This window comes from Magnolia sinica, chromosome 18 (assembly GCF_029962835.1).
Source record: "Magnolia sinica isolate HGM2019 chromosome 18, MsV1, whole genome shotgun sequence".
NCBI lineage: Eukaryota > Viridiplantae > Streptophyta > Magnoliopsida > Magnoliales > Magnoliaceae > Magnolia > Magnolia sinica.
Window position 1 is genome coordinate 34674760 of NC_080590.1, and position 72089 is coordinate 34746848.

Genomic DNA, 72089 nt, shown 5'->3' on the forward strand with positions numbered 1-72089 from the left:
CATCGAAGTGCCATCGAAAGGGCGCAGAGTTATGCAGAATTGAGTAAGTGCAGGATTTATTCCTATTTCGATTGTGATTTTCCTAAAGGCTATATATATGGGTGTAATCAGGAATACGGAGTATCTCAGAGCTTTCTAATTCGTTCCTAGGGTTTTCAAAGGTCATAGCTTGGTGATTCGAGCTTGTTTGAATCGCGTAATCTCTATCTCTTATAATTTTCTGCTTTCCTAGTGCATTACTGTCGCTTTGTGTGGTGGTTTTTTTCTAAAAGGGTTTTTCCACATTAAATTTAGAGTCTTTGTGATTGGGCTTGATTGTGCGATTGGAATACTTTACTTGATTTATCTCTATGTGCTTTCACCATTCCCTAACAAGTGTATCGGAGCAAAACGTTGGGATGCAATTTTGATTTTGAAAGTAAAGTATCAATGGCTTCTAATCCTAGTTCGATGTTGAGAAATATTTCAGAAAAAGTAGCTTTGAAGTGTAGAAGGTCAAGATGACCAATCTCATAGTTCAGTAAGGATTGGATGATACCATCCTTGAGAAGAAGTCATATTCTATTACAGATAAAGAATGGAATGAGATGGATAAGAAAGTGAGAACCTCTATCCAATTGTGCCTAACGGATGTGGTCCTCTACAATGTCATGAGAGATAAAACTGTAACAAGTACATTGGTGAAATTAGAGGACATTTATGCGAAGAAATCTCTTGAGAATCGCTTATACTTGAAACTTTAGTTGTTCAATGAAGATGGTAAAGAGAGGTGATGTTGAGGCCCACATTAGTAACTTTAACATGATCATTTGTAACTTGCTAGATATGGAAGAAATGATGAAAGATGAGGATTAGGCATGCATCTTGTTGAATTCTCTCCCGACTTCGTATGAGTTATATATTTAAGGACTCATTGTGCATTGGTAGATTGACCATTAGCATTGATATTGTTATCTCAGCCTTTCATGGAAAGGTAATGAGAAAGAAAAGTGGTAACCTGGGCGCATGCTTTCTTTCTCCACAAGTCAAGCAAACCCCAAAAGTCAACAAGTCTCTCACCTCACCCATCACTCACCTCACATCCATCACCCATCACTCTCTCTCCCTTACAACCCCTTCTCTCTCTTTCTCAACACAAAATTCCAAGCAACCAAAAGGAGTACACGTCCATGCATTTCTAAGGAGAGAAAGAGTTGTGTGTGGCCCACTTCCTCTCCCAAAAACCTTCACCCTAGCTATTCATTTCTTATCTTTCACCATCAAAGTGAGACACAAGGAGACGGCTTTCCATCGAAGTAAGAAGATTGAACGGTGGGTGCTTCTATAGATTTTCATATTTTTATGATGGGCCAAGTGAGGCCTACCGATTGATGGTATGGATCTCACTTTGGACCCTTGATGTGGCTGATGGCCTACCATGATTTTCATTATCATTCCATAATGGGGTCATTCTCCATGGACCCCATCATGATGTTTACTTTCCTAAGATCTAAAGAGGTCATTTAGACCTTCCATTTTGGTGGAGAAGTAATCTCCACTGTTGATTTTTAATTTGGTAGGCCCACATGTATTGGGACCCACTTGATGTATGATTGAATGCTTAAAAAGGAGGGCCCATAGTGTCGGGGTCCCTCCATCACAGGTGTGTCCCACTTTTTCTCTCTCTCTCTCTCCCTCTCTCTTTCATTTCTTCCTATTTGTATGTGATGATGTGGCCATGTGGCCCACTCAGATGGACCCCACCATGAAGCATGTATTTTATCCAAGCCATCTATAGGTGAGGCCCACTTTACATATGTGTCATATCCACACCATCCATCATTTGGTGGCCCACCTGAGCAGGGCCCACCTTAAGTATGTGTTATGCCAAACCGTCCAGCGTCCAAGGACGCTGGACGTGTAATGAAAACAAAAATATTAGCTTGATTGACAAGGTTAATAGGTGGGCCACTCATACAAGCCCCACCTTGATGTATGAACTTAATCCACACCGTCCATCCCTTTCCCCAGACCATTTTAGGCGTTGAGCCGAAAAATGGGGCGAATCCGACTTTCTGGTGGCCCATAGCATAGAAAAACAGTGTTTCTCACTATTAAAATCCACATGATATTTCCACACACCAAAATATATTGAATATTGGGCTTGTTTGGCTTGTTTTGAGCCAGAGGAGCCATTAGGCGGAGTGGATCCTCCTGATGTGGGCCCCATGTACAAAAAACCCCAGAAATTTCATTTTTCAAAGAAAAGAAAAAAAAATATATGCAGGCAGCACCTGCTGCTACGTGTTGCGTTTTGGTGGATGGACAGCAGGGACCACGGTCCCATATGTGGGCCCCACCGTGATGTGTGTTGAATATCCACACCATGCATCTGTTAGGCCCCTTAGTACAGTGGGCCCCATCCAAAAATCAGCTCTATCCGGAACTCAGGTGGCCCACACGGCAAGAAGCAATGTGATTGAACGGCTGCCATTGAAACCCTTTTTTGGGTCACAGAAGTTTTGAATCAGTATGAAATTTATTTTTCCTTTCATCCTGACCTTATCAACGGGTTGGATGGCATAACATTAAGGTGAGCTCCACATTGGACCCACAATGATGTATGTGTTTTATTGCCGTGGACGGTGGAACCCACCATGTATGTGTTTTATCAATGTCGTCCAGGCATTTGCTGGATGGCCAGTAGGCCCCACCCTTGATGTCTATGTTATATCCAAGCCGTCCATTTAATTGGTGGGCCATGTGTGTGGACCCCACCATGATGCATGTGTTGCATTCTAACCATCCAACCATTTTGTCAGGTAATTTTAAGGCTTGAGTTCAAAATTAAGACAGATCTATGATTAGGTGGACCACACGATAGAAAACAGTGGGTTTGAACGTCCACCATTAAAACCCCTTTCAGGTCAGTGTGACCTCATGATCAGATTGGATGGGAAATAAATGTTATCGTAGGCCTTGAGAATTTTAATGGTGAAAAATCATTATCACCACTTATAATTGGGTGTGGCCCATTTGATATACATGGGGCCCATAGGTGTAGCCTATTTGATATGTATATGGCCCATGTGATATGGTCCACTTGCCATACGAGGGCCCATTGTGATGTATTCAAGGCCCATGGGTTATAGCCCATTGCAATGTACATAAGGCTCATTGGTGCCGCCCATTGATGCGGCCCACTTGATGAATATAAGGCCCATGTGATGCAGCCCATTTGATGTATCTAAGGCCCATGGGTCGAGGCCCAATGGGATGTACTTAAGGTCCATTGCAATGTACGATTCCACCATGATTTGTGTAATGATATTTACGGCGGGCCATGCCTTGGGAGCAATGTTGGTTTGACGTCCACATTGTAAGAATAATGTTGGTTAAATGTCCGCATTATAACTCTCCCTAGGGCCCATTGATAGGCCCATACTTGTTGTGTGTAGGCCATCTAGGCCCATCTTCATTATAAGGACAGTTCATCACTTTATAACATGCTTAGTATAGCTCCATAATTCATTGCCATATGCATCATATGTATGCTTGATATGAGGAATGTTTGATTATAGTATAAGCCGTTAGGCTGAGACATTTACGGGACTCCTTATGAGACGGAGTGCCCCACATGATCGCGTGGTACGTGCCGGATTGCTGCATGATTTGACGGTGTAACTCATGCATCTCGCATATGTGTGACTTGATCATTGTACACCCTAGCGACATCAAGGTCGTGGCTCAAGAGGTACATCGTGGATGGCCGTATCGGATACCGAAAACACTTGGTTCTAGCACTGTGGGCACTTAGGATGTCCTTAGGTGAAAATCTTAGAACCTTTTTGGTACCAGGAGCTACTCTAACGTCTAGACCGAGTAGATACATAAGTGCCCGAGTGCCGAATACTAGTAGGCCGCGTCTCCCACTGTGTCATGGTCGGTTGGAAGGAGGTGTGGCCGTCCAAGTAAAGGGGCTATAAGCTAGGCTGAGTTTGACCAGCTCGTAAATGAGTCCTCTATCGATGAGTCGGGTTGGTATTAGCAGACTACTGGTCAGGCGAATAGTGAGGTCTATTCTGCTCGCTGGGCTGTGCGGCTAGGGAGGCGGCAGTCAGTGTGGAGTGTACTAGACCCTAATGATATCTCAAAAAGAAACTGTACTGATATGTGTACTTAATGAGTACTGGTATGCTTGCTTTGCATCTCGCATATGACATTTGGCTACATAGGCCTCGCATCACATGGCCTTGGTATGGCTGATAGCATTCATGCCTTACATCACATAGCTTTAGTACAACTGATAGCATTCATGGACTTACTGCATATTTTCACATTACTCTGATATTGTACACTTGGCGCTTGCCTTGCACACACACTTACACCACCCTCTAAGCTTTTGTAAGCTTATGCACTACCGTTGTCACGTCCTAAACCCGGAAATCGGATTCACAGGAATCCCGATCGCCGAATCCGGTGCCGACAGCCTCCGTAGTACCCCATTCTCGGTTCCTAGCGTCCATATGCTAGATTCCGATTCTGGGATCCTAAAAGGAGGATTTTTTTTGTACATTTAATTCATAATAAGCATAACCACATGATTACCCAAATTATAAAGACAACATCATCATTACATATCCACTAATATAAACATTTGAATACAATACAGAAAGGAAAATACGTAAATCGAAAGTCAAGCTCCAGAAGACCGCTGCACGTTCCAAGCTCAACACTGCTGCAACCTATCATCATCTGCACGCATCTATTGTGCATAAGCTTATAGAAAGCTTAGAGGGTGGTGTAAGTGTGTGCACAAGGTAAGTGTCAAGTATTCAATACAATGCCATAGTCATATAATACCGAAAATACTGGTAATCCATAAATCGTACAATGTCGAAATAAGCATGAATACTGACAAGATCATGAGTTATCAGAGTAAATAGAAATACTAACAAGATCACAAATCATAAGATAACAGAATAAGCAGAAATACTGACAAGTCCATAAGGAGTCAAATATCAGATGTCGTCTCTAAACTATATAAATGCACAAACGCAGGTAACACAAAATGCCATATGTCGCGGATGTAATGCAATATGCGGTGCGAATGGAATGATCATGCTGGAGTGTGAAGTCGGGATGATAGTACGTAGTATCGCAGGCTATGGGGTCTATCACAAGGGACTTCTATCCAAACCAGTCCCATACCTAAATTTGGATAGTCAGACTCAATGTGGTAAACTCCTGATCTCAGGTTAGTCGCGCGCCCCAACCGAAATCCTAGCCATTGCGAAGGCACACGTAACAAATAGTTGCGCACCACCAACCCGAGTGGATAGTGAATGAATGAATGCATGAATGAGTATGCAACTCCTGCTCACTAAATCCACATATCAGTACAGTTCATCTCTAGGATCATCACCGGGGTTTAATACACTCCAAATGGCACTGCTGCTCTCCCAGCCGCACAGTCTAAGTAAGCGTAAGAAACCTCACTATCCGTCTGGCCAATGGTCTGCCAATACCTATTCGGCACGTTCCTCGAGTTGGTCAGACTCAGCCTAGCATTGCCCCCTCCTCTCGGACAGGTAAGGCCCTACCCCTTTCCAACCGACCACGACACTGTGGAAGACGTGGCCTAACGGTATACGACCCTCATGCGCTCATGCATCCACTCGGTCTAGACGTTGGAGCAACCTCTGGAACCAAGAGGGTTTAGGGACTTTCACCCAGGGATATCTATAGCACCCCATGTAGAATAAATTTTCGGTGTTCCATCTGGCCATCCACGAAATACCTGTGGAGGCTACGACCCTGATGTCGCTAGGGCGTACAATGATCACAATGCAAGATGCATGAGTCATACAATCCAATCATGCATTACTCCTACGCATACTATGCGGTCAGGTGAGACAATCTCTGCCTATCAAGGAGTCTCATAACAACCTATCCAATGACATATGCAATGGTCAACCACATCTCATAGCAAACATGCAGATGATGCGTATGGGTAAGTATCATGATGCTAAGCTGTCAAATACTCATAATCGATATCAATAACCAGCATCGACAATCGACCCAATGTGGACATTTAACCAACATTGCCCCCAAGGAATGGCCTACATAGAGCCTAACATACAGTGGACCCATGACCTCACACAGGGGTCAAATATACAACACCATGGGCCGCATCACATGGGCCTAATACACGTCACCATGGGCCACATCCATGGGCCTCAATTATATCACAATAGGCCTCCACCCATGGGCCCCAAATACATCTCAATGGGCCTCCTATATGACAAGTGGGCCGCACTACTTGGGCCTCTCATACATTACAATGGACCGCACATACGGGTCAATATACATCGAGTGGGCCACAATACATGGGCCTGAAATACACAGGTGGGTCCTACACATGGGTTTTCAAAATAGAAAAACAGGTGGGCCCCGTTCATGGGTCAAAAATATATCATGATGGGCCCCATGGATGGGCCGCACCAATGGGCCTCAAATGGACTTAGACTACACCAAAAAAATCTTTTCACTAGTTGCAGGTATAACACGTGTATCACTGTACACTTTCATTTTATGGGGCACGTGGCCACAAATGATGATCAGCACGGTCCAAACATTGCCAAGGTAAATCGGCACCAACCAAACATTTTCTATGTAAATCAGCACTACTCAAATATTGTCCATGTACCCCAGCACCATCCAAACACGTCCAACACCGTCCAGCACTGTCTGGATGGTTTGGATGAGTTAAATACATCGAGGTGGGTCCCACCTGCCATGGACAGAGCCGTTATGCAACACATCATCAGGGTGGGTGCGCCCAGTGTCTGGCCAGATAGATGGACGGATGAAATACATACATCATGGTGGTTTGCACACACAGCACACACATATATATTTAAAAGAAAACACAAACACCTAGTGGGTCCCACGTGGGGCCACCTCACATGCATGATACTTATAGATATCTATTATATTATATTATATATATCCACCTCACATGCATGATACTTATATAGATATATATTATATTATATTATATATATATCCATGTACATATATCTTATACCAGATATTAGTCTAGCGGTGGGATCCCACCGTCCCTGATTGACGGTGTGGATACACACATACATTATATAAGGTGGGGCCCACAGAACAACGGCCACCAGCCAATCCACTTCATCTGGTGGGTCCCACGTACATGGCCCACCAGATACATACAAAATATATATATTATATTGATATTATCATTATTATTTATTTGTTATAAAAATAGTGGTCCCCACATGCCCAGTGTCTGGACATGGAAATATAAAACATACATCGTTTGTGGGACCCTGATCTAGACAGTCTGTGCATCAGAGGGATGCCACGTCTAGACCCTAGACGGTGTGGATATAACACAAACATCACTGTGCCACCCCACGTGATGGACGGCTAGAGAATCCATAGCATCACGATGGGCCGCAGGTGTGGCAAAAACATACATCATGGCGGTCCACAAAGCTTGATGTATCAGAGCAGCAGATGTAGCTACTTGTTGCAGGCCCTTCAAAAAATAATAATAAAATGAAATAAAATAAGAAGGGATGGACGGCTTTGATAAAACACATGCATCACAGTTGGGACCCATGCCGATATGGCCCACAGCTCTGGAATAAGCTGATATTTGTGTCTTACCCTCCAGCAGAGCATGTTGCTGGACGGTCTGGATAACTCAACATCAGGGTGGGCCCGTGATCTGGTAAAACGGATGGACGTTTGGATGTATCACATACATCAACAGGACTCACAGGAGGCTGACGTCAATACAGCATTTATATAACCGATGTGCGGCAGGCCAGTCAATCCACTTCCCACCGTCCAGTCCTTGAACGGTGCGGATACGTACATCGATATGAGGTGGGCCCCACGCTGTCATGGTAGGGGTCCATGTCCAAATAGATGGACGGCTTTGATACAATTCAAACATCATGGGTGGGCCGTTGCTCATAAGGAAAGAGAGAGAGGGAGAGAATAGGAAAAGGAAAGAGAGGTATCGGTGGTGATGGAGGGGCCTTGCCTCTATAGGCCCCTCATTGATACAAAATATACATCAAGTGGGTCCCATTACAAGTGGGCCCTAAATCAAAACCAAGATGATGAACACCCACCTTAGATCTCTTCTTCATTCTTCCGCCAATGCGTGCTAGAGCTCCAAATGAACAACTTCAACGGTCGGGATCAAACTTGGATGGTGGAGATGGGAGATAGAAGTGGGCCACACAAAGCTTCTCCCATGGAGAGCCATGGACGTGGGTTGCTTTGGAGGAAAATGAGAGAGAGAGAGAGGTGTAAGAGAGAGAGAGAGAGAGATGGGTGTGATGGGTGAAAAGGTGAGTGATGGGTGTACTTTGTGTAAGAGGATGTTGACTTTAGGGGTTGCTTGGGGATGGGGTGATGTGTACTTGACATGAGGTGTGATTGATGGGACATGATTGATTAATGTGACACCTTGTAGAGATTCCCTCGGAATTGCACGTGCGGCATTTTCCTCCCACCGAACGCTGGCCCACATCTCCCGACCAAGGTATCGCCTCGGCGCGCAAGACGCGGCATCGAAACCGCGGCGACGGCGCGGTCGCTAGGGTACAAGTCTCAGGTTGAGCCGACTCTGGTTTGCAGGACTCAAGATTGCGCGCAAACGTCAGATAAGGGTCGAAGGTTGCCGAAATTCGATCAAGAGGATCGCGGGAACCTACAGAACCATACGGAGTAGGATACGGGCCTTACAACCGTCGCGTGCAGGTGGCCTTGGATCGCAGCAGCACTGAGGCAGGAGCGCACATCAGATCATTTTAGAGTTTTTAATCACCTTGTATTTCCCTTTCCGCATTGTACTTAAAATTTTTGATATAGTGGATATGTGGTGATGTTATTTTGTGACTTGGTTATGCTCCATTACCAAAAAGAAATTCATACTGAAAATCCTCCTTGTAGGATTCCAGGATCAGAATTTGGCATGTGAGTGCCGGGATCCTATAATGGGGTACTACAGAGGCTGTCGGCGCCGGATCGGGCGATCAGGAATTTTGTGAGCCTGTTTTCCGAGTTTGGGGCGTGACACTTTCGGTTGAGCCGAGATTTTCCTAGATCAATCAAATTAGTCCACTAGTTGAATGATCATATATGTTCATAATGTATAACACAACTAAATCGAATCTACAATACCCTGTTCCCAATGGATGAGTCTATTCATAATCGTTAGTGCAATACGATCCCACTAAGACTCATGAGCCGGGCATAGTGGTATGAAACACCATGTCCGATCTGTCAACCTATGTTGGAGTGACGAGCCTCCCCATAGTGACCAGTGATCACTGTTGGAGGTGATAAATCATTATTCGAACGTCCCTCATAAGATTACCTAGCCAATTGTTTTGTGCCAAAGTATTGTTCAAACAACCTGAGCATTAATGAAATTGGGCGACGAGCCCTTTATGTATTTTAGTTTTATGTAACAAGCCCACACCTCAGAACTAAGTGATCATAATCAGTATTTGGGTGACAAATCATACCAAGTTGATCCTCATATATTTGGGTACCATACCGTACCTTGGGAATTATTAATTCGTGATATAAATGGGTGATACCTAAATTCGGATCAATGGACACTGGCGAGGACCTACTACGTGCCATAATGAGCCACGTGATCTGGATTAGGACTCGTGATATAACGTCAGTATCCTAGCTTCGCTAATATGCTGGATGAATAAAACTTAATAATTACTCGACTAACATACGCATTCACTACATTACATTAGATAGGATTTTACGATTTAGCGTTGGAGTTGCTTATGAGGGAGTGTTGGCATTTGGGAAATATGCGTTGAAGTCGCTTATGAGGAAGTGTTGGATTGAAAGGTACGTGCATCATTACATAATTTCATTCGTGCATTTAATAAGAATATTTAGTTAATGTTTGATTTCTTATTTTATCATCACCTACGCTGATTGGATTGATAACATGTGTAACTTAGAACTAATGGAACCACTGAGTTAGCTACTCACTCTCACCTAGGACGGTGTTTTAAAACACCAACCAAGCATATCATTGATGCAGGTACTAGTGAGACCTCAGACAAGTAGGTTTAAATTGGTTTGTGCCACCACCGTTATGTTTTGGAGAATTGGGCGTAAACTGAAAGGTTTACGCTTTAACCATCTTATGTATGTATATTGTGGCTTATATAATCTCCATTTTAGAGGATAACCACTATTGGAATTGTATTTTCGACTCTTAGCCCTATATTTATGGATTTTTGTTATCTTTACCCTATTTTGATTCCGTTAAGTTGAATTGTGCTACTCTGATTATTCGTGTGTTAAATAAATGTGAATCTGAATGAGGACACATGCATTTTATTAAGTTAATACCTGGGAACTCAGGATTGAAGTCTATGTACTTAAGTGCCAATTTTCGCGGCGTTACACCATAGCAGTCTCCGACCACATGTACAATCAGGCCACGACCTAATGCTCATATCATCTATGAGGACAAACCTCACTATATCCCGTCCAGCACGGGCAAAGGAGTGATCCTGCAAGCAAGGGCTCCATCTGCGGAAGAGAGAGTGGTCATTCCCACAGCATCGACACAACTCCCAGCTCGGCCAGTGACATTCGAGGAGAAGTAGCCTCCACACTACAAGGCAGTTCTTTAGCACTATCCGAAGTGCAATAAAGTGATGAACTTGAGCCTTAGCGAATGCAATGACAATAGCGACTCCAAAGGCGCTCTGTCGGGAAAAGAGATCACACCTAAGGTAACAACGGAGCTCCAGACAATCCCATCACATGTATTTGTATAGAAACTTTTATGCACATCACGGATGCACCGGGAGCTGTTCGCCAAGAGATGATCACGTTGATGATCGGGTAACTTCTCGCACCCAGAGCTATCACTTTTACAAACAATGAGCTCCCTCCCGATGGACACGATCACAGAAGGTCTCTTAATACCGCTATGTAGTACAAGAACCGGAGAATCCCGTTGGTCCTCATCGACAATGGTTCGAGTCTAAATATGTGCCCACTTCATATGGCACTCCACCTCGAGATCGAGCCATCATCTTCCAGCCAAGCTACATGAGCGTTAGAGACTTCGACAATTCTCATTGAACTGTGGAAGGAGAAAGGGCCATCGAAGTGCATATCGAGCTAGATACCTCAGTTATCACTTTCCAAGTCTTGGATATATTCGCACCATTCAACATGCTACTGGGAAGGCCATGGCTTCATAGAGTCAGAGTTGTCCCTTCCACTCTCCATCAATGAGTGAAATACATCCTCAACAACAAAGATAATATTTATCCTAGCTTAACCAAAAACTTGTCATTCCAAATGACTATGGTACCCCAGAGCCAGACGTTTCTGTCATCGACATCCATCACTCAGAGAAAGACATCCCCTATCATAGTATTGAAATTAAAACTGTGAACACAATGATCAATCCGTCACCAATGAGCGCTAAGTATGTCTTTTCACTGGTCGAGCGACAAAGCTTTAGGTACCATGCGAAGAATCACTAAAGAGCAAAGGCAATAGAGACCACCTACCACAAGAGAAAATGGAGACTAGGGTACAAGCCTAATTGTAAGGCCTGTATCCTAGTCCGTACTGTTCCGTCGAATCCCGCGATCCTTCCTGACGATTTTCGTCAACCTGCGACATATAATCGACGTTTGCGCGTGATCCTAAGTCATATCCTATAGATTTGAGTTGGCTTAATCTGAGACTTGTACCATTATGACCGCACCGTTGCCGCGGTCTTGACGCCGCATCTTGCATACCGACCCGATACCCTGGCTAGGAGATGTAGGCCCACATTCAGTTCGAGGAAAACACCACGCATTTGCAATCCCAATAGAATCTCTACAACGTGTCCCATCAATCAATCAATCAATCACCACATGTCAAGTACACACACCCATGCTTTCTTTCTCCACAAGTCAAGCAACCACCAAGTCAACTCTCAAGTCAAGTACACCATCACCTCACATCCATCACCCATCACTCTCTCTCCTTACAACCCTCTCTCTCTGTCTCTTTCTCTTCACAAAAATTCCAAGCAAGTGGTGGACGTCCAAGCCTTTCTAAGAAAGAAAAGTGAGTGTTGTGTGGCCCACTTCCCACCCCAAAATCCTTCATCCTAGCCATTCATCTATCATCATCTTCCATCAAAGTGAAGCATAAGGAGATTGACGTTCCATTGGACCAAGAAAATAGAACGGTGGGTGTTTCATAGGCCTAGATTTTCATGTTTTTATGATGGGCTAAGTGAGGCCTACCGATTGATGGTATGGATCTCACTTTGGACCCTAGGTGTGGTCAATGGCCCACCTTGATTCTCATGATCATTCCATGATGGGGCCATTCTCCATGGAACCCATCATGATATTTATTTTTCTTGTATAGATAGGGTCATCTAGACCTTCCATTTTGGTAAAGAAAGGATCTCCACCGTTGATTTTGATCAGTGGGCCTATATGAAATGGGACCCACTTGATTTATGTTGTAAATTATGCAAGGGAGGGCCCATAATGCCGGGGTCTCTTCACCATCACGTCTCTCTCTCTCTCTCTCTCTCTCTCTCTCTCTCTCTCTCTCTCTCTCTCTCTCTCCTCTTCCTTTATTTATTTTGTGGCCCACATGATGAGTGCATGTGATATCCAAACCATCCATCAAGTGGACCCCATGGCCGTCCAAGCCATGCGGCCCTACCCTTGGCGATGGGAAGACACAAACATTAGATGATCAAGTCGGCCACGTCCACGTGGGACCCACCTTGATATTTACGTCCACGTCTAGCATCCCTGGACGCTGGACGTTGTGAAGGAAGTGGGTGTACTAATAAAAAAAAATTAGCTATTTGGGTGGGCCACTCATATAGGCCCCACCTTGATGTATGAACCTTATCCACACCGTCCATCCCATTTCCCAAATCATTTTAGGCGTTGAGCCAAAAAAAATGAAGCTGATCTGATTTTCTGGTGGGCCATAGCATAGCAAACGGTGTTTTTATTGTTGAAATACACCCTGATGTTTCTATACACTGAAACATGCTGAATATTGGGCTTGTTTGGTCGATCTTGAGCCATGAAATGCAATGGCTGGAGTGGATTCTGCTAATGCGGGCCCCACGTACGAAAAACCACACAAAATCTGGTTTTAAAAAAATAATAATAATAAAATAAACAAACAACAACAGCTGACATTGTTGCTGCTGCAAGGATGGCATAGTGTCCTCTGCACTGGGATGGTTAGTCAAGGACCGTGGGTCCCCAAACGTGGGCCCCACCGTGATGTGTGTGGACATCAACACCATGCATTTGGTGGCCCCTTTAGGGCAGCGGGTCCCCTCCAAAAAACCAGTCGTGTACGTAACTCAGGTGGCCCACATCATAGGGAATAGTGTGATTGAACGTTTGCCATTGAAACCCTTCTGTGTGTCACAGAAATTTTGGATCCATTATGAAATTTGTTTTTTCCTATTCATCCAAGTTTGTGTGACCTTATCAACAAATTGGATGGCATACAAACATTATGGTGGGCCCCACGTGGGACCCCCCCCCCCCCCCCCAATGATGTATGTGTTTTATTCACACCGTCCATGGCAGTAGACAGTGGAAACCCACCATGGTGCCTGTGTTTTGTCCACACCGTCCACAGCATTAGATGGTGGGACCCCCCAATGATGTATGTGTTCTCTCCACACCGTCCATCCTTATGGGACCCACCATGATGCATGGGTTGCATCCAAACCGTCCAACCTTTTGGCAATCTCTTGTTAAGGCTTGAGACTAAAAATAAGATAGATCTGTAGTTCAAGTGGACCCCACCGTTGAAATGGTGGGCCGTTTAAAATTTCTAAGGGCCATAGTAGTTTCCTATTAAACTGATGTTTGTTTCCACTTCATCTATCAATATGTTAATTTATGAATAGGTTGGTGGGCCACCCCATTCAGCCGTTGATCAAGTAGACCACATTACAGGGAATAGTGGGTTTGAATGTCCACCATTAAAACCCTTGGGCTACAGGGTTTGGACCTACATAATATTTGTCTTCCCCTCTTAATCGAGGTCTTTATGACCTTATGATTAGATTTGTTGGAAAATAAACTTTATAGTAGGCCTTGTGATTTATTTAACCATGAAAATTATTATCTCCATTGCTATTTGGTATGGTCCAAATGATCCTCCAATATGATTTTTGGGGATGTATGAGGCCCATCTTGATTTATTTGTGGCCGTCCATTGAGGCCCACCTTGGTACATATATGAGGCCCATATGATTAGGCTCATCTTGATGTAGTTATGGCGCATCCGTTGAGGCCACCTTGATATATATGAGACACATGTTATGAGGCCCAGTAGATATATTTGAGGCTCATGGGTCGAGGCCCAATGGGATGTACACGAGTCCATTGTAATGTGATTCCACCATGGTCTATGTAATGATGTTTATGGCAGGCTATGCCTTGGGAGCAATGATGGTTTGACGCTCACATTGTAAGTACAATGTTGGTTAAATGTCCACATTGTAACTCTCCTTAGGGCCCATTGATAGGCCCATATAGTTCATTACTTTATAACATGCTTAGTATAATTCCATGATTCATACCCATTCACATCAAATGTATGCTTGGCATGAGGAGTGACTGATCATAGCATATGTCATTGGGCAGACTATTTATGGGACTCACAAATAGGAGTCACCCACATGAGCGCGTGGTATGCACAGGATTGTGCATGACTGGATGGTGTGATTCATGCATCTCGCATTTGTGTGTCATGATCATTGTACGCCTTAGCGACATCAGGACCGTGGCTCCACAAGCACATCATGGATGGCCATATCGGATACCGAAAATACTTAGTTCTTGCACTGTGGGCACTTAGGATGTCCTTGGGTGATAGTTCCAGAACCTTTTTGGTACCAGGAGATACTCCAACGTCTAGACCAAGTGGATACACGAGTGCCCGAGTGCCGAATACCAGTAGGCCGCATCTCCCACTGTGTCGTGGTCAATTGAAAGGGGGTGTGATCTTATCCGCCCGAGCGAGGGGGCTATAAGCTAGGCTGAGTTTGACTAGCTTACAAATGAGTCCACTATCGACGAGCCGAGTAGGTATTGGCAAACTACTAGTTAGGCAGATAGTGAGGTCTATTCTGTTCGCTGGGCTGTGCGGCTAGGGAGGTGACAGTCGGCGTGGAGTGTACTAAACCCCGGTGATACCCAGAAAGGAACTATACTAATATGTGTACTTGATGAGGACTGGCATGCTTGTTTTGCATCTCGCATATGAAATTTGGCTATATAAGCCTCGCATCGCATGGCCTTGGTATGGCCAATAGCATTCACGCCTTACATCACATAGCCCTGGTACGGCTGATTGTATTCATGGACTTACTTGCATATTTCCGCATTACTTTGATATTGTATACTTGGCACTTGTCTTATGCACACACTTACACCACCCTCTAAGCTTTTGCAAGCTTATGCACGACCGTTGCGTGAAGGTGTCGTTGGATCGCAGCAGCGCTGAGGCAGGAGCGCGTGTCGGATTATTTTAGAGCTTTTTGATCACCCTGTATTTTTCCTCTCCACATTGTACTTAGTTTTTGATATAGTGGATATGTGGTGATGTTGTTTTGTGACTTGGTTATGCTTGTGGTTATGCTCCATTACAAAAAAAAATCATACTGAAAATCCTCCTTATAGAGTCCCAGGATCGGAATCTAGCATATGACTGTCAGGATCCGAGAATGGGGCACTATGGAGGCTGTCGGCACTGGACTCGGCAATCAGAAATTTTGTGAACCCGTTTTTCGAGTTTGGAACGTGACACTAATCCCAAGAAAAAATGGAGGAATTCCGATGCATGCCAATTAACTTTGTCAGACATGGGACTCCTTACAAGGAGAAGAAATTAGTCACGCTACCCAAAGGTACCCCTCTAAGCCACAATGATACTCCATGGCCCCCTATTTGATGGGAAACAATCCTTGGGCCATTAGGGAGGGAACCGTCGGCATCAGAAGAAGAAGAAACCTTGGAAGAGGAGCCAGACCAAGGGCAGAACCTATTGCAAGCCTTCGAAGGATGCCTGGATGCCTTGATCCCTGTTATCAGAGTCGTAGCTTCAACCAACCAGGGGTACACCCTTCCTCTCTCAGCTTCAACTGACCAGCCTGTCTCAGCTTCAATCAGGGGCACACCCTGCAGTTTCAGCTTCAATCAACCAGGGGCACACCCTGCTAGTCTCAGCTTCAATTAACCAAGGGCACACACTACCTGTCTCAACTTCAACCAATCAGGGGCACACCCTGCTAGTCTTGGCTTCAATTGACCAGGGACGCACCCTGCCTGTCTCAGCTTCAACCAACCAGGGGCATACCCTGTCAGTCCCAGCTTCAACCAACTAGGGGCACAACCTGTCAGTCTCAGCTTCAATCAACTATGGGCACACCCTGCCTGTCTCAGCTTCAATCAACCAGGAGCACACCCTGTCAGTCCCAGCTTCAACCAACTAAAGGCACACCCTGTCAGTCTCAACTTCAATCAACTAAGGGCACACCCTGCTTGTCTCAACTTCAATCAACCAGGGGCACACCCTGTTAGTCTCAACTTCAACCCACCAGGGGCATACCCTTCCTGTCTCAATTTCAATCAACTAGGAGCACACCCTGCTAGTCTCGACTTCAATCAAATAAGGGCACACCCTGTGTAAGTGTTAATGTCCATTAGTACTGTATTTTATTTCTCAGCCATCCATTTACTAGCCATCTGATTTAAGGGTTAGTATTGGACATTTGAGAGATTTTTGCAGCATTGATCATCCACAATAGGCCTTCTTATTTGATGCTTGGTCGAGATTCTGTAAATAACCTTGGGCTATTAGTTCGTATAAGTTGGAAACAAGTTTAGTGATCCAAATCCTAAATATCAAGAGAAAGATTACAAGTTCTACGGCTGTTGATAAATTGATTCAAGCCTCGAGCATCTAGATTGCCAGATCGGGACCAAATAGTAAGATCAATAAAATTTCACCGTCTGTTGGATCGTCCATCATAGTAGGGTATATATTTGCTTATGTTTTCTTAGAGTGCGGAAGATCAACGATGGTGAAGGGAACATATGGGTCCATCAAAATCTGAAATAAAAATCGTGATGATGGATGATCTTGACGAGTGCGCGAGATCAACCACATGAAGGGAACGTATGAGTCAATCAAAATCCAAAATAAAAAGCATAATGACAAATGATCCCGACCATAGGGTGGAGGTGCCAAATGGAGGAGCATGCATCCCTATGCATACTAGCCATTAATTAAAATAACCCTCAATTATAGGGTTGTCAATGGGCTAGACCTGGGTTGGTCTAGACATGGATTTTGAATTATTTCGAGTTGGGCCTTTGGGCAGGCCCTATTCAAAATTCTAGTTTTTAAAGCTTGGCTCATTGATACGCCTACTCGATTATGACAAAATAAAGTCATTGACATCATATTTTAAATCTATATCTTTTTTACCCCTGAGACATTTTTTGGCTTTTTTCGTATGAGAGGGCCTTTTGAGAATAGATTTGGGCCCCACTAAATCAATGATGGAGGCCACTCCTTAACCGATCTAATTCGTTCACTGTAATGAAACGACCATGAACCCATAAAGGGATCATTTCAAAAAAAATAAAAATAGAACTGTCTATGGCTCATAACTTCATTAACACTATGAGTTAATTGTGAACTGTTTCCTCTAGTGTGGTCTATCTGTGATGAGTTTTGCTCTTAAACTAAGCCAAATAGCTTGAAATTAAAACTTCTTTCATGTGGACGGCTTCGATCTTCTACAAGATGATCCAGTGGGCCCTATATAAGATGTATGCTGGGTTCAATAGGTGGGTCCCTTGCGTGGGAAGGTTATTTAGCATTTTCTTTCTTTCTTTTTCATTTTTTTCACGGGAGGTGACTATTTGGCTGTTAGGACTATTGCCACCTCCATGGGACCTACTCCAGCAAACTTTCAGTGTCATTTCCTCTATTCTGGCGAAGTTAGTGTTTTGTTTTTTATGAAGATTTCCGACCACACTCTTTGAAGTAAAAGTTATGACGGCCAAAGTGTAAACACCCCACTCCAAGCCGATAAGATGATTGAGTGAACTGATGGATGGACAACCAAATCCTAATCCTAAACCCTAACCCTAGAAGACTAAACCCTAGGAATCTCAGTCCTAAACCCTAAACTCAGCCCATTCAACCCAGTCAGCCCAGTCATCCTGACCCTAAGAACTTAAAACCCTAGAGTCTTGAGTTAGCTTGGCTAGTTAAGTCACTCAGACAACTAACTGAGGCAACTCACCTGGTTAGCCCATCCAACCCCACAACCCAGTCAACTCATCTAGTTAAACCAAGCCCGAACCCGAACCCAAGCCCAAACACAAGGCTAATCGAAGAAATGGTCGAAACCTAAAAGCAGCAACCCTCACATCAGAGCCTTCGCATGCTTCGAGGATGCTGCCTATTGAAGCAGTGAGTCCAAGTGGGGATCGACAGCAATCAAGTTGCCACCAGCCACATGGCACTCCCTCTCTTTAGGGCAGCGTCCCTCAAGCACATGGAACTCTTCTTCTTTTTTATAAACCTTAAGAGTGCAGTTGAGATGCGTTTACTCCGATGCCCATCTCCTTACCCAAAATTACCCTTTTACCACCTCATCTAACCCATGAGGTGATGTCATGTGTAAATCTTCAATCTCATCCATTCAACCACTTTTTTCCCCTAAGATCACTAGAAATTACCAGAAAACTGGGTTGGGAGGCTATAAATAGCCCCCACTCCTTCTCATTTCAAGCACCCATCAAATCCAGAAAGCACCAATCCACTCCCATTTTTAGAAACCCCTTAGCCTTAACCTTAACCTTAGCCATTCCTCCACCAAGGAGAGTGAGAGAGAGAGAGAGAGAAAGAGAGAGCCCAGCCTATTCTAATCTAATCTAGCCAGAGTCCAAGGCTCCTGAGCCACTCAACCTAGCATTATGACACTACCGTTCATCCAATCGTTCAAGTTTCTATTGGTTCCATCAAATCAACGCATTAGTATCATGCAACATTCATTCCCTTCTCAACCCCCATGCTCCTCATATACATCAGCATCATAGTACATTTTCATCATTTTCACGCACCTGACTGGTGGGTGTATTGTCACGCCCCAAACTCGGAAACCGAGCTCACAAAATTTCTGATCGCCGAATTCGGCGCCGATAGCCTTCGTAGTACCCCATTCTCGGCTCCCGGTACCCATATACCAGGTTCCGAAACCGATCTCACAAAATTTCTGATTGCCGAATTCGGCGCCGATAGCCTTCGTAGTACCCCATTCTCGGCTCCCGGTACCCATATACCCATATACAAGGAGAATTTTCAACATGAATTTCTTTATAGATAAGCATAACCACAAGTTTACCCAAATCACAAAGGCAACATCATCATCACATATCCACTAATATCAAAACTTTTAAATATAATGCATAAAAGGAAATACAATAACAATATCAGAAGCTCCAGAAGTCTGCTGCATGCTCCGACCTCAACGCTGTTGCAACTTAACACTACCTACAGGCATCTATCGTGCATAAGCTTATAGAAAACTTAGAGGGTGGTGTAAGTGTGTACGCAAGATAACCAAGCACACAAATATTAAAGTAAGCATTGTAGATCAGTTATGCAATGTGGAGTCATGATGAGCCAAATATCAGATACCGAGAATGCAATACAATATGCAATTTTAAAGAGCCACGAATACTATCAGCTACATCTAAGCCATATAAATGCAGAAAACATAGTGACCCAAATACCATATGCCATGGATATAATGCAATATACATATTCTAGCGAGTCTATAATACCATCAACCTTATTCAGGCTATACAAAACAGAAGCATAATAAACTAGATGCTATGTGCTAAGGATGCAATGCAATATGTGGTGCGAATGAAATGACCAGGCTAGAGTGTGAAGTTGGGATGATAGTACATAGTATCGCAGGCTGTGGTGTCCATCACAAGGGACTTCTATCCAAACCAGTCTCATACCTAAATTTGGATAGTTAGAATCAATGTGATAAACTCCTGATCTTAGGTTAGTTGCGCACCCCAACCGAAATCTTGGTCATTACAAAGGTACACATAACAATTAGTTGCGCACTACCAGCCCGAGTGAATAGTGAATGAATGAATGAATGAAATGCTGAGTATGCAACTCCTACTCAATAAGTCCACATATCAGTACCGTACGTCTTTGGGATCATCACCGGGGTCTAGTACACTCAACGCCACATGCTGCCCATCAAGCGCACAACTGGTAAGTGGAAGAGACCTTACTATCCACCTGGCCAGTAATCAACCAATATCTACCCGACATGTCGATAGTGGACCCATTTACGAGTTGGTCAAACTCAGCCTAGCTATGCCTACTCCCTTGGGCAGCTAAGGCCACACCCCCTTCAAAACGACCACGACATAGTGGGAGACACGGCCTACTAGTATTCGGTACTCAGGTGCTCATGTATCTACTCGGTCTAGACGTTGGAGCATCCTCTGGTACTAAGAGGGTTTAAGGACTTTCACCTAGGGACATCTATGGCACCCCATCTAGAAAAGATTACTGGTGTCCCATCTAGTCATCCATGATATGCCTGTGGAGGCTACAGCCCTATGTCGCTAGGGCGTACGGTGGTCATATCACAAAATGTGAGATACATGAGTCATACCATCTAGTCATGCATCAAATACGCGCGCACCGCGCGCTTATGTGGAGCAACTCTGCCTCTCAGGGAGTCCCATAAACAATCAGCCTAATGAGACATACTGTACTTAATCACTCCTCATAACAAGCATGTGGATGATGCATATGGGCATGTATTATAATATAATATTATACATGTTCTCAGTATGTCCTACCAGACTAAGTACACTTAGCATGATTATCAGATAAGGCAGATAATAATAAACCACAATCGGCTTTCACCGGTATGTCACATACCAAGATTATGCACTAAACGACATGCTTCTTCTATTACTATAGGAGTCCATGAGGCATGGCCCATGTTAGCCTTCTAAGGTACTGATATATCATATATTCCAAGACGGGGTCCACTGAAAGGATGGCAAATCTTGCCCATACATCGAGATAGGCTTTACACAGAAGATATACTAAATCTGGTATCACATATTCTCCCATATACGACAAGAGGTAATGGTGTACTAGCGTCAAGGATAGGCCTCACACTTGTCCTAAAGAAGTAAATGGACAATGTGACGATATATATGTGACACTGAGGTCCTAGCAACTAGATACAAGGATAAGATATGTCTCATGGGGCGAGTCAAGTGGGTATACAACAAGTAGGCTTTCCTATGAGGACCTAATACGAATATAAGATGGCCCGTGGTGGGATCACACATCCAGGGCTACATAACCCTACAAATGGTCTTACTCATCATCTAAGTGGGCCTCGGGTTTGGGTCACTATGCTTAGACAAACACATGCATCTAGGTGGGCCACATTCCCTATGAAGGCTCGGTACAAATACAAGATGGGCTCCAAGGCTTGGGTGGTCTCACAGGGTATGGTGGAAAGCATCATTATCAAATGGGGGTCCAACGAATTAGGATAGACTAATCAAGGGAAAGATGAGTAATATAATCATTAATGGGGGGCCCATGGTTTGGGTTAGCTCATTAAGGGGAGATGAGAATGGGCCTAACAACGGGCCCTAGGGAGAGTTACAATGTGGACATTTAACCATCATTACTCTTACAATATGGACATTAAACCATCATTGCTCCCAAGGCATCGCCCATTTAATATCAACTAGGAACATGGATGGGCATCATAAATATCATTACATACATCTTGGTGGAATCACACATCACAATGGGCCTCATGTACATCACTTTGGGCCTCACACAAGAGTTTTATATGCATCGCATTGAGCCTCACTCATGGGCCTCATATGGATCACATTAGGCCTCATACTTGGGCCTCAAATACATTATAATGGGCTGCATCACATGGGCCATATATACATCATAATGGGCCACATCCCATGGGCCTCATGTACATCACAATGGGCCCTAACACCTAGATCGGGTATACATCACATTGGGCCTCAAACATGGGCCTCATGTACATCACAATGGGTCTTAAAGACGGTCCGCATGTTCATTATAATGGGCCTCATACATAGGCCACGAATACATCACAATGGGCCACATCCATGGGCCTCAAATACATCGCATTAGGCCTCAAATATGGGCCTCAAATGCATCTCATTGGGCCTCAAACATGACTGCATATACATCAAGTGGGTCGCATCTCATGGGCCTAATACACATCACAATGGGCCGCATCACATGGTCCTCATATACAACACATCGGGTCTCGCCAAATGGGCCACAAATACATCACAGTGGGTCGTATCACATATGCCTCACTCATCACTATGGGCCGCATCACATGGGCCTTACTCATGGACCACATATACATCATAATAGGCCACATCCCATAGGCCTCATGTACATCACAATGGACCACACCCATGGGCCTATGGGTTAGGCATAAGGGATGGGTAGTGTGTGAATCACATACAACATAGTGGGCCTGATGGGGCAGCCCATATAGTCTAGAAATAGATGGATAGTGTACTTACAATACACACATCAAGGTGGGCCCTATGAATCACAAATTGGGCCCCACCAGCTGGAGATACAACACATACATCATTGTGTGTCCAACACCAACCCAAACATCTGGACGGTCTAGATGAACCACACACATCATCAAGGTAGGCCCCACGTGATCTAGGCGATGTGGATAAAAATGCATCACGGTGGGGTCTACATCTGTTGGGCAGCATGAATAAAATACATCACAGTGGGCCTGCTGCCACTAGACTGCATGGATGAAACACATCGGGTGGACCCCACTACTGTTGGACAGCGCAGATAGAATACACATGTTATGGTGGGGTCCATGTCCAGAAAATGGACGAACGGCGTGGCTGAAATACATACATCGTGGCTGGTCCCACCGTCCAACAGTCTAGATGGTGTGAAATAAATACATAAATCATGGTAAGGTCCAGTCCAGCCCACGTGGACGACTTGGATAAGGCACGCGCATTACGTGGGATGTGGGATCCCATGGATGGATGGTGTATATACAATACATACATCACCACGAGTCCCACCGTCCGGGGGTCTGGACGATGGAGATACAACAGATGTATCAAGGTGGGTCCACAAGTGTGGCCACCATCAAAATGGACGGACAGTGTAGATATCATAAATACATCGCTGCAGTCCCCACCGTCCATCTACATAAATCACGGAGGATTTTCCACCGTCCAAATAGCTGGACGGTGTGGATATAAAACATATACATCCAGTGGGGTCCACATGCACAACAGACACATCAAGGTGGGCCCCACACAGATGGACGATTTAAGTATAACACATACCTCATATCAGACCCACAAAACTTGTTAATGTCAACCGCAGCAGCAAGCTACTAGGGTGGCCCCCACCGTCCAGATGGACAGTTGGGATATAATACATATACATCACATGTGGATTACACACGGATGTACGATTGGGATATATAACATACTTCATGGGTGGGTCCACGTGGTGGCCCACCACAGCTTGCTAACGTTCACTACAACAACTATATAGCTGGTGTGAGGTACCCAGCCAATCCACTCCCACCGTCCAGAGATTGGATGGTGGGGATAAACAAACATCAAGGTGGTTTCCCACCGTCCGCAGCTAGACGGTGAGATCAGCACACCCATTAGGGGGGGTCCAGCCCACGTGGCCCACTATTTAATCAAGCTGATATTCATTTTTATTATTATTATATAAATATTTTTTTTATCTAGGGCTGTTGGATGGTGCCAGCAGCTAGCCTATCCAGGCCTGTTGGGCCCACACCATAATGACCTTCCTTTGGATGGACGGTCTGGACATAACACCCATACATATCAGGGTGGGGTCCACGTGGTGGCCCACCAACATCTGGATCAAACAGATATTTGTATTTCCCTTCATCTGGGCCTGTCCGAAACAGACGGCCAGTTGAGCCCTGCCCTGAAATGATCCGAAATTGGGTGGACGATGTGGTTATAGACCACATACAGTAAGGTGGGGTCCACTTGAGTGTGGCCCACCAGTCTGAATCAAGCTAATATTTGAGCTTTTCCCTCCATCTGAGCCCGTGTGACTGACCGGCCACATAGGCCCAACAAGGGCAACAAATGGGCTTGCTTGCTGGACTGTGGATGTCCACTAGATGGACAGTCTGGATATGTCATGTACAAATCAGGTGGGCCACACAACATCATAAAAAGAAAGGGGGAAGAAAAGGGAGGAGATAGAGAGAGAGAGAGAGAGCGATTGAGGGAGAGGCCCTGCCACTATGGGCCCCTCTATTGCATTACAACACATGCATGTATCACTTGGGTCCCACCGAATGTGGGCCCTCAAAAAATTAAATCCATGCAAGAAAACATAAATCTAATCCTAGAAAGCACCCACTGTTTACTCTTCTTCTTGGATCCATGGCAATCTAAGCTCCTTAGCTTCTTCTTTGACGGTGGAAGATGAGGATTGAAGGGTGGATATGGGAGATTTGGGAGGTAGGAAGTGGGCCACACCTAGCTTCTCCTTTCTCCCTTAGAATGCTTGGACGTTTCTCCCCTTTAGGTTACTTGGAAAAATGGTAGGGAAGAGAGAGAGAGAGAGAGAGAGAGAGAGAGGGAGGTTGTAAGGGAGAGGGATGGGTGTGATGGGTGAGTGATGGGTGTACTTGACTTGAGAGTTGACTTTGGTTGAGAGAGAGATGGGTGAGTGATGGATGTGTACTTGACTTGTACATTGATTAATTGATTTGATGTTTGGTGGAGATTTTCTTAGGTTTTGCAAACGTGCGGCGTTTTCCTTGAAATAAACGCGGGCCCACAACTCCTGGCTTGAGTATTACATCGGCGAGTGAGACGCGGCGATGGCACGGTTGCTAGGGTACAAATCTCGGGTCGAGTGGCTTAGATATACGGGACGTGACTTAGGGTCGCGCACAAATGCCGATTGTATGTCGCGGTTTGCTGAAATTCGACCGGGAGGACCGCGGGAATCTAAGGAACGGTACGAACTAGGATACGGGTCTTACACGTATGCTATGAGGCTTGTCGATATAATCAGATCTTGCCTATCAGGAACCTTAGCCAGTTAGCCATTGTTTTAACATATACATAGCAATCCATCGTTTTCATGTATCTGATTGGCAAGCGTATGCTCTAAGACCTGCCGATATAATCGCAGCAAGTCCACCAGAAAATTTAGCCGGTTGGTCGTCATTTTCTCATAAGCATCAATATAGCATCAAGCATCCCATACACATGTACCTTGCACCCTGCGCTTGATCATTTCAAACGGATGCTCTGTGGCTTGCTGATATTGTCTGATCTTGCCCATCAGAAATTCAGATCGGTCAATCATCATTATTATTGCATCATATTATATTTTTGCAATAAAAAACTAACCTTATTCTTCAGAAATTGGTCAAATCTTGTGAAGTAAAAACCGTGCATCCATACAGCCAGAGTGGGTGCCTAACACATTCCATATCTATAATCGCGGTCCCTTACTTGGAATCTCTGGAACGTAAATTCACAAATCATCTTAGGGTTAAGGATTTTTGGGTCCTCAATCTTAAGTGCTTCTACGGGCTCTAACCAATTCTAGAATCATAATAATTAGTTAGTGGTGACTCTGGTCAAATATTACACCATTTACCCCTTTAAAGAAAGCCATCGAGAGAGGCAACTAATGGAAAGAAGAGAATAGATCTCTCGTACCCTCGGGAAATCTGTCATCTAACATCCACACAAAGATAAGTTTAGGTTCTGATAATAGTGGCTTTTGTGTGTGTGTTTGTGTGTTTTTTTTTTTTTTTTTTTTTGTATCAATAATGAGAGGTTGTGAAAGAGATGAGGGTGTGATGGTTCCCTTTATAATTTTTTTTTTTTATGGATATGAATGGTGGGAGTTTGTAAAATGGATGAATTTTGTAATGAAAAAATGTTGTCATGGATGAATGTTGAAATGAATGAATGTTGAAATGCATGGATGTTATAGTAAAATAATGTTAAAACGGATGAATGATCATAACTGTCATAACTCCCTTTGAGTCGTAAATCCCACGAAAACGGTCATAACTCCCTCATTATGTGTCCTAATTTAGGTGATCTTGTACTCGTTTGAAAGATAATTTGATGAACTCTCAAATAGATTTAGAATAACTTCATTTAAACACCATTTTATTGCTCAAAAGTGGGCCCAAATTTATTATGGATCTTTGGTACTCATTATGAATCGTCAATCCCATAAAAACGGTCATAACTCCCTTATTACATATTTGATTTAGGCGATCTTGTACTCATTGGAAAGGTAATTTGATGAAATTTCAAATATCTTGGGAATCACTTCATTTTTACACCATTTGATTTTCCAAAAGTATGACCAAAGTTAATGTAGATCGCTGATATTCATTGTGGATCGCCGATCCCATGAAAACGATCATAACTCCATCGTTTTATGTCCTATTTGGAAGATCTTAGACTTATTGGAAAGGTAATTTGATAAATTTTCAAAAAGATTTGGAATCACTTCATTGTACACCATTAGATTTCCCAAATGTTCGCCCAAAGCTACTGTAGAACACTGATACTCACTATAAATCATCGATACTCACTATAAGTTGTTAGTCCCATGAAAATGATCATAACTCCTTCGTTATATGTCCAATTTGAGTAATCTTATATTTGTTGGAAAGATAATTTAAAAAAATTTTAAAGGGCTTTATAATTACTTCATTTAGACACTATTTAATTGTTTAGAAGTGGGCTTAAAGTTCATCTATTAGATTTCTCATTCAGTAATAAATGTAATGATGAACTTTGGAGATAATTTTGGGGAATCAAATGCTATATAAATGAGGTCATTCAAAATTCATTTGAAATTTCATCAAATTATCTTTCCAACAAGTATAAGATCACCAAAATCAAACATGTAACGAGGGAGTTATGACTATTTTCGTGAGATCGGTGATCTATAGTAAATTTGGGCCCACTTTTAGGCAATCAAATGGTATCTGAAAGATGTGATTCGAAAGACATTTAAAATTTTATTAAATTACAATTCCAACGAATATAAGATCACCCAAATCGGACATGTAACAAGGGAGTTATGACCGTTTTCGTGGGACTGACAATCTATGTAAACTTTAGTACCAATTCTGGATAATTAAATGGTGTCCAAATAAGGTTATTCCAAAGTCATTTGAAATTTCATTAAATTACATTTTCAACGACTATAAGATCACCCAAATCGGACATGTAACAAGGGAGTTATGATCGTTTTTGTGGGACTGGTTATCCATAGTGAGTGTTGGCAATCCACAGTAACTTCGGGCCCACTTTTGGGCAATCAAATAGTGTCTAAATAAGGTGATTGCAACGCAATTTGAAATTTCATTAAATTATAATTCCAACGAGCACAAGATCATTCAAATCAGACATGAGAAAGTTATGACTGCTCTCATAGGATCTGCAACCCAAAGAGGGTTATGACAGCTATGATCATTCATTTATTTTAACATTCTTTTACTACAATATTCATCCATTATAACATTCATCAAATTTAACAATTACAACATTCTTCCTAATTCATCCATTTCATAAACTCCCACTATTCATACCTAAAAAAAAAAAAAAAAATTTATAAAGGGAACCAGTACACCCTCCTCCCTTTCACAAACTCTCATCATTGATACCTACTAACAAAACAACAACAACAACACACGAAAGTTACTATTATCCTAACCTAAAACAACCTTTGGTCATCATAACTTCTACATTGGAGAGTGAGGTTAGAAATCTTTTATAAAAAAAAAAAAAAATTTAAGAAAAAACCAAAAAAAAAAAAAAAAAACACACTAAGAAACTCGCTAGAATTGAGGAAATGACGTTGAAAGCTCGTCAGAATGAGTCTAACGGAGGTGACAATAGTCCTAACAACCAAATGGTCCCCTCTCGTGAAAAACAAACGAAGAAGAAAGATAAAGAAAAGCTAAATGGCCTTCTCGCGCAAGGAACCCACCTATTAAACCTATACCACATCTAGTGTGTCGCCCACTAGATCGTCTTATAGTAGATCCAAGTTGTCCACATGAAATGGATTTTTATTAATTTCATGTCATTTTCCCAAATTTGAGAGCAAAACTCATCATGGGTGGACAACACCAAATGATACAGTTCGAAATTAACTAACAATGTTAATATAATTGTGGGTCACGGACAACTCTAATTTTATTTTTAAAATGACCCTCTTATGTGTTCACAACTGTCCGATTAAAGTGAATCGATTAAATTAATCGAGAGGTGGCCCTAATCTTTGATTTATTAAAGGTCACACCCATTCTCAAAAGGCTCTTTTGACTTCCGTAAAAAGCTACAAGCGTACAAGTGAACGGTCAGGATAGGGACATTTTTGTTCGAAAAAATAAAAAGCCAAAAAATTATCTAGGAGGCTAAAAAATATGAATTTAAAATCTAGTGTCAGCCCACATGCATACGTAATTGGCTGACCTTTTTTTTTATTATTAAATTACTGTTTTAATGCCGCCAGTCAAACTTAGGGCTGTCAATGGGTTGGGCTCGCGCCTGCATCAGAATTTTGAATACAAGAGCCCAAGACTAACCCCAGGCCCGTCCTGTTGACAGCCCTAATCAAACTATTAGGATCGTTTGAAAGCAGCATTTTTTGGAAGGAGATTGTGATTTGTCGAGTGGAGAAACGTAACCATACAAAACGATCTGATGCACGGTGAATGCGAGTCCAATTTGCATCTCCACCGTACACTTGGCGCAAGTTCTGGATGATCAGCACTGCAGAGTGCAGCCCACCGCAGGGCAGTAATGAAATCGATAGATCATCACAACAAATACAGACCCTCTCATGCACTTTTTTTTGGTTAGCTTGTTAGTACACCCACCGTCAGTTCACGCTTCACTGTTAGCCACCCCTACTAGGGAATCGAGACCAAGACCTCGATGTTGAAACGGGGTATCTTTCACTCGGTCCACCACTTAAGCTATGGATCAGGGTGTTCTCATGCACTTTGAATCTATTCAATTGCAAATGTAAGGATTAGCATGACAATGTTCTTGTCTCATGTAATGCATTACAGAATTACTAGTGAGAAACTATCAGACCCTAACACAACCGTCCGGAGCAAGTGGGGCCCACAGCTCGGTCATTAAGCCATTGATCTGATAAGGCCCGCTATGGGCGGGGAATCTATGGCTTGTTATCTTTCTTTCTTAACCATCTATTTGCAAGCCATTGATCCCATGGAGACATCTGGGCCATCCCCATCAGATCAACTGTCTGGATCACCAAACCATGTGCCCATTCATAGAGATGGGTGCATCAGGTTACAATTCATGTCCCAATGCATCCAGACCGATAATTCAGCATCATATATAAATACAAGAAGTTGGGAAAATCAAGCACTCTCTCTGATCAATTTCTGATATGGGTCACAAAGAACAGGAATAATCATTGATTATCGACATTAAAAGTACAAGAAAAGGCCACTGATTTTGATTGTACATCATTTATTAGTACTTTCACCTCAAATCAGATTAATCCCCCTGACGACTACATGACCACCACATATTCATGCAATCCCTTTAAATAATAAATAATGGCTGCTCTATCTGATGGTCACCAATCTGATTTATTTTTTTTAATCTGAAAAAAGTAATAAAACATTTCAAAAAACAGAAACTAGGCTAAGAAAACAATTTGAAGGTGTCTGATTTTTCAGTGGGGCTAGGTCAGTCGACGGTCTGGTCTAGGTTGCTTTAAGCCCAGATTTTGAACTGGGTGGGGGCCACAACGAGCTCACTGACAACCCTAGGCTAACTGGGTTTTCTCTTACCTTGATGTAGAATTTCAGCATCCACATCTAATCCTCAATGTAGCAGTTGGGAAGCAGAGTCAATTCCTGAAGGGAGGAATGTTAGTGTATTAAGACATCATGACCCAACCAGACCTTTGTAGCGCGCAAAAGATATGATGAGGATGAAAAGAATGGCACAACCTAGTCCTGCGACGATGACCACCTGTTTGGTACCACATGAAGAAACTTGATTTATATACGAAAACAGCATGTGTTTGGTCGAGCACAGATTGTCTATTTGAAAGAAAAAAGGAAGAGAAAATTTACCCATTTAAATACATATCCATGGTTTTGATTCCATGTATATGGGATATTCATGCCAAAGATCCCGGTAACCAACGAATAAATAGAGAGGCAAACAGTTCCAGAGCTAAGGAAGAGCTCTAGCTGCAATGGAATAGAAGAAAAGATAAATAGATCCCCAAACAGTTCATTGCAGTTGAAACAACTACTGTCGGTAGTAAAATGCAAGAACTTGGAGATCAAACTGAAGAAAAGAATCCAATGCATAGGCAGTTCATTACCAATGTCCTTATAAAATCTCACCTGAATCAGTTGATTTCGATGATTGTCAAGCTGCGGCAGAGAGGAAAAAAACCCATGATTACATGATATGGCTTTATTTTATTTATTTATTTATTAAGGAAAAAAAAAGCTGTAACATTCTATTTCCATCCAAATAAAACCACACGGATGTAAAAGAGAGAATTCTTCACGTACAAACAATTACCTGAATATTAATGTAATCTTCCGTGTCGTCAATATATTCGCGTAGCTGGAAAGATATTTTAATTTAGTAAAATTCCAGAATAAAAGGTAAAATAGCAAACAGAAAAGAAGAAAGAAGATGGTTTACCACGTACAATGGCAGTCAGAATAACGAGAAATTTAAGGCCTAGAGATCTGTTTTATGAATTGAGGTTTACTAGAAGATTTCACACTGCCACTTAGGATTCTAAATGCCAATAGGATTCACATTCTTGTATCATCAGATATGATACAGCCGTCATTGTGATAGCAAATGAAGAAAACTATAGTTGTTATAGTCAATCACGTGCACTAAATCCTCTATTTAAGAACTCAGCAGAGTAGCCATTAGCTAAAGATAATAATAATCATCATCATAGCCTTGTCCCAGCTATTTGGGATCTGCTTTACAAGTCTTGTTTAAACAGGAATTCTTATGATTGCGTGGCAGAGTTCAATGACTAGCTTCCCACATGACATACACCCTCCTTCACTGGGCTTGCAGACCAGATAGCACAATTGCTACTGAGCATAAATACATGCAGATCTTCCAAACTATGTATAGAGAGAGAGAGTGTGTGTGCTTGACACCCAGTAATTTGTAGACAATCATATTTAGCAGTTTTTAGAACCACGCACATTGACAGCAATAACCATAAGATACTGATTTAAGGAATCTATTCAAGATGTGTTATCACTCTTACACAAGGAAAATCGAAAAAGCATAAAAAGACTGGAAAACCCAGATGGGTCATATGATGCATCTAATATCAAGGATACAATCAGATTTTCTACAGTATAAAACACTAGAAGGATTTGTAGGCCCAACTATAACTTTTTTTTCTGGAAATGTAAAATCAATAACATGTGGATAGCAACTCATTTTCAAATTGTAATTTCTTCGTAAACCATTACTGAAAAAATCATTAGTGATGACCACCAAAGCTTAATCAGTGCATACCGTGGTCAGTTTGTTCAGTGTGCCATCAATTTGCATAAAGTATGCCTGCAAAATTGAACAGAAGCTCATCTTAGATTATGACTTTAAGGAAAGTGGTTTGCTAGAGACATTCGCAAACCGCTTTGTTGATGGAGGCTCTTTTGTCTCCAGCATGTTCACTGTACATGCAGCAGACATCTATTGGACAATGGAACAGCCAATCAGGTATGTCACAAGTCACAACATAGAAAGGCCACAGACCCCAAAGCTCATTGCTATCTGATCCAACCACAGCAAACTTTGCCATTACAGGTAGATCATTGCACCTTTTGTGCTCGGCGTTTTCTTAAGCATCCATTAGCAGGTCAGCAATGCAACAGCTAAGTTAGTCCAACTGCAGTAAGTTTTGACCTATAGTGCCTTCACATGGCAGGCCACCAGACAAATAGTTCCAATTGCACTAGAAATGTCCCATGCATGAGGGGTGCAGAAGAGTGAATCTCCATTCCAAAGAGGCTGCAAGTGTTTTGATCAATGATTATTGAAGAGTAGGTTTTATAACCTCTAGTAACATCTCAAGTTCCTCGACGTCATTCTCATTTCCGTGAATCGTTGCTGCGCTTGCCCTGCTTGCTCTAGATATCTTTGAGCCTATGGTTGGAGAGCCAGGGAACCAATTAGGTACACCAGAGCCACTAACAGGTGATGATGAGCCAGCCAATTTTCTTGACAAGTAAAGGTCTTCCATATCATCATCATCATCCAGAAGTTGTTCAAGCTCATCCCTTACCTGGAAAATGCAATGAATTTTTTCATTGGAAAATCACACAGTGACAGAATCAGAAGGTCTCTGTAGTCAGGATTTAAACATGCAATGATGTCAATATGAGCTGCAACATCCACAACTTGAGAAAACAAATCAAGAAATTAGATCATATGGAAGACAAACTTGTCTTGGAGTCATCGTAGAAGATACATCTAAGGTTAAATCAGGCATCACTACTGAAGTTTCAATCTCGATTTCATTGTGCAACACATCATCTTGATATGGAACTCAGTATCATTCTCCACTTGCAAACAGCAAACTTTAGTCACATATCAATGACCAATTAACAAAGAAATTTATTTTCAATGGTAAAGTTCACTGAAACCATCCAAAGGATCTTATCTTTTAATCTAGATCATAGAAGAATTGGACCTTGTACTGAGATAACTCTTGTCTGCTTTTAGATTGGGTAGACTAGTTAGAATAAGCGACTCTTGCAAGTGAAAAATGAAATAGGTGTTGCTCAAAAAAAAAAAATAGGGGTGCCATTCTCAAGTAGATGGCATACTCATCTTTCAAAGAAGAAGAAGTAGATGGCATACTCTCCACCTACAACAATAGGACATGTTTGGACTGTAGAAATCCTTGATGTGGGATTGGAAATCGCAATCATTATGTAATCATTATTTCCCAAGGCACCATCTAAACATGGATTCCATTTTTAGCAATCTTGTTTGGATAGCAAGTGGAAATCCCATATTCCTCTCACAATAATCACTCCGTATCTTGTGTTTGTGAATCCAAATATGGAAAAGGCTAATGGTTTCTTGGAGAAATCCATTATTTTCTTTGTTATCCAAATAACATAAAAGGTCAAATAAATGGAGAACTCCCATTTCCCTGGATTTCCATCTTTTTCCTTGTAAACATGCCCATAATCAAGGAACCATATAAAACGCAAGAGATCTGTAGAGCTTCCTACTGATTCTGAGAGCTCAAATACCAATGAAATATGCAAGAACTCGATGAATGACATCTATGTGTGGTTCCAGTCAAGCCAATCCCAGTTGAAGATCCACACTATCTTCTCAAGGCAAAAGGGTAAGTATTCCTCAACCAGTAATTAATTACCATCTATCTCTCCAAAGAGTGGCTGCAATTTTCCAAATCATGTAACAGAATACCATTTATGTGTGAATGAAAAAATTCCACCTGGTAGCAATTGCATCAGCTGGTCATAGTAAAGGAGGGTTGATGTCAGCTGGAGCAGCCAGTCATTGAACATTGATCATCATCATCATCAAAGCCTTATTCCAACTAAATGGGACCGGTCATATGAGTCCTGTTCCACCCATTCATTCTATCAAGGAACATATCCTTAGTTAAACAATAGGTCATTGAACAAGCCAAGCAAACATTACAAAGACAGCTACAATGATGTAACAGCTCACCATATCACTGCTTTAACAAAACAGTTCAATGGGCATGATTGTGATTGAGGAGGAATTGTTAAAATATTATTATAATTTTTTTTGTTTGGACAAGTAATGAAAAAGTTTATTCAAACAGACAAATAAATAAATAAATAATCAAGGGATGGGGATTGAATTCCCTACAATGAGAGCAGGGAGGGACAATTCTTCCCCGACAAACCCATCCTTGAGAGAATTTTCTTCTCTACAAAAGTGGGCAAACGAAACGTTTAGTCTAGAAGCAATGAAGAGAATTTCATCAAAGACAAAAGATAACTTTTGGGGTTCTGCAGGCATTGGATGCCATTAGTTACATCAAGAGACTTTCCTTCGATTCTCCTTGTCGAGGAGAACCCAACTGATAAGTTGCTTTGGATGCATTTTGAAATCTGTCTCCTGGGTGGCAAAATCTTCTCATATCCTTCTACTTATTTCTTTCCATATGCCACAACAAATTTCCAGGAGTAGCATCCATAGAATTGACCCACTTTCATTGAACAGGCCAGCTCTTACCTGGCAATCAGGCTGCCAAGAGTCTTGTGGAAGACCCACCTCATTTTGAACTTTGGAAGTTTCAAATTATTTATTTATTTATTTATTTTGAAAGGATTCAGAAGTTTTTTGGATGAACATGAAGAGAAAAATAAAATTACAACATAGATGATATTGGCCTATCTGCCAAGGTAGCTGTGTTTAAAATCCTTCCACAGACTGTCAAATGCAATTGTAACCTGTGGAATAGTGATCAAAATGTTGTGTGATGGATATTACAGCGCAAGAGATGACTTCCAACAAAGTAGTAGAACCAGAATTACATAACGCATCATTGCAAAGGTCTTTTTCAACAAATATTGGAGCAACATATTATCCGTCCAACCAAAAAGAAAAGGGAAAGCGAAGTCATATTGCCCATCCAGATCGTAGGAATATAACATGAACCTTAGAGCTTAAAGAACATCAGTTTTGAGAACGTCAGCTGACATTAGCAATTGAATGTTAAGACATACGTAAAGCAAGTCATATTTATAATGGTTCAACTGCCCATGAGCGGTGATGGAGTCATTTGGCCAATGGACAATTAGTTGCAATGCTTGGATCATTACTGAAGGTCAACCATGCCTTGAGAATATGAGTGTCAAAAGTGTAAGAATTTCAACCTTGTGGAGTGGACATCATCCACTGCCTAAGGCCAACCAATATTGGTGTTTGAATTGCAAATCTCTCAAAATCAAAGGAGTTGGAAGAAAGCTGTAAAGAGAAAAATAAAAATAAAAAATAAAATGTCTTGGACTGGATTGAATTAGTTTTCCTAGGCGGGAGTTGGATTGGAGTAGTCTGCCTGGCACAGTGGCTCAGGGTTTCTAGGGTAATAAGTAGGTTAGGAGAGAGTTAAAATAGGGTGGCATGTTATTCAAGGTCTTTAGTGTTGGATGGAAGGTAGAGTAAGGTTTAAGAAGGAACATTAGGGTGCCAAACATGTGGAATATATCGGCACTACCTGTGCGTTTCGTATCGCACAAGTGAGATACAAGATATATTGTGGGATATATTGACCGATATCATTAATATTTAAAACATTGGGTAAAGTAAGGTTTAAGAAGGCACATTAGGGTGCCAAGAAGCACATATTCTTTTGACTACTGACTGGAAAATGATTTGAATTATTTATGCAATTGTGGGAGACAGAACTAAGTCAAAATGGGAGCACATAATGGGTGAAATGCACAAGACTGAGTCTCCTAATGCAGCCTTAGAAGCTATAAAATTCAAACAGCAAATCCAAATCCATTCTATCCACTACGAGACCCATTGGACACGCAATGCTAGCTGAACCACTCCTACAAGTTACAGGCAGCATGTAGGAGTACAGAGGAAACTACTGAGATTGCAAGAGATGTGAAGTGGAGGTTGTCAAGAGACTCAAGACCTTTGCAAGTAATGAATATGAAAACCACCACAAGAGACCTTGAAAGTTAATGCAAATGAAGTGTTGTAGTCTTTGAAGAACCTTTTGGATGTTTCAGCAGGAGGATGAACAGTTGACGAATATCATGTGCTTTGGATGTTTAAAGACAGTAACTGAAGAATGAGATGACAGGAATATTGGAAGGCAATTTATCTCTCCATATAGAAGCCCAGAGTGGTGTTTGGGTAGTTAAATACTTCGGAACTACCAAAAGTTGCAAGTGAGGATATCAGCTATAATCCCAGAAGCCCAACATCCGGACATGCCTTGAGCCAGCTAACAGAGGTCAATAGCCATATCATGTTAGCTAATGGAAGTTCTAATGTATCAAGTACTAACAGTAAATAATTGATTTGGGTCAGTAATTAATCTACTATTGCTTATAGCGAAGGTCAGGTGAATAGAAACCATAATAGGGCAGGTGCTGTGTTTTATTGATAACTAGGAAAAAAACCTTTTTTTTTTTTTGGAAAGATACAGATAGACATAACATCACCAACCATTTTCCAATGTTTTTATTATTTTTTTTCTTTTGTTTTTGTTTTTTTGGATTTTTATGGAAAAATTCCTCAGAAGTTCCGATTTCGTGAAATAATCTCCATGAATCAAATTGCCTAGCAGGTGCTTTTTGAGGGAGAGAATTACCGAAATGCCCTCGATTAGTGTTTTTTCTTTCTTTCTTTCTTTTTTTTTTATATTTTTTATTTTTTATTTTTTTTATAAGAAGTGACCCTCAATTAGTTTTTTCTTTAAAAAGCAATATAGTCAAGAATTGTAGGGCGCACATGGTCTGTGTATGACATCCAACCCATAAACATATGCACCCGAGCATGATGATCACCCAAACAAAAAATTGGGCCTATCAAATCATTTGATGGGTTACAATTGAATTTGGATGGAGTAAATTATATTTTATGGTGTGGCTCACCCAATGATTGGATTCTCCATAATTTTTGTTCATCCGATCATCATGGTGGGGTGGATGCCTTGGAAGTCATACACATGCCAATTGGACCCCACACTTCTTGACTTCAACACTTTCTAAAGAAAAATAATAAATGAGACATTTTGGTAATTTAACACCTCTAAAAGTACTGCTCATTACTTTCCAATCATGGAGGTATTATTTGGTAAAATCTGAATTAGCGAGGAATTTTACTGTTACCGTTTGGGACATGGCACCAAGGAAGTTGATACTGATACACACCGTAGAAAAATACGAATATGAAATTACTACAAAAGTAAAACATTTTTTTATTTTTTTTTTGTTAGCTTGTTAGTACACCCCACTGTCAGTTCACACTTCACTGTGAGCCACCCCCACTAGGGATCGATACCAAGACCTCAGTGTTGAAACGAGGTATCTTTCACTCAGTCTACCACTTGAGCTATGGATCAGGGTGTTACAAAAAAAATAAATAAATAAATAAATAAAAATTGTAAAACATTGTGAAGGGAAGAAAGTCTTACCTTTTGAACTCGAGCAGTCAACCTTGTCATTCCACTCTTCAACTTGCGCACTCGATCCAAGTTACGACTGCTAATCTGCATCAGCAAACATATTTGACAGAAGAAGAAAATAAATTTAGCACACAAAAAGAAATAAAAGAAACAGCATTGGCAGAGCACATAGTTAGGAAAACACCAAATGGAAAAAAAAAAAATTTGTTCGGCAGATGTTCGCGTTTAATTTGGTCTCAATCGTTAAGAAGATAGTCAAAATTTGATCAAAGAAGCAGAAACACCAAAATTCAGAGAATGAAAAGTTTGGGTTCGATACGGTCCCAACTTAATAGAACAGAGTGAAAAAAAAAAAAAAAGAGCCGGGGGGGGGAGGGGTGGGGGTCCTTATGCGCATCTATATGTGTGTGGGATATAGATAATGTTAAAATAGAAAACTTCAATTAAAATATTAGAATTTCTATATACATGAGCAGTAATGTATATAGGTAATCAAATAGTGGGTTAATATAATTCCTTGCCTCTCTCATTTCCTTCCTTATCATAAATTGATCCATCTCTACTAAACATTCCCACCTTCTACTCAATTCATGGTGACCACCGATCTTTATTCTTAATTGCCCCCCAAAAAAAAATTCCTGAATAAAACACATTTTTTTTTCAAAATAAAAAGAAAAGAAAATAACTTAGATAAGGATGAACATAACCTGGAAGTTTCTTTTATATGTGTCTTTTTTTCTTTCAAAATGGAGTTTTGCTAACTAAGAACATAAGTCAGATAAGGAAGTCATGTTCTGATATCGCAAGCTAATTTCCACTACACAATATCACCTGCTAGAATAGCTAGCTACTGAGTTTGTATCATTGTCTTAAATGAATTTGGAACATGTCAATCACGATTCAAGAATATGAAAATATCATAACAAAGAAAAGACTGAGGGGTTTAACATTTTATTCACAACAAGGATTGCAACCAGCAAAATCCACATGATGCCAACTGGCAATGGGTAGAAGTGACTGAAACTGTTTCAGAGATTTCAATTACTGCATGAAAATTAGTGGGACGCACCCATTTCAACCTGAAACTCCTCTAAGGTGCCTTATATAAATAAGCAAGTCCTATAAGGTTTCATCGACTAAGGTGGTGGAAATAGGCTAGACACATAGTCCATCAAGATTCATAATAATAATAATAATAACAATAATAAACTAGTCATTGAGGTGTGGTAGGATTGAAATTATCTGGGCTTATGCATGTAAGCATGTAACATACTCCAATTTACTCTGAACCTGATATTCTTTCAAATTCAACCTACATATTATCTCCCAGCCCAAATGAGGCATTCATCCAAGTCACATTTGTAGCATAGAAAAGATCTTTCTTAAAAATGCTAACAAATCACCACTTAGTTTTATTCTCTCAGCCAAATTAGAAGGTCTTAAACAGATAGAAAAAGGAATCCAGTTACCTTGGAGGTCAGCTCATCTAAAGCTGGGTAAGCAGCAGTCTCCAGTTCTGTGGTACGTGCATCAAGAAAACTGCAAATGGCTTCCAAGGCTACCTCCAGGGCCCGGAATTCAAATGGAGACTCTACATAGCATGAGTCAGCCCCATCAGGATGTCAAACAATAGCACATCTAGATGAAAGAAAGAAAAATCAATTCTAAAATCAAAAATAGAAAATGAAAAGAGCTGATCATACTGAAAAGCTTATGCAACTGGAAGCACCAGAGTTTGCTAAAATGAAGAAACTAGCAATCATGCCGAGAACAGGCAGCACGTGCCTATCAATGCAACATATGCCTAAGGGGTGACACTTTTTCTTTTTCCTTTTTTTCCACAAACTTAAAACTCTAAGAAGAGTCACACATCCCATAAGGGACTTACATAATTTCAAATATTTAGAAAAAAAAAAAAAAAAAAGAAAGAAAAAAGAAAAAAAAAAAAAAAAAAGCCATAATGCTAGATGAAAAGATGAGAATGCCCACACTTACAATGCCTTGCACTAGTTGCCCATAAGCGAGAATAATTTGGTATTTTACCTTTATTTTTAAACAATAATCCAAAAAATAACAACCACGGTAAATCCTCTCACATGAGCCCAATGTGAGATCACACATGTGACCATGTGGGTCCCATGCAAGCGATCAAGTGGTGTCCACTCGTGGGGATCCACTATCCACTTGCATCAAAAGCAATCACAGATTTTCCAAAACAAAAGAAAGAAAGAAAGAAAGGTGAAGTTAGTTCAAACATCAAGAGGCAAAGTCACCACAGACAAACACCAGAAAAACATTAGTATATTGACATACCATCTTCTTCGCCAGCTTCAGCATCATTTTGCCCACTTGGGTGTTCCCTCCCATCTCCCTCTGCCTGGTGAATGATATTTGCAGGTGACAAACGCCTACGAAGCTCCTCGACAATGGGAATAACATTATCATTTGTGGGATCCTGAAGCAACACCTACTCAAAAGAAACTCATTTTTAATAAATTCATTATTGATCCATCCACCCCAAAGAAAAGAAAACCCTTAGAAAGCTGTGCAAACTAACCAGTATGAACAGGAGTTTCTTTTTCTTTATCTTTTTTAACTGGAGACTCGAATTACAATCTGGATAACTGCAATGTGATTATCCATACTTGGAAGTCGGAAGTACTTAAATCCCACAGGACAAAATATGACACTTGAACTACGGCTTGGATAATTGGAACATTGTCCTCCATATATACTTGGTACTGCTCAATTCTAAACAACTTTTCTGTATCAAGCTTCCCATTTTTCCTTTTTCATTTTTTATGGGCCTGACAAAACGTTGATGCTGTAATTACTACCAAGAAATTTAAAACATGAGTCTACATGCCTGAAATCACCAAATCTAAACGGAATCCCTCTTCTTATAACCAAATAAAGCACGAGAATTTGCATCCACTTTCCAATTGAATTGCAATGTTCAGTCTGATAAAGTAGAAATGACCAGATTGTAATTTCTTAGCACTCATATTGAAGGTCTACGTGCATGATCATCATCAGCTAAGCCTTATTCCAAGTAATTGGGGTTGGCTACATGAATCCTATTCCATTTCCACCATTCCACTCTATCAAGGACACATTGAAGGCTAGAGCTGGACATTGAGCCGATCCAAGCCAAGTTGTGCCAAGCTTGACTCCGTTCAGCCAACAGCTTACCTTGGCTTGAATTTGGCTCAGCTCGGTCCTCGAGCCATACTAGCCAGCTTGGGTTGGTTCGATCAACAACGCAAGCCGAGTTCAAATACGTACATATGTACGTACATACATACATACATACATAGGATTAGAGCTGTACACGAACCGAGTTATCTCGGTTAACTCGCTCAGCTCGACTCGACTCGGTTCAAAGTTTCGAGCCGAGTCGAGCTGAGTCTGAGTTAGACTGAACTCGACTCGACTCAGCTCAGAAATTGACTCGAACTTGACTCGGTTCGAATCGATTCGACTCGGATCGGGTTCACTTAGTATAAATATTTTGTATATATTTATATATTTAAATAAATTATATATTATATATTATTAAAAACTATAAAACCTAAACTCGAACTCAGCTCGAAAGATCAAGCTCAAGCTTGGCTCGAGCTGGCCCGAACTGCTGATCGAGCCGAGCTGCCCAATCAGCAAGCTCGAGGACCGAGCTGAGCCAAGTTCAAGCTGGGGTAGCCTGCTAGCCAAGCCAAGCCAAGCCGAGTTAGGCCAAGCTCGACTTAAGTATGGCTATTCTAATTACGAGTGCAAGGAAAGGTCTCTTTTTTTTTCTTTTTTTTTTTGCCGTTTCCTCCTTAATGAACTGAATGTTCACAATTCAATTCACACTTGCGGCTATAAACACAGACTATAAAGGAAATTCTCAGCGGGGGTGACACCATTTTATTCATAACAACAGCCAAAACCCCACATTGCAATTCAACACGTTTCAAATTGGTTTTGCGACAGTGGTAGATCCAATTTGGGCCAATTCCTATTATGAATGGTATGTCGGTGGCCAAAAAATTTGCCATATGGTTACTGAACTTTTTTTTTTTTTTTATAATTGAACTGAATTATCGCAATTGAGCTCAATCGAACATCCAAACGCAGCACAATTCTCTAATCCAGACCCAAAAATAATAATAATAATAATAATAATAATAATAATCAGAAAATGCATTCTGTTATAAAATAACACAGCATTGACAATACAAAAAAAAAAAAAAAAAAAAAAAAATTCAGATTAGAAATTTCAATGATTGCGTACCTCTTCTGCAGTGATTATGGCCTTGATATGCTGCTTTTGAAGAAAGGCGAAAAAACGAATTACAAAAAAAAGTAATAATATCACCTAAGAATCATCAAAATTACAACAAGGACCGGAAATTCACCTCGAGATTTAGAACAATGGCCCGCTCTCGGCCTAAAATCGTCGACGGATAGGATAGAAGCGGGTCGAGGATCCGAAGATCGCGAGCGTGAATCTGAACCCGGTGCATGATAGCGTACTTGTCGACGTCCAGGATCGTGTCCTCACCGGTGCAATCTAGCAGTATCCAGCTCCTCGACACGGCCGTTTTCTTCTTTAGAGCTGCCTGAGGCTCGGCTGGGACGACGTATCCGTCTCGAGCCATTTGGACCGTTGGATTTCACATCCACGCTGAGAAAGGAAACGAACGGAAGGTATTGGAGTTTGAATTTGGGTTTTCTGGAAGGTCCGGGCAGCTTATATGGCCTGCGGGCCAAAAAAAAAAAACGAAAAAACGGTTTTAGAGCTGTCGAGTTTCTGGGTTCGTCGCGATGAACCTTTCTTTGGTTCGTATGCACACGTGATTGCGTTGCATGATCCAGACGAAACTTCTATCTGGTGGGAACGAATCCTCTGCAGCCTCTTTTGCGCAGCGCGTAAAACATCCAGCTATGTGGGGCCCACCATGTTGAATATATAAAATCCACTCCGTTCATCAGGTTCTAATCCTCGATTCTAGATCTGAGGCAAACAATCAGCTCAATCCAAACCACTGGTGTGACACACCACAGGTAACAATGGGGATGGGATGCCAGCCATAGTTTGTGGCCACCATCGTTTATACATTTCATAAAACCCGTTAATCAGTAGTAAATCATCAGGATGAATGAAGAGAAAAAGTCAGCATACTGCAAAAGTCGGGCGGGAACCACAGTGTGAACTTGGAGGTTTTAGGAGCAATTTACACCGTTCGCGTTGGCGTAGACCATAAAAGTTTTTTATCAGGCTGATATTTTATATGTACGGTTAAAATGAGGGTTCTCACCTGATGGACGGAGTGGATTTACAGATACAAAATGGTGGGCTCCACTGAGCTTGGGTGGTTTACGCCTGCTTAAAACTGGTGTTATAGACGATCCGATCCTATCTGGTGGTCCTTGCATGGAAGGCCCTGATTGAAGAATTGTAGCCGTCTGATTTTTACAGTTCCCTCTTTTAGACGTAGAAATGTTGAGCTCCGACGAGGTGGGGCCCTTAATTCAGTAATACAGGCGACTACTCTGCACCGGATAGTCTTTCGGATCTATGGGACATTGTGTCCACAGTGGGTCCCACTAGATTGATGGTGTGGAGTCTCTGGACCACCAGGCCCACTTATCAGAAGTCAAAACCCGAGTTTATCCTGGAAACGACTTAGGTCGAGGATCTCCGGTAATTAATCGCGAGCCTGACCTATGGTTGCTGCCGTAGGACGTGGAATATTAGTTAGGACTACCTGCGACGGGAAGTTAGGTGGGACCCACTGTGATGTTTACCAGAAATCCACTGCGTCCATCAGTTTTGCAATATCATTTTAGATGATGGGCCTTAAAATGATTTAAATCCAAGACTCAAGTGAGCCGTACATCAGGTAAATGTATGTAGGTAAATTCCTACCGTTGAAACCTTCCGGGTCCAACGTGTTGTTTATAAACCATCCATACCATTCATAAAGTAATTCCTACTAGGATGAGCTGAAAACATAAAATTTATCCTGATTCAAATCTTCTGTAGCCCCACGCCTGTTTCAACGGTGGACATTCAATCCTATGTTGTGTGGCCCATATGAGATTTGGATTTCCGGGATTTCCATCAGTTATGGGTCCCTATCCTGACATGATCTTGCAAAGCTGATGGACGTGTTGAATTTCCCGTAAACATCACGGTGGGCCCCACCTAACCATCCGTTGAGCCTTTCGACAGGAAATCTGCGTCCGATTGGTTTCTACTGGACGCGGATCGGCTGGGAAAGGCTTTTGTGGGAAGTTTCTTCGTTGGAAAGTTTGGTGGGCCCCACTAGGATGGATGGAGATCGCAAAATATGGTCCATTTCAAAACTAAGGTGGGCCATAACAGGTGAGTTTAGAGGATTTAGGCATGAGTTTCCTGGTATGGCCCACAGGAGCTGTGGATCGGCTTGATTTTGGGACTCCAAAGGAGAACATGGGGTGGACATGATTGATAGAGAAAATCATGCACACATCACGGTGGGCCCAGACTCAAGAGTTGTCTGATAGGGCGGATTGGGTACTACCCACACCAGGAACTAGCTAAAGGGACGGTTTTGTCAGGGGAACTGTGGGACCCGCCGTGATGCATATGTTTTATCTACTCAGTCCATCTATTTTGACAGACATTTTAGGTCATGAGCTCAAAAGGGAGGCAGATTGAAGGCTGAAGCGGACCACATAACATGAAGCAGTATGGATTGGATTCCTTCCATTGAAAACTTCCTAGGCTCACCGTGATGTTTATTTGCCATCCAACCTATTCAAAAGGTCAAATGGACATGTACGTAGACAAAACATATATATTATGTCATTTATGGATATCCTGCTAAAGCCTTTCGCAGGAAGTTGCTGCGCAGGGATGCTGAGTGGGACCCAGCTAGATGTTTGTGAGAAATCCACCCCGTCCAACGGTTTTTTGAGCTCATTTTAGGACGTGTGGAGAAAAATGAGATGTATCCAACACTCAAGTCGGCCACACAAGAGGAAATAGTGTGAATTCAGCTATCACCGTTGAAGCATTCCTATGGCCATAACAGTTTTGTATCAGGATATATTTCTGGTGTTTTCACTTCATCGCATTGGGAATGTCATTATAAACGGTTTGGATAGCATATAAACATCAAGGTGGAGCCCAGGAAGGTTTCGATAGTAGAAATTTATTTACCCAATTTTCCCTCTCGTGTGACCCACTTGAGTTTTGTATCCATCTCACTTTTGGTCAAACATACTAAAATGAGCTCAAAAAACAGATGGACGGAATGGATTTCTCACATACATTTCAGTAGGACCCACCCAACATCCTTTCGCAGGAAATCCGCCTCCACAGATGGACGGAAAGGTTTCAACGGTTGTCATTTATTTTCCCACTGTTTCCCCTCGCGTGACCTACTTGAGTTTTGGATCCATTTTATTTTTTTATCTCATGTCATTAGACTGATCTGGAAAAATGGATGGACATGATGGATTTCTCACAAATATCATCGAGGACCCACCTAAGCCTTTTGCCGGTAAACCAGGTACTGTTACTGCCCCCACTGGGAGGGACGCGGATTGGGTACTACCCCTATAGGACCTCGCTAGAGATGGACGGTCCTGCTAGGGACATTGTGGGGCCCACCACAATGTACATGTTTTTTATCCATGCCGTTCATCAATTTGGCAGATTGAAGGCTCAAGTGAACCCCACCAAAGGAAGCATTGGAGATTAAAATCCTACCATTGGAAACTTTTTGGTGCTACAAAAGTTTTGAATCAAGCTAATATTTATCCTTTGTCTTCGTTCAGGTTGATATGAACTTATGAACAGGTTGGATGGTACATAAACATCCAGGTGGGCTTTTGCAATTTTTGAATGGTAGGAGTTCAATGTCAATCTCCAATGCTTCCTTTTTGGTGGTGCATTAAAATGATCTATCAAAATAGATGGGACCTCATGAATAAGATATATAAGTCACGGTGGCTCCACGGAGTGACAAGACCCTCTCTCTTGGCTATGTCCTGGTGGGACCGGGATTGCATACTCACCCTGTCAGTAGCCAAAGTCCTTGCTGGACAGTTCTTTGTTGCCCCACAATGATGTATGTGTTTTATCTGCCGTCCATCTGGTTTAAATCATTATTTTAGGCCAAGAGCCCAAAAAATCAAGTGGACCGCACCATAGAAAACAATAGCAATTGAACGACTATTGTTAAAAATTTCACAGGGCACAATGTAATGTTTATTTGCCATATAGATGATTAGGTCAGAAAGGGATGGATGAAGAGAAAACACAAATATCGTATTGATCCAAGACTTTTGTAGCTCCCCGGAAAGTTTTAACGGTGGACGTTCAGTCGCCACTTTTTCCCGTGCTGTAGTCCACTGAAATTTGGATCCGACTCATTTTTGAGCTCATGCCTTAAAATGGGCTTAGAAAAACATGTGAACGGCGTTGATAAGACACATAATCATGGTGGGCCCACAGCAGCAAATCGCTATCGGCAGTGTCCATAGGAATAAGACAATGAGACATGTTGACATAACAAACACGGACGAAAGGTTGCTTGAATACATCCCACGTATTACAATACAATACCTCGAGCCTATATCCGTCAGATCCGTGGTCGTATTCACTGATCTAAACCGTTTAGGATTGGCGTCAACGCAGATGGAGGACACTTACTAAAAGAATTTCTCGATTAGAATACTTAAAGCACTTATATTATTTAACTTTTCCTAACTAATATGGACCGTTGCGTTGCTTTGTGGGCCATTGATTTTAAAGTCTTAAATTTACTTTCAGCATTGTATTTTCTTGGGATCAACAGCTTGGGCCGGTGGGATGAGTCAGTCTGTGAAAATAACGGACTTGGATTTGATTGTGACCCCTTCCGTACTAGTAGATGCTGACTTCGTGTAACCACCGTAACGTATGTGTTTTATACATACCTTTCAGTCATTTTTTCCAACTCGTAAATACATGAGTTAAACTTTCAGCAGTTAAATTAACTTTCAATCTTATTTTTCAGTTTATCAAACGACACCCAAGGTGGACCACATCACAAAAATAGTATGATAGTTAAATGTCCACCATTAAAAACTTCTTAAGAAGCACAAAAGTTTTCGATCAAGTTAATATTTGTGCTTTCACTTCATCTCATACGACCTACTCAACATATAATTAGATAGCTAGTAAACATTAAAGTGGACCCTAAGAAGTTTTTACTGGTGGGTAGGTGAGAGTAGATTGTGTACTGAGTAAACTTTATGAGGCCCATGTATGATGTATGTCTCTTACCCCCACTGTTCATCTACTTTACCAGCTTATATTAGTGCTTGAGCTGGAAATGATTTCCAAAGCTCTAGTGGACCACACCATAGGAAATAATAGGAACATTGATGTCCACCATTGAAACCTTCATAAAGCCCATAGTAATATCAGCTTGATCCAAAACCTCTGCACCACTAAGAAGTTTTCAACGGTGGGTGTGAAATTCTCATTGTTTCTTGTGGTATGGTCCATGATGGATATGCTTCAATTTGGGATTCATGCATTAAAATAAGCTGGTAAAATGGTATGGATACGACATGTATGACTATTGGACCCATAGAGTTTACCGTACTGAGTTTTTATTTTATTTTTTGGGTTAGCTTGTTAGTACACACCCATGTGTGTACGCACTCCATGTTAGCCACCCCACTAGGGATCGATGCCAAGACCTCAAGTGTTGAAACAAGGTATCTCCACTCAGTCTGCCGGTTGAGCTATGGATATGGGTGTTTACCGTACTGAGTTGATAACCAATATTAGCTCTCATAATGGGCGCTCAATCACCGCGTTTTCTGTGGTGTGGATCTGCCTCATCTTTTTTGCTCATTCCTTAAAATGAGCTGGAAAATTGGATTGACGTACCGCTTGGATAAGAGACATACATCACAGTGAGGCCATAGAGGACCAACCAATACCATGTTGGTGCTAGAGGGAATTCGGGTCCGAAAGTAACCCAATGAAAGAGTTTTGCATGATTCCAGCCATATGGTATGTATGCATCTCACTCTCGCCGGTGTGGTAGACTGCGTTTTCTAGCCGTTGGATACACTAATGGGAGAGAAAAGAGAATTACGTAGATCACGAGGTGTGCCACTTGCAACAGCGTATGTGAAGAGAGAGGAAGGAATAAAGAAATCAAGGCATTAGTCTGACCCACGTGGGACATGCATGCTTTACATCCGCTTTGTCCACGTGGACGGTCACATTTTCACCTAAAATCCGCAAAGTCCAAGACCTAGATGGGCACAACAAACATATAAAATTATTCCTAAAAACTTTAAATTTACATGATTACATGAGCCTTAAAATATCCTAATTTTTTGAAAATCCCACAACTTAAATAATTTTAATTGTAGGATGTCCTATCTCAACTGTTTCCCATATTATAGCCCACCTTATGTTGAATAGGTTCGAATTTTAGGCCCCAATCTAAACAAAAGGTGGATAACCTATGGATTGGATCTCATCCAGGTGAAGTCTGCAATGTTTAGTTAAGGGTGTGGATTTGATTAGTCAGGTCTTGACTGTGGGGCCCACCTCAATGTGTGTTGTATAAGTTTGGGAGTTCATTGTATGGCATGGGCCAAAAAACGAAGTAGATTTACATCTCAGGTGGACCTAGGGCTGAAAGTCGAGCAGGTTGGGTTGGGTTGGTGTTCAACCCTAACCTAACCCAAGGTTCCTACACCTCAACCCTAACTCAACCCAACCCAACCTCGGGTTGAGAATTCCCAATCCAAGCCCAACCCAAGCGGGCTCGGTCGGGTTGATGGGGTTGGTCGGGTATATATGTGCTAATATTTTCATTATTACATTAGTTTATTATATTTCAATATATGAATTATTTTTTGTATTTATGATTTTATTAATTATATATGTAATTATTGATTGTAAATAACTTCATTTTTTTCCTTTAAAAAAAATAAGTTAAAATATAGGACAACTACTCCTTTAAAAGTCGCTTAGCATAGCACCCAATCTATTTGGGAGAGAGAAATCCGGCATATCTTGTTAGCTTGAGTCATTAGAAATGACGTGGACGAATGAGACCCGGCATCACTAATGTGCCTTCGACTCAAACGATCCACAGTCAATTATAATTTATAAGTAACTTATATATTGATCGAGTACAGGTTGGGTCGGGCAACCCGAGACCTCAACCCGAGCCCAACCCAAGTTTTATCGGGTCGGTGTTTGTATAGCCTAAGCTTGAGATTGGACCCGATACATCTTGCCCGAGCCCAACCAATGTCGGGTCAGTCAAGGGACGTTCGGGTTGAACCTGCACAACTTTCAGCCCTAGGTGGACCCATAGGAAACAAGAATCATTGGGCACTAACCATTAAAAACTTTTAAAGGTCCACTGTAATGCTTACTCACTTAATGAGGTCACAACAAACCTGAATGAAAGGAAAACATACATATATATCACCTTGATCCAAAGTTTTTGTGTCTTAAAATGAGTTTTAAATTATCAATCACCACTGTTTCCTATGGTGTGGTCCACCTGATATTTGGATCTACTTCATTTTTTGGACCCATGCATTGAAATGGGTTGAAAAAATGGATAAACAACGTGGATATCCAACACAAACATCAAGGTGGGCTCTACAGTCAGGACATGATAGAACTCTCAGGTCTCAACCTAGCTGAATGTGCGCCCATTGGTTGAAGCAATGCCTACCGTTTGTGCAAAAGTCATGCAAGCATTAGAGAGGAAGTCGATCTTATAAAGAGACTACTTGCAAGCATGAACCAAGTAGAACTGAGTAAACTCCGTGGGGCCGAGTGTGTTGTATCCGGCTTATCCACACCCCATTGGCGTGAGCATGGAATTAAAGCATATCAAAGCTCAAGTGGACTACTCTACAAGAAACAGTGGAGATACTGCCATTGAAACTTTCCTATAGCGCACAGTGATGCTTATTTTTCATCCAACACTTTTATAGGGTCACACAGCATAGATAAAGGAAAAATACAAATATCATCTTATCTCCGAAACTGTTGTGGCCCTCAGGAAGTTTTAATGAACTTAGATGGAAAGAGGTGGGATAGAATTGCATTTGATACTATGCAAATTTCTTTGGGTGTTTAGAGAGTATGAGAAGGATTGGAATTGGGTGAGATGGAATTGCATTTGGTCCCATGCAGGATTTTCGAGAATTTTCGATGGATTTTGAAATCCACTACACTTGTGCTCCATATTGATGTATGTGTTTTATCCATGCCCTCCATCTATATGTGTCATTTACATCTGACATTCTACCAATATAGGTGTATAAGTGACCAACATCTGTTGTGAATTTGATTAGTTGATTACAAATCTAAGGTCCACCAAATGAAATTTTATTTAGGGGCTGTTTGATTTTTAATTTCCCACTGTAAATACATGGAAATAAATAATTATTACTTACTCCACCTGTTTGAAATTAGCCAGGAATTACGTTTTGAAAATCGGTCCTTACAAACTCTGTTATTACTGATTTAAATATGTGGGGCCCACCATGATATATGTGAGTTATCCACACCATCCATACTTTTAAAAAATACATTTTAAGGCATAAGCCCAAAAAATGAGGAAAATCAAAATCTCAAGTGGACCACACCTTAGGAAACAATGATCATTAAGATTTCAATGGTTGAAAGTTGTTTTCTCCCCTGGGCCCACATTGATGTTTATTTGTCATCCAACCTGTTCATAAGGTCACACAGTCATGGATAAAGTGGAAACAAAAATATCAGTTTGATTTAAAACTTATGGGGTCCTCAAGAAGCTTTCAATGGTAGGAGTTCAATTCCCATTGTTTTCTGTGGTGTGGTCCACTTGATCTTTGGATTTGTCTCATTTTTCGGTTCATGCCCTAAAATGAGTTGGCTAAAGGGATGGACGGTGTGGATAAGACACAAACATCATGATGGGCCCCATGATTTAATATTTTTCTCCTCTGGTGATGTGAGGAGTGCTATAAACGAAAGGCAGGGGTGAACACCACCATGGAAATTCAACCAAAAATACAATGGTAAATAATTATTACCCATTTACCTTGAATTACCTATATATTTAGAAAATCAAACAAGCCCTTAATCTAGTGATTTTTCTATAGCATGAATTTTATCTCAAATATTTCTCGACATGCAATTATTATACAATAATGGTGTTAATCCAATATAATGCCATTCAATATCATCTAATCGCATGTACCAAATAGGATAATAGGCATTCAAATCCCACTGTTTTATGGGGCGTGGTCCTATTGAGATTTTGGTACGTGAAACGGATAGATGGATAAGACACCTACATTGGACCCACGAAGAGTTTACTCACCGACCTACTCGGCATGCAATCCACGTCACTTATTAGTTAAAATGTCCTAACGTGTACTTGAAAATTTATAGTTCTCACGTCATCCATCACATTAGCAGAATATTAAAGAATAAATAAAATTTAAACTGAAAAGGATATAAACAGCTATACAGTTGTTAGGCTTCCGATACTGCTATTTTCTTTCTACACTTTGGACCCTCCAAGCGTTGATCTACGCCGTTCATTTATCCTACACAATACTTGTCTGGTGAGGTTTCAACAGTCATGCCAATCAGATGGTTGTAATCATTGCAACAGCATGAACAAGTGGACGGCCAAGATCCTGAAAAGCTAGACAGGACAAACCATCAGCTTAAAGCATTCACTCAATTGGATATCCTTCGGATTGTTTATGATTCTAAAGAGGTAATTCGGTCAGATGATGCTACCCATTTTATGAATATGGATTCTCTGCTTGCCACGTAGCAAAAATATAATTGAACTTGTCCACGTCATCATTGATAGTACTACGACTGCCGTAATGATCTCGCCTAACATATTGCAAGAGAGGAAGCGGATTGCGTAGTGACTTACTCACTGCGCTTAGCGTACTGAGTAAAGCTCTGTGAGGTCCACCACGGTTTATGTATTTTATCCGCTCGGTCTATCCATTTTAACAGATAACTCTTGGGCTTAAGCCCAAAAACGAAGCATATAAAATGCTCAAATGGACTACACCATGGGAAAAAGTTGAATTGAATGTTTACGGTTTAAAATTTCTTGAGGGCCTTAGAAGTTTTATATCAATATTATATTTGTATTTTCCCTTCATCCATGTCTGTGTAATCTTATAAACATCCTAGATGACAAATAAACATCACTGTGGGCCTATCAAGGTTTCAATGGTGGAAATCATTATCCCACTGTTTCCAGTGGTATGATCCACTTGATCTTTAGATATGCTTCAATTTTGGGGCTCAACCCCTTAAATTAGATGGAAAAATAAATGGACGGCATAGATAGACCACATACATTCAAGGTGGGCTCAACTAAGTTTAGCCAGTAAGATAAGAGGTACTGAGTAACTCCGTATGCAATCCGATTTATGCAAGTGACATGTTTTTTATTTATGGCAACCAAAGAATTATATTCCAATTTTATATATGAATTTCTACAATGAACGGTTATAGAAAAGGGACCATCATTCAAGGGTGCAGGATTGTCTGATTGATATGAATTTTGCCTGATGTGCAGCTAATATTAAGATGAATGAATGGATTGTCCAGATCAGTGTTTGGATGGTCCCATGTGTCCAAAGAAACTGGTTGTACGACGATTCCACCCAGATACTTAATTGCATCTCATCCTTTCTCAAAGTAAACTCAATGATGGGTGAGTCTCATTTTTTCGAATTGACTGAGGGAGGATTAGGTGGGGGAGTTGTTTCCATTGGGATTCCATCGGTCGAGTGACTGATGCTTCGACGCGTATTAGGTGGTGTTGCCCGCAACAACGCTAGCGGTGGTGGGGTGATGTGTTGTGCGCTGTCGGGCCTACTTTGATATATGTATTTCATATGCAGGCCGACCATCCTTTTTTTCAGCTAATTTTTGGTAATTACACCTAAAATAAAGTAGATCCGAAGATCAAGTGGACCACCACTGGAAAGGACACCCACAATTGAAACCTTCCTTGGGTCCACCTTAATGTTTATTTGCCATCTAACCTGTTGATAAGGTCATATAGACGTGGATGAAGGGAGGACACAAATATCGGCTTGATCCAAAGCTTTTTTTTACCCTTAAGAAGTTTTTAACAATGGGCATTCAATCACCACTATTTCTCATGGTGTGGTTTGCTTAAGCTCAGATCTACTTCATTCTTTGGCTCATGACCTAGAATGAGATGAAAAAACGGATGGACAGTGTGGATATAAAGAAACTACATCATTGTGGGCTCCACAGCGCCCAACACATCATCACGCCACCAGCTGGGGCTGTGGTCAACGCCACCTGATCTGCGTTTCCGAATAGCGACGCCTGCGTTGTCTTTTCCACGGGACGCGGTTTTCTTACGAAAGCCTTTAGCAGAAGTTTCCGCGCAAGTACGTTGGGTGGGGACCAGGGAGGTTTCAACGGTAAGAATTTTTTTTCCCAATTTTCTCTCTCGTGTGACCGTCTTGAGTTTTTAATTCATCTCATTTTTTGTCACACATCCTAAAATGAGTTCGCAAAACTGATGGACGGAATGGATTTCTCACAATCATTGTAGTGGCCCCACCCAGCATCCTTGCGCAGGAACTTCCGGCCGGATTGGCCATCTGCCACCAACCCCGTGGCTGGTGGTCGGTGCTATGTGGGGCCACCATGATGTATGTGTTTCATCCATTCTGTTCATCCATTTTTACTTATCATTTTAGTATTTTATTAAAAAATAAATAAAAATGAGAGGGATATACATCTCAAGTGGACTACATTACAGGAAAACTATAGTGATCGGATATCCACCATTTTAATCCTCCTAGGGCCTATTGTACTATTTATTTGACATCCAATATGTTGATCAGGTCATACAGACCCAGATGAAGGTGAAAAACAAAGATCAGCTTGATACCAAACTTTTATGGCCTCAAAAAAGTTTTTAATGGGCGACGTTCATTCAACAATGTTTCCTGTAATGTGATCCACTTTAGATCGGGATATACCTCATGTTTTGTCTCATACCATAAAATGATCTAGAAAAATACATGGACGGCATAGATGAAACAAATACATCATGGTGTGTTCCACAGAGCGCCGACCATCAGCCATTCGCTGGTGGCCAATCCGTTTCCTTCTCCGCGCGAGAAGAATGGACTAGGATTGCCTGCAACCCCGACATGAAAGGTGGGAAGGGATATGCCTACTTTTGGAACCTTTCCTGTCGATGGTCATGTTTATATGACATCCAAACCGTTCAAAAGGTCAGTCGTGATGAATTGAAAATACAAAAATATAAACGCGATTCAAAGTTTCATGGCCCAAGAATGTTTCAGCGGTAGTTTTTCAATCCCCACTATTTCCTGTAGTGTGGCCCATTTGAGTTTTGGGTCCACCTCGATTTTAGGCTCATGTCCTAACATAAGCTGGCAAAAATGATGGACGGATGGATTTCTCACAACATCACGGTGGACCTCACTTAGTATACCACAACAAGCAATCCGCATCCCAGAAGAATTTTTAGGGAAATCGTGCCAATGTGGCGGGCGTGTGCAAATCTAACGGTTTATCATGAACCCACTTTGTATGTGTCACGCTCCCGGCATCAAGGTGATCCGATATCGGACACAAATGGGGGAGGAATGCTTATGCGTTCGCCATTGCGTTGACGTAAAAATAGCATCTTCCCTGCAAATTGGATGGCAAATGTGGCACGTGTCTGATCAGGGCCATCTATATCTTGGATCGTCTGAATTTTTTAGTTCAGGTCCTAACATGAGCTGATGCAAATGATGGACGGAGTGGATGTGGTACACACATAACACTGGCCCCACAAAGCTTGTTATTGCACGGGCTCGCTGCAACAGTACATAGGAAATTCGCGTCCTCGTCACAAAGGGGAGCCGATTGACAGAGATGTCCGTGACAAATCCACTGCGTGCATCTGCTCTGAAAGACCACAACGGGACATGATTCTCAAAATCAGGCAGATCCAAAACTCATGTGGGCCACACCAACAAAACAATGGGTACATCACCGTTGAAACTTTCCTGGAGCTGAACATGATGTTTATATGCCATCCAGGCCATTCATAGAATAATTACCACTCAGATAAACTGTAGGAACAAATATCATTGTTATACAAAACTTCCGTCACAGCTAGGCGTTGAATCCTCACTCTTTTGTGTGGTATGGCCCACATGAGTTTTAAATCTACCTGATTTTTAGAATCATTTCCTACCGTGGTCTTTTAAAAAAGATGGTCAGAGTAGATTTATCACGCCCAACTCTATGGGCCCACACAGCTCGGGGTGCAGAGATAACTCTGTGCCCGGGGTCACGGGTAGAATTGTACACAACTCGAGTTGAGTTGAGCTTGGTGCACCTCGGCTCGGCCAGCAGTCAACCCCAGCTCAAATACGGCTTGTTTCAATCCTCGAGCTTGCCTGTCTAGGTCGGCCCGGTTTCATCAGCAGCTCGGGTCAGCTTGAGATAACTTCCTGCTCAAGCTTTCGAGCTGATTTCGAAGGAGGACAAGAGAGAGTATAGAGAGAGAGCATCGGAGGAGGGCTTGAGGTCGGTGCTCGGCTCGCTAGATTGGAGGGTTGGCCGGAAGTTCAAACAAAGAGAGGGAGAGAGAAATTGGTGGGGTGGTGGGTTAGGGTCTAGCTGCCGGCTAAGCACCCAAGAGAGGAAAAATGGGGGTGAGTTCTAGACGGGCGTTGGACAAAGAGGAGAAAGAGCCGTGGGATTGAAATTAGGGTTTTGGACGATTGATGGTGTATTTATACCCAGTCAACCAAGTCAAACCAAATCTGAGTTGAACTAAGTTGGGTTCAAACCAATGACTTGGCCAAGTTGAGTCAAGCTTGAACTCGGCTCGAAATTTTTTTTTAACTTCAAAAAAATAGCTCGATATGACTTGAACCCAATTTCGAGCCAAGTCAAATTAAGCAAGTTAATCGAGCCAACTTAGTTCGCGTACAACTCTAGTCATAGGCAATCCGCTCCCCACAACAAGTGGAATCATACAATCCACAATATGTGGCTTTGAAAAGTTTGTTGAGAGCCTTGCGTAGTGCCCACACATGTGATCTCATCCATCCATCAAAAAGAAAACACTACAATTGTTATGGGTAAATCCGAACCGAGCCACATCGAGGCTAACTCTGACACCAAAGAGCAAGGCCTCGGACTGATAAGCTTCAAACTTGAGGTGAGCATCCGACCCGAGAGCTCTTATAGAGCTACGATGTCAACCTAGGACTAAGAAGAAGTCTTCACACCTACGAGCAGAACCTCGGAGCAGTGATAGTATGTCCGAGCCGATCTGTCCTTTACAAGAGCTCTCACAAAAGCTCGAAGAACAGTAGCCATCGCGCACCCGTTCGTCCTACCTCCGACCCGAACCTCTCTACTTAGCATGTCAACGATCCACTTATCCATGGGCTCAGGTGGTTGAGCAAGATCCGAGCCATGAGGTCGGCTCGGACAGAAACCTTGTCAACGACAACATTAATAGACAACCCAATAACATACGACAGGAGTAATGCTCTGTGCACGATCTCTGGGTAACTGCCAACGACTGCACACGCATAGTTCTCGCGTAGTGGCAATTACCGTGCCGAAATTATTGGACACGTTCAAGACAACCCTCAAGTATAAATACGGATCATTTCTATAGGAACAAGTACGCAAGATCTAGTACCCTCACCCTACTCTATACTACTTAGATCCGGTTTCCTAGTCTGACTTTGGCATCAGAGAGTCCCCTGCTCTAGCCAGGGTCTCCTTTGTCTTTCATTTATGCAAGACCAGAGTTCACTCTAAGCACATGGAGCTCAGCGAAGGGTGATCCGGATTTTTGCATCAACATTTTGACACCGTCTGTGGGACATATGTTCAACCCCAAGTATAGGGTTGTGATATAATAATAATCTCGGTAAGACTGAGGTCGAATCGATAGGGACTGAAACTTGTACGTAATCTGAAAATAACTAAAACTAGAAATAGAATAAGATGAACCCTAAATCAGAAGAAAATTAGAGAAGAATGGTGCATAATTAAGCTAAAAACTTATAGAAATCAAAGGTAAGAAACTAGGGTGTCAAGGATCCACTTGTAGAAATCAGGGAGATCTATACTTGATTCATGAACTTAACTGAACTTTGAGTCTCATCTTCATCCAGTTGGAAGATATAACACGAAAATCATATCTGATCTTCTTTTGATCTAGTTTTCAAGAGATAAGACGGATGTAAATTAGAATGGATTCCATCACAAAATCATGCCCATGAGACAAGGTAAACAACAGAATTAAACTAATCCACAGCCAATCTGAGAGATGTATGAATGTTAGGAAGGATTTTATCATCCAACCATATCTAAGGGGCAATGGTGAACAACAGGGCTTCCTAACTTCACAATCAAATAATGGAAAGGAAATACTCAAACCTATCGCAGACTTATTGTAATTTCAATCATAACAAATCATAAAAAACTGGAAGTATTCTTATAATCAAACCAAAATCAAAATCAGTTCATAACATGAATCAAAGCTGTAGAGTACTACCCATCGCGCCACAAGCTTCACCTCTTAGCCCTAACTAAGAGGTTTAGCCCGTCATGATCCAGCTAACTCTCCAAATCCAAAAAGAAAACAGGAAAATAAAGAAAAAAACTCTAAACTCCTCTCTCTCTCTCTCTCTCTCTCTCTCTCTCTCTCACACACACGCTCCCCAATCTTGAATTGTCTCCACGGCTGCACGTTCCAAAGGATGGATTTTTCTTTCTCTTTCTTCTCTTTCTTTTATAGCAGGGAAGGGTCGGTGGAGAGCTGTCGGTGGAGAATTGACTCCACACTTGATGCAATAGGCGGTGAGGAACTTCCGATCGCGTGCGTAAGGCTTCCGCACCGAGAAATCAGGCATGTACTCCCCTTCTTCCCTCACTCTCTGTCAAAAAGGATAATGTCACCTGGGACGTTTTTGAAAGACCTACATGATGGACGGTCTAGATTAACTTTTTGATCAACACTGAGATCACACAACAGCCACAAAAGTCGAGCTGCGTCCGGACATGAAAACAGGGGACTGCGTACGTTGGCTTTCGCTGATTGATTGGTGGGGTCTTTGGGAAATCCACACCGCCCATTACACTCTCCTAGAAAAACCGGTCAGAGATGGATGGTTTTTTTATCAGATCTGAGGGGGCCTACAACGTATTTCTTTCTGCCGTCCATTAGATGTAGTGGGCGCTTTTTTCATATGTACACGTGCATGGGTCTGGAAAACCTCCCTGTGTATGATATAATCCATCCCGCATCATGATGGACGGATCGGATTGATCATGTGGGCCATGATGGTGGCCCACCGACTTCTGCAAAAGACCCCACGTAATCCTTCAGCGTTAAAGAACGGCAGTTGCCGTTTTGGATACGGGTCCACGCCGTGTTGACCGCTGTGGAGTTGTCATGCACAGCATGTGCACTTATGCACGGTGCACACATCACTCAAGTCCGGTCCACGGTGATGGATATGAGAAATCCAATCCATCCATCCATTTTCTCAGCTAGTTTAAGCAGTTGATCCAACGTTTGAAGCATATCCAGATTGCAGGTGGGCTCAGAATCAACGGTTTATGGGTTGATCTGTTAGTTGGGCCACTTACACAGGGATCTGAGGATTGAAATTCGACATGTCTGGTTGATTTATGATCCTCGGGCCAAATCTAAATTTTCGAACCGAACGGATGGTGAGAACCCAGTGATCTTGCATTTAGGATGACTTTCAGGCCTCTTTAGTGTGAAACACGTGATTTTCTAGAATCTCGGCCATGTAAAATCATCGATCTCGGTCCCTTAGAGTCCGTCCCTTACCTTGGTGATTGTAGAACGTTAAATCCATGCTTTTAGTACCCTTTTTCAGTCCAAGCTCCTAAGTTCACCTTGCAGCACAAACACAATTAAAATAGGGCGTTAAACAGTATCATGTTCGTAATTTCAGGTAATAAAGACCCTTAACAATATACGATACAAAAATACTAGAGAGCTTTACTAAAAATGTCAAGAGGGAAGAAGAAAATGCTCCCAATAACGGCTGTGGAGCCTGAGCCAAGTGGGCAACATCACTCATCTTTACTACTGCATACCGAGTCAGCTCCGATTGGGCCATCTCAACGGACCCAAAGCCGAGGAGGTAAATACAGGGCCATGGAGAACGAAGTGCATATGCTGAGGGACGAGATCAATCGAATGAAGGAACAATAGGTGCCTCTCAACCCAGAAGAGATGGCCGTGGTGGCCGAAGAAGAGCCACTGCTCGTAAGCTCCCATGCCAAGGCATCCTAGAACCTGTCTGCTCGAGCCCCAGGTCCTACATGGCATGCAGAGCCGACCTACATATTTGCGACTTCGGTGCTAGCCCCGACTACCTCCACCACAAGTTGGAGAGGAGAAGGGGCAGAACGCCTGAAGTTGAAGTGGAAACCGTGGTGGAAAATCAGAACTCGTGGGAAGCTTATTCGGATGAGCTCTAGAATCAAATTAAGACTCTGTAAGGGAACCAAAAGACTTCGGCTTCGACCGCAGTGGAAGCGATAATGGAAGAAACTGAACCTCCCTTTACTAGCAAGGTCATGAGTGCAAAAATGCCTAGGAGGCTCAGGATGCCTCCCATCGCTCAGTACTCGGGGTCTGGTGACCCCACAGAGCACGTGGAATCTTACCGATCGTGGATGCAGATTCAATCCACCTCGAAAGCGATGATGTGCCGAGCCTTCTCAATAACTCTGACTGGGGCCACAAGGAATTGGTACTGACAGCTCAAGCCAAGGTTGATCAACACATTTGCCGAGCTCAGCAGATCATTCCTGACCCAATTTATTGTTGGCAAGAAGATTCGGAAGCCATCGACCCACTTGCTTACCCTCAAACAGAGGAGCGATAAATCATTGAAAGACTACATCTCCCATTTCAATGAAGAGGCTCTGCAAGTAGACGACTACTTCGATAAGATGGCACTGTCCGCAATGATCAGTAGACTCAAGGATGGGAGATTCTTGTTCTCGATAGGGAAGAACCCTCCGTCAACCCTTGGTGAACTTATCAGCGGCGCTCAAAAATATACAAATGCCGAGGAGTTCTTCAGCTCACGAAGAGTAACTAGACCTCCGAGTCCTCATCTAAAGAGAAGATGCGGAGGGACAAAGCGCCGCAGCACGCGAACAAAAGGAGGTCAGACAACAATGCCTCCCGGGATAGAAGGCCAAGTAAGAGGCCCGAGAGTAAGTTCAACTCGTACACTCCTCTCAATACGTCTACAGAGTAGATCTTGCTAGACATCCGAGATCAGAAGTTACTGTATTAGCTGAGTTACATGAAGACCAAGGCAGGCCAGTGAGACAAACGTAAGTATTGCCCTTCCATCGCGACCATGACCACGACCACAATACTAGTGACTGCGTCGACTTAAAGGAGGAGATCGAGACCCTCATTCACAGTGGTCATCTGCGCCAATACATGAAAGAAGAGAGGTAGACTAGGAAGGATGACCAGCCCAGTAAAGCTGCAGATGAGGCCACGGAGATTCGAATAATCTATGGTAGCATGTCCGGTGGCAAGGATTCAAATCGAGCTCGTAAAGCCCACTCTAGGAGCACCGACCCCGGAGCTCCGAGTAAGCCCCTGCAGCCTTATGTTTATGAAGGACAACGCATGGGGAATCCATCATCCCCATGATGATGCTTTGGTGATCGCAATGACGATAGCTAACCACAAGGTCTACCGCATCCTAGTTGACACTGGAAGCTCAGCCGATATACTCTACTCCGACGTGTTTAACAAAATGGAGATAGACAGGTCACACCTTCGACCTGTGAAGACTTCGTTGGACGGATTTGCCAGAGATAAAGTGATCTCTGAGGGCGCTATTTCCGTCCCAGTTACAGCGGAAAAAGGGTAGAACAGGTGACTCTACTAGTGGACTTCCTGGTGGTGAATGTACCATCAACACACAATGTCATCATGGGTCAGCCATCCCTTAACACCATGAGGGCGGTCGTATCTACGTATCATCTGATGATGAAGTTCACTACTGATGGAGGGGTCGAATATGTCTGAGGGACTAGCGTGAAGCACGAAGGTGCTACTCGATAGTAGTAAGAAAGGGCTCCGCAAAGCAAGCCCTCATAATAAACGTATTCGACCCCAAGGAAAACAATCCTACAGAGGACTCGTCCACTGAAGATCTTATGACCGTCCCGCTAGAGGATGCCGATCCGAGTAGAACAGTTCAGGTTGGGTCGTCGCTGAATTCTGAGTAGCGAGCTCAGATTCTAAGCTTCCTTTAACAACACAAGGACGTCTTTGCATGGTCGCACCAAGACATGCCGAGTATTCCTCCAAAGATCATGGTTCACAAGTTGAACGTGGACCCAGAGTACAAGCCAGTGAAACAGAAGAGGAGAACATTCGAACCCGAAAGGTATACGGCCATAGCCAACGAGGTGTCGAAACTCCTCAGCATTGGTTTCATTAAGGAAATTCACTACCCGGACTAGATCGCTAATGTGGTCCTTGTGAAGAAGGCTAATGGAAAATGGCGGGTTTGCATGGATTACTCGGATCTGAATAAAGCCTGCCCCAAGGACAGTTTTCCCCTACTTAAGATCGACCAACTGGTCGACAGCACGGTCGGGCACGAGCTTCTTACCTTCCTGGATGCATACTCTGGTTATAACCAGATAGCAATGCACCCCCCAGACAGGAAGAAGACAACCTTCGTCACGAAAAAGGGACTCTACTGTTACCGAGTCATGCCCTTTGGCCTGAAGAACGCTGGGGCAACATATCAGAGGCTGGAAAATCGGATGTTTGCCAGACAGATTGGTCGGGCCATAGAGGTCTACATCGACGACATGCTTGTCAAAAGTATTAAAGCCTCCAACCACATCACAGATCTCAGAGAAACGTTCTCGATCCTCCAAGAGTATCGCATGAAATTGAACCCCGCCAAGTATGCCTTTGGTGTGGGCTCAGGCAAGTTCCTTGGATTCCAAGTCAGCCAAAGGGGCATTGAGACAAACCACGACAAAATTAAAGCCTTGCTCGACATGAGCTCGCCTCGGATGATGAAAGAAATCCAGTGCCTCACCGGACGAGTCGCTGCACTCGGTCAGTTCATATCTAGAGCCATTGACAGATGTCTCCCCTTCTTCCAGCAGTTGAAGGGTCACAAGAAAGCAGAGTAGACCCCAGACTACGAGCAAGCTTTTCAAAAGTTAAAGCAGTATCTTGGGTCACCACCTCTGTTGTCTAAGCCCGAGAAGGGCGAACCTCTGTTTCTCTACTTAGCGGTTTCAGCCTCGGCAATCAGCTTGGCACTCATTCGAGAAGTGGAAGGCAAACAACTCCCTATTTACTACACTAGCAAGGCAATGGTCCTAGCCTAGACCAGATACCCGAGCATGAAGAAATTGGCTCTCACCCTAGTCATCTCTGCTCAGAGGCTGCGCCCATACTTTCAGACTCATTCCATCATCGTCCTCATGGATTCATCTCTCCGACAGGTCCTCCAGAAACCAGAAGTATCTGGGCGTCTGACCAAGTGGGCGGTGGAACTCGGAGAGTTCGATATTCAGTATCAGCCGAGGATTGCGATCAAGGGTCAGGCCGTTGCTAACTTTATAGCAGAGTTCACAATTCCGAGTTACGAGATCGAAGATACTAGCTCGGAGATCTTGACCAGCCCCGAGGCAGTCCCCGTTGCTCCCCCAGCACTTCCTCTTCTCGAGACCGTAAGGACAGAAGAGGATGTAGTAGATGGACCCTCTTCGTGGACGGGTCATCTAATTCGAAATGAGTCGGGGCGGGGATTATTCTGGTCACGCCCGACTCGACTACCATCCTATACGTAATCAGGCTCAATTTCAAGGCATTTAACAATGAGACAGAGTATGAAGCTCTGCTGACCGGACTCAGATTAACCGCTAGTCTGGGAATTCAGCTCCTTGACGTGCGGTGTGATTCTCAGCTTGTCATGAACCATATATCGACAGAATACGAGGGCAAGGAGGCAAAAATGATAGCTTCCTTGGCCGAAGCCCGAAAGCTGATAGGGAAGTTCAAAGGTTGTGCCATCAGTCAGATCTCGAGAGCTGAAAACTCTTGGGACGATGCCCTTGCAAAGTTAACCTCAACTACTGAGGGAAAGATCCCAAGGATTGTCCCAGTAGAATTCTTGGATAACCTGAGCATTGACCGAGCCGACTATGAGATGATCAACCCTAAGCAGGCAACTCCAAGCTGGATGGATCCAACTATCAGATACCTTAATAACGGCGAAGTCCCCCAAGACAAGTTAGAAGCTCGACATTTGAAGATCAGAGCAGCACGGTATGTGATCCTGGATGACATTCTGTACAAGAAAGGGTACTCTCAGTCATACCTCAGTTGTCTCCGACCTGACGAAGCAGAGTATGTAATCTGAGAAATCCACGAAGGAATCTATGAAAATCACTCCGGGAGTCGTGCCTTGGCTCAGAAGATAATTCGTCAAGGGTACTTCTAGCCAACGATCCGAGAAGATTCCAAGAGCTTTGTCTAGAGGTGCGATAAATGCCAAAGATTTACTGTCATTCCAAGGCAGCCCGCAGAAGAGCTGAGCCCCATGAGCGGGCCTTGCCCGTTTACCCAGTGGAAAATCGACATCATCGGGCCTCTGCCTCCCGGAAAGTGGCAGACCAAGTTCGCGATTATGGCCGTCGACTACTTCACTAAATGGGTTGAGATCGAGCTAGTGGAAAAAATTACTGAGCAGAAGGTGACAGATTTTATGTAGAATAAAATCATCTGTCAGTTCAGAATCCCGCGCACCATCGTATCTGATAATGGGAGATAATTCGATAACGATATGTTCCAAAGCATGTGCCGGGGGCTCGGCATTGCCAATGCATACTCATCGCCTCGTCATCCACAGTCCAATGGATAGGTAGAAGCTGTGAACAAGGTCATCAAGCATCACCTTAAGATGAAATTAGAGAAAGCGAGAGGCAACTAGGCCGACGAGCTCCCATTCGTTCTCTAAGCCTATAGGACCACGGCTCAGTCATCCACGGGGGAAACCCCCTTTTCGTTGTCTTACGGCTCGGAGGCCATCTTCCCAATCAAGATAGGACTCCCCACTATGCGATTAAGGAGATATCAAGAAGAGTAGAATGCCGACTAGATTGCGACAAGCCTGGATCTACTTAAAGAAGTACGAGACACCGTCAAACTCCGAGTCGCGGCTCGACATCAACAGGTTGCTCAGTTATACAACTCTAGAACCAGGATGAGGTGGTTTCGACAAGGAGACCTAGTCCTTCGCCACGTTTTCTAGAACACTACAGAGCCTGGAGTAGGGTCCCTTAGGCCAAACTAGGAGGGACCCTATCGGGTAGTCAACTCGGCTAAGCTACAGTCCTATCGTCTAGAAGACTTGAAGGGACGTCCGTTACCTCACCCCTGAAATACCGAGCATTTAAAGATCTACTACCCCTAAGGGGAAAAGTTATGTATGAATCGGATCTACTAACCATTTCGGCTCTTAATAAAAGATCACCTACTCTTCTACTCTTTTACTTGGTCTACTATATTGTTACCTCACTATCCGAGAATGCTACGAAGGATCATTTCTCATGTGTAAAAATGATATCCTTTGACGAATCGACCCCTTAAAGAAGAGGTCGGCTCGTCATTCGACAATGGTCTATTAAACGGTCAAGCACGCTGAGGGTCATTTCTCAAGTGTGGAAATAAAACCCTTCGACGAACCGACCCCTTAAAGAAGAGGTCGGCTCGTCATTCGACAAACTCGACAAGCAATTTGTAACGCCCCATGTTTTTAGGACCCGAGTATATAACCCATTTCCCAAAAACCCGAGTATTAACCTATAAAGAGCCAAATTCCATATATGTAGATATATATATATATATATATATATATATATCATTCTCTTATTAGAGTTAGCAGTATAGCGTAGGATAGACAAATCAATGTAAAGGAAAATTTAAAATTTCATTTAGAATATGCAAGAGGTTACCCATAATGACTTATACAACCAATATCTCTGAAATTAACAAGTACAAGATTTACATGATTTGATATATGAAAAATAACAGAAAGCATATAAATATAAGCCGCAAGACCGCACAACTCATCTTAACAATACAGCCCTGTATCCCTGGCACTTGTGCCCGGCTCCTCATCAGTCTAAACCTGAAAATCACTTAAGCTACCTGTGTTACTTGTACGGTTATATATTTGATGGATGAGTGTCCAACTCAGTGTGAATTCCCCTCATGATTACATACTGCCGCCTCAAACAAGCATAGCATGAAAGCAGCAAGGCAATTAAAACATAACAAAATGCAGTCTTATTATATGCATGGATGTGTGAATGCAATTATCACCTTAGGGATGCTCATCCGGGCAGACATTGGGCTCGTCATCCATGCAATCATCAACCTGGGAATGCTCATCCAGTCGGACAGAGGCTGGCCGTTACCGAAGCACATCACGTGCATACATCATGTACCGCATAACGACTGTCTATCGCACATCACGTATGTTAGCGATAAACGCTGGTCTATGCCATGTATGCATGATTAGCCAAACCATTATTAGTTCAGTTACAATCAGCCTGTTTAATAAAACTCAAGGTCACTACGGGGGCTCGTCACCAACGTAGGCCGACGGCTCGAGCACAGTGTCCCGTAACCACCATCCTCGGCCCATGAGTCTATCGTCTTAGGGTGTGTATATAACCCATCAACATATGGCCAATCGATTCTCAATGTATGGGAAACTACCATTGTATGTTGAGTGCAAATGAATGTCAAAGATATTGAAATATAATGATTAAAATGAGTCGGTAGGCCTGCCTTAAACACGAATAAGCAGCGGTGATAAAAACGTCAAACAGTTCATCCTAAAATCAAATAGGTGGATTCACCCCATAGATGGTAAGTCCCATGAATAAAGTTGCTACTGACATAACCTCCATGTTGAGGGTTTATTGCTAGCACAGTCAATCTCATTGCACCCTGAGTACGGACTCTCTTTCTTAAGTAGAGGTTCACCTCACAAACTAGAGAGATTTTGATTTACGTGTGTCTTACAAACAGTACAATAGCATATCCAACTAGCATAGAGGTCAAGTATCGAATTAGGATACCATCCTAATAGAGTACAATCTAAGTACAAGTGTAAATACAGTTCAAGAACTATTAAATGAATCAAGGTGTAGTATATGCATTTGATATTCATGATCAATTTTTAACATATATCCAAGCAAACAAATCATATAATTAATCAAGCTCCAAGACATCATTCATAATCAATTTTAAAAGTTATCTTTGATCTAATTTAGAGATGGAAAGCTCAAGGGGAAAAGTCATCACCTTATGTTTGAACCCTTGCATCATTGCTAAGAAATGCGTGTTCCCTTGGAATCAATTCCTACTATCAAGCGTAAAGTTGTATAATTAGATGCAAGCTTACACACTATTTTGGGTTAGGGTCCTAACCTAGAGTTTAGTTAAATGCTTAGATTCTAGGATTTGAACCATAAATTATTATTATTATTATTATTGTACAATGGGCCAAATAGTGTTCATAATAGGAGTATTAATCCATCCATATTAATAATGATGGTTCATAAGTTCATATTTAAACGTACCGACATTATCTAACATCCTTATAATGATTGAAAACCTTTTTAAATAATATAAGTAATAGTGTTAGAATCTTTACTAACAATAGTATAATAAGGACTAATACTAATAATTATATTAACAAGAATTACCTGTATTGAAAATGATGATATTTTTTAATGATAATAATAATAGTTATCATTAATGAATCTAGTTATGGTCTAACATTAAGGATAATATTTAAGAGGGTTAAATAAAATACTACTATTTAATTATCGTAACCTTGTTTATAATAATTTACTTTAGCATATATTATCCACTAATGGTTAATCGTATCTAATATTAGCAATCCTAATAACAAGAGTGGTAGCAATGATATTAATACAACAAGTCTAGTATTTTAAGGGTGAACGAAACCTACACCCTCTTCTCCAAAATTAAGAGGAACTTACCTACAAGGTTACATAGTAGGAGTTGCCTGGCCTAGCAATCGACCAGACCCATGAGCATTTTGTGGGCTAAGTTCGGCCCAAAATGATGGTTGGATTTTAGCCCAAACCTGGCCCAGATTGGTGGCTGGGCCTGGTCCAGATTACGGCCCAAAATGAGGCTAGGCTTAGCCCAGTTCATGGCCCAACTATGGTTGACCTCGGCCCACCTTTTTGGACTGATTTCGGCCCAGTTCGCGTGGCCGTATGCAGCCCAGTTCTGGGCTGGTTTCAGCCCATTTTCCAGGGCTGATTGGTGACTGGAACCCACCCAAAGAACGGCCTAGCTGAAGGTATCATTCAGCCTCAAATCATGGCCCATTTACACGTTGTTTTCTGCTCAGTTCCCAGCCCAATCGAAGGCCCGTTTCCAGTTTCATTCATGGCCCAGCTGAGGCCATTTTTAGTTCATTGCAGGGCCTAGGTAAAGGTCTACTTTCGGCCCTTTGCATGGCCTGATCTCGGCCTATTTTTCAGCCTTTTACACGGCCTAGTGAAGGCCTGTTTCGGTCCCACAATGCCGGCGCAGGGAGGACACAAGGACAGTCCAGAAAAATCAATCTGAACCATCCATCTAATGCTTACAAGAGAAGGGTCTTACCTTAAGCGTAGGGAGATCGTTAAGTCTGTGGGAGAGCTGAAGTGAGGGAATGGAAGTTGATCGCCATTCTTCCTCTCCGCAGAGGTCTGAGCCGAGTCCAATCGAGTCAGAAGTGTTCGGACTGTCAGTGAGACGAGTCGAGGTGGTGCAACGGCCACGCCCCACGTTTTCTCCTTTCTCTCTCCTTTCTTTCCTCTCACAAATTTCTTTCTCTCCCTCACTCTCTTTTCACACTAGGGACATCACCCGATAGTGAAAGCCCGAAAAACGGTACGCCCGAACCGAGTCTGACTCGGTTTGAAGCGGCGGGGAAGACTATCGGCGTTCATGGCAGATTCCCACCCACAACTTCTTTCTTAAATCTAACAACATGGGGTGGTTCGTACAGCTGTTGTGAGGCTTGTAGATGAGTGGTTTCAAAGCTCCACCTTCCTTTGAGTGGTGGGTTCAAACGAAGAAGAAAACAGCCATTTTTTTAGCCGTCTGAAGACGTGAGAGTGAGACCGATGGCACACGACCTCCCCACCCTTTTATTTGCCTAACCTAACTTTCCAGAACCTTCGGATTGAGAGAGGATGGTTGAGATTCCATCTAGGGCTCCCAGCTCTCTCTCTCTAACGATTTTTCTTCTCTTTTTCTTTTTATTTTTTTCTTTTATTCCCACAGCTGGATCTGCTGGCATTAGACGGACAATATTCTCCTCCAAGTAACGGTTAAGATGTAGGGAGGGAGAGCTCATGTGGATCGCTGAGCTGGCGTGAAGACAGTTTCCATTTTCGGAAACATGTGTTTGTAGGGTCGTTTTGCAGCGAGGTTCGTGTGTCCATACGTGCGGGAAAACCTTCGTAGCAATCAGGTTTTGGTCAGCCCCACTCCCCGAAGCTGATGGACAGTTCGGATCTCCAAATTGGGTGATCATGGTGGGCCAGGGACGTCCCAAACAGACGCCCGTCCGCTGGTTGAAGCAGAGAGAGAGAGACAGAGAGAGAGAGAGAGAGATTCTCTCTGTTTTGAGAAAGCGCGGGTCAGCGCTGGTTGACAGGGATGGCGCGCCCGGTGCACGGCGAGTGTGCAACATCTGTGCACATGCATCCCATCAAGTGGGGTCCACCATGATGTTTGTGATAAATCCACACCGTCCATTCCATTTGGTGGGCCCTGCCATAACTTTTTACCAAAGGTGGGGCAGATCCAAGGTCCAAGTGGGCCATACGAGTTGATTCCTAGCTCTAACGGTGGCTTTCTATTGATCTAACGGTTGAATAACTCCAAATCTGAATACCAGCAGTAAAAAGGGTCCTAATGGGCCATTTGTAAGGCTTTTATCATATATTACTGACCAACACTAATATTAATATAAATTTTTATTAGTTATTATATATTACTTATAAGGGAAAAGGTACTATGCGCTCGACCTCACGAGTCCGTCCCATGAGGTCGAGCTGTGTGGGCCCCACCGTGATGCGTTTTGAACATCTACCCCATCTGTCAGATGCACCATTCCATCATAGGCCTAGGTCTCAAAAATTAAGTCAATCCCTAACTTGTTTGAGCCACATCACATACAGAAGTGGGGAGGGGCCATGCACCATTAAAACATTCATAATCATTTTTTGGGCCCACCGAGATGTGGTTTGCAAATCCAGCCCATCCATTATGTGTGTCCCACTTGGATGAGGGTTCAGACCAAGTTTTAGCAGCATTCAAAACTCAGGTGGGCCCCACCAAGTGCTTTTATATGTTTTAACGGTGCCTTCACATGATTTTAGATGGTATGGCCCACCTGAGTTCCATATACGGCTGATTTTTGGGATATCCCATAATTTAGAGGGGACCCATCTCAAATGCACGGTGTTGATGGTCGACACGCATCACGGTGGGGCCCACACAACTCGACCTCACGGGAGCTTATCGTGAGGTCGAGTGCATAGTACCTTTTCCCTACTTATAATTACAATGGTTAAATTCTCATACACATATATAAATATAATTTTAATATTAACATACTACTATATACATGCCATTGATCATATATTTATTAATATCTAATTCATAATATACAAGATCATATTATACATATATACGAATTGTACAATATCATTTTTAAAATCACATTGTTAAATAATATAAATTTTATTAAAATATCTAACAATTTTTGTATACATCTTTATAAAAGATATTTAATACTACATTAATATTTATAATTCAATTATATTTTGTAAAATTATTATTCATTATGTTTAGTTAATATAATGTTATCTTCATAATATTTTATATACATTAAATATATACGTATCACTCTATTTCAATACATTTTCATACATGTCTATATAAATTATCAAAATACATTTATAATTTTTTTTATCTATGTTTGTGTAAAATTTAAATAAAAAAGAATATAATATACTTATTAAATATTACTGGACGGTTTGATTCATCTATCGAGGCGACTAAAGTCCTAACAACGGGTTATGTTGATGGTGTGATGGTTCGTCTCGAACGTCAACGGATGGATGGGCCAACATATGGACGAGGATTGTTTTGAAACGATCAGATTTAAACCGAAATGAACGTGAATATTTAAGTAGGTTAGGTTTGTATCCATACTGAATGGTATCACTCGAGTATTGGAGAGTACAGGGTGTTACACAATCTCACTGCATAAAACAAAGGCATTCACACACTGAGGCAAAAGATAAATTTCATAAAGTTTGAAATGTTTGGCTATAATGTTTTCATTACAAAAAATAGAGGGGAAAGAGAGGGATCAGTCCGAGGTCAGATCAATTGGGGGCTTGGCATCAGGGGCCTTCTCAGCTTCGGTTGCCGCTGGGGGCTCTGCCTCTACTGCTTCTGGAGAGTCTTCAGCATCATCCGTCGCCAAGACTTCAAGATCTAGCTCGGGGTAGGCACCTTAGACGTCGCTCAAGCATGCTTTGTATGCAACGTTGTAGGCGAAGTTATAAACCTTGTCCAGCTCGCTGGCCCATTCCTTGGAAGATTTGAATTTCTCCACAACTGTAGTAGCCTAGGAAATGACTAGAGCCTCAAGCTCAGAATGCTACTTGCCTAGACCCTCAGCAGCCTCGCGCTTGACGACTTCAAGCTCGGTAGCCAGCCAAAGCATTGTCTGCCCTCGAACTATCCAGGTCGAGCTCAGCTAAGTCTACACGAGACTGCAACTCATTGATCTCCCCTTGGAGCCCCAGCTCCCTCAGATGGCCCTCTCCTAGGGCGTCTGACCAAGTGGGCGGTGGAACTCGGAGAGTTCGATATTCAGTATCAACCGAGGATCGCGATCAAGGGTCAGGCCGTCACTGACTTTATAACAGAGTTCACAATTTCGAGTTACGAGATCCAACAAGTTCCGAAGCAACCCCTGTTGTTCCCCCGGCACTTCCTCTTCTCGAGAACGTAGAGGCAGAAAGAGGATGTAGTAGATGGACCCTCTTCGTGGACGGGTCATCTAATTCGAAATGAGTCGGGGCAGGGATTATTCTGGTCACGCCCGACTCGACTACCATCCTATACGTAATCAGTCTCAATTTCAAGGCATCTAACAACGAGACAGAGTATGAAGCTCTGCTGATCGGACTCAGATTAACCGCTAGTCTGGGAATTCAGCTCCTTGACGTGCGGTGCGATTCTCAGCTCGTCATGAACCATATATCGACAGAATACGAGGGCAAGGAGGCAAAAATGATAGCTTCCTTGGCCGAAGCCCGAAAGCTGATAGGGAAGTTCAAAGGTTGTGCCATCAGTCAGATCTCGAGAGCTGAAAACTCTTGGGACGATGCCCTTGCAAAGTTAACCTCAACTACTGAGGGAAAGATCCCAAGGATTGTCCCAGTAGAATTCTTGGATAACCTGAGCATTGACCGAGCCGACTATGAGATGATCAACCCAGAGCAGGCAACTCCAAGCTGGATGGATCCAACTATCAGATACCTTAATAACGGCGAAGTCCCCCAAGACAAGTTAGAAGCTCGACATTTGAAGATCAGAGCAGCACGGTATGTGATCCTGGATGACATTCTGTACAAGAAAGGGTACTCTCAGTCATACCTCAGGTGTCTCCGACCTGACGAAGCAGAGTATATAATCTGAGAAATCCACGAAGGAATCTATGAAAATCACTCCGGGAGTCGTGCCTTGGCTCAGAAGATAATTCGTCAAGGGTACTTCTGGCCAACGATCCGAGAAGATTCCAAGAGCTTTGTCTAGAGGTGCGATAAATGTCAAAGATTTACTGTCGTTCCGAGGCAGCCCGCAGAAGAGCTGAGCCCCATGAGCGGGCCTTGGCCGTTTACCCAGTGGAAAATCGACATCATCGGGCCTCTGCCTCCCGGAAAGGGGCAGACCAAGTTCGCGATTATGGCCGTCGACTACTTCACTAAATGGGTTGAGATCGAGCTAGTGGAAAAAATTACTGAGCAGAAGGTGATAGATTTTATGTAGAATAAAATCATCTGTCAGTTCGGAATCCCGCGCACCATCGTATCCGATAATGGGAGATAATTCGATAACGATATGTTCCAAAGCATGTGCCGAGGGCTCGGCATTGCCAATGCATACTCATCGCCTCGTCATCCACAGTCCAATGGATAGGTAGAAGCTGTGAACAAGGTCATCAGTTTGTATTTAATTATGTTTTCCTCTTCGATTTGAGACTTGATACAAAGACCTTTCTAGAAATAAGGTTGTCCTACCATAAACTCTGTTTTTGGTGTAAGGTTGTCCTTAGAACAACGTTTGTATCAACCTCTCAAGATCTGA

At 42.4% G+C, this 72089-nt stretch overlaps 1 protein-coding gene across 2 annotated transcripts; it reads right to left on the reverse strand.

Annotated features, from left to right (window-relative positions):
* Positions 1-29697: 29697 nt before the first annotated feature.
* LOC131233186 (magnesium transporter MRS2-I-like) lies at positions 29698-42212 on the reverse strand. 2 transcript variants are annotated; one of them, XM_058229811.1, is made up of 11 exons: positions 41874-42212; positions 41750-41782; positions 39790-39943; positions 38946-39067; positions 37486-37560; positions 32374-32601; positions 31833-31877; positions 30855-30899; positions 30671-30700; positions 30392-30511; positions 29698-30287 (listed from the first exon to the last, which is right to left on the reverse strand). In XM_058229811.1, the coding sequence occupies exons 1-11, from the start codon at positions 42114-42116 to the stop codon at positions 30201-30203; spliced, it is 1182 nt and encodes a 393-aa protein (XP_058085794.1). In that variant the 5' UTR covers positions 42117-42212; the 3' UTR covers positions 29698-30200. The 2 variants fall into 2 exon arrangements, with proteins under 2 accessions (XP_058085794.1, XP_058085795.1); XM_058229812.1 differs by having other exon boundaries at positions 29899-30287; positions 41750-41779.
* Positions 42213-72089: the final 29877 nt, after the last annotated feature.

Bases quoted from the DNA above. Each gene is read 5' to 3' on its own strand.
- LOC131233186 (XM_058229811.1), bottom strand. From the start codon at position 42,116: ATGGCTCGAGACGGATACGTCGTCCCAGCCGAGCCTCAGGCAGCTCTA. The intron at 39,068-39,789 runs GTATGTCAATAT...CATGCTATGTAG, and splicing joins TGAAGCTGGCGAAGAAGATG to AGTCTCCATTTGAATTCCGG. The intron at 30,701-30,854 runs GTAATTGTTTGT...TCTCTGCCGCAG, and splicing joins AAGATTACATTAATATTCAG to CTTGACAATCATCGAAATCA.